This window comes from Mytilus californianus, unplaced genomic scaffold (genome assembly GCF_021869535.1).
Source record: "Mytilus californianus isolate M0D057914Y unplaced genomic scaffold, xbMytCali1.0.p SCAF_4, whole genome shotgun sequence".
NCBI lineage: Eukaryota > Metazoa > Mollusca > Bivalvia > Mytilida > Mytilidae > Mytilus > Mytilus californianus.
In genome coordinates this window covers 103,518,919-103,591,007 of record NW_026262690.1, presented here as the reverse complement: position 1 = coordinate 103,591,007, position 72,089 = coordinate 103,518,919, and the positions used below count along the sequence as shown (strand labels likewise).

Sequence of the window (72,089 nt, the reverse complement as noted above, 5' to 3'; positions counted from 1 at the left end):
TTTTCAGTCATATAAAAAAAAAAAAATTGAGAAACATGCTAATGTAAACATTACTCCGGTTGGGTTTTTTTTTTAGCTCACCTGGCCCAAAGGTCCAAGTGATCTTTTTTAACACTTGTCGTCTGTCATCGTCGTCGGCCCGGCGTCCGTTAACTTTAACAAAATTCTTCTCTTTTGAAACTACTTGGCAAAATTTAATCAAACTTGGCTAAAATCATCATTGGGGTATCTTGTTTCAGAAATGCGTCCGATGACCCTACCTTCCAACTTAGATGGCTGACATGGCTAAAAATAGAACATAGGGTTAAAATGCAAGTTTTGTGAAAACCGCTTTAGATAGAGAAAATCTGACAGGAGCATTTAGAATGTTGAGAACTACATACTGTCAGCGTCGAAACTGTCAGACGACTTCTTATAGGAGTTATTGCCCTTAAAGGACAAATTTTACCAACTTTTAGCTCACCTGGTCGAAAGGCCACGTGAGCTTTTCTCGTCACCTGGCTGCCGTCATCCGTCGTCCATCGTCGTCGTCGTCCGTTAACTTTACAAAATATTCTGCTCTGAAACTACTAAATTTAACCAAACTTGGCCACAATCATTATGGGGTATCTAGTTTAAAAATATGTCCGATGACCCCGTCTGTCAAACAACATGGCCGACATGGCTAAAAATAGAACATAGGGGTAAAATGCAAGTTTTGTCTACTATCTTGAAACCGCTAATAATAGAGAAACATCTAAAAGGGACAGAAATGTTCAGAACGTTGAGATCTACCTGATGTCCATTTAAGTTGACTCCTTATTGGAGTTATTACCCTTTTATGACATTTATCCCTGTGTTTTGCTTTTTCGCCTATTATTTTTTAAAACTGAAATAGATAGATAGAAACTTTATATAGCAAAGATTATCATTAAGACAAGATATACAGAAAAACCACATGGCAGAAATCTTAATTCGACTCGGTATTGGAGTTATTTTCCTTTAAAGATGTCTTTTACCGTTTTTTGGAGTTGTTGCGTATTATCTTGAAAAGTGTACGATATACGAGTGTAGATAGAAACTTTTTAAAGCAAAAATGATCGGTATGACAAGATCTTCAAATATGGCAACATGACTGAAATTGTCAGTTAACTCTTAATAGAGTTATTGCCCTTTCATGATGATTTTTACCAAAAAGTTACCATTGTTGAAGATGCAGGTGAGGGATACAGCCTCTTTAGAGCCTCTAGTTTTGTGTTATTGCCCATTATCTTGAAAAGTATAGAATAGATATATAGACACTTCAAATAGCAAAATCGATAAGCATGGCAAGATCTACAATTAGGTCAACATGATCGAAATCTTCCAATGACTCCTTATTAGAGTTATTGCCCTTTAATGATGATTTTTACCAATTTTTTTTTGCGTTTTTGCTTATTAACTTGAAAATTAAAAAGATAGATAAATACTTAAGAAATTATTAATTATTTGCAAGATAAGATCGACAATCAAGTAACATTTTTGTCGAAATCGTTACTAGACTCTTTATAGGAGTGATTGCCCTTCAATGATGATTTTTTACCCATTTTTGTTGTTTGTGGGAAAACTAAAGAAGATAGAGAGAAACTGTAACAGAAAAAATGATCAGCAATACAAGATTAACAAAACTAAAAGAATAGATTTCTGTCATGAATGCTAGTCTGTAGAAATAAGAAGATGTGGTATGAGTGCCAATGAGACAACTCTCCATCCAAGTCACAATGTGTAAAAAGTCATAGTACAGCCTTCAACACGGAGCCTTGGCTCACACCGAACAGCAAGCTCTAAAGGGCCACAGAATGACTAGTGTAAAACAATTCAAAACCAATGGTGTGATCTATATAAAAAACGAGAAACACTTATGAGCCACACCAACAAATAACAACCACTGAACAACAGGCTCCTGACTTAGGACAGGTACATACAAATGCAGCGGGTTTAAATGTTTTAATGGCTCCAACCTATGACACAATATAAATACAATATTAAATAAAATGATCCGCTAGGGCGCAGCTTGATACGACCGCAGAGGTCGAACCCTGAACAGTTGGGGCAAGTATGGACACAACATTCAAGCTTGATACAGCACTGAATTTGGATTGTAATTAAATATTTGACACAGCATAGGTTTCTGACACAGAATGAATGTGGTCTAAGAACTTAAAATTTTTTAATTTATCTATTCAAACCATATCATTATTATTTGCTTTTATATATAAATCAGAAATAACCAATTTAAAATGGAAAATTTTAAAGAATTAAAATGAAAACAAAATCCCCCCCCCCGAATTTTTTGAACCCCCTTATGATTCATCACCCCCAAACTCAATCTCAGCCTTCCCTTTGTGGTATGGTACCTTGCAGTACTGTTACTGTTTTTACATGTGATGGACTGTGAAACTAAGATCAGGAGTTTGGGAAATTTTGGTCAGGAGATTAGGACTCAGATCAGGAGGTTTTTAATCGACATAAATTATGTCGTAAATGTAACCGTGTGCTGTAGAAATTGTCTGTTAAAGTGTGTTTTCTTCAACTTTCCATCCGAATGTATTATGTTTATAGTACCCTTGTACTTATAAATTTTCTCTATCTTTAAACTTTCAACTTGTTCAATCTAACATTCTTCTTTTTTAGTATGTTCTTTAATAAATTTTTTAGGTCATATCTTTTTTACCATTATTCATTGCAATCAGAACAATTGCTTATCTATCTGCAAGTAGATATTTTTTTATATCTTTTAGCAAGTAGATTTTTAATGCATGATAAGTAACACATTCAAACTGTAAACAAATGGAAGTTTTTAACGACCTTGACTGGATATACATCCCTCGCACGGTCGGTTCAAACTGTAAACATGGGTCATAGTTATTATATAAATTTCAATTTAAGCCTTGAAAGGAAGTATAGAACCCTTAAATAATTTTCAAATTATTATTTTTTTTATTTGTCCTAAGACATTTAAAATCATTTAATTACCATCCTTTTATGATTACTTGTTCAATTTATATTTTATTTATATTTTTTTTTAAATTTACATTATTTAAAGGAAAGTAACTTAAAACAGGATAAATCAAGGGAAGTAACCCAACATTCATTTTAAATACACAAAGTTTTATTACACAACGGCAGTTAGCCTGAGGTAAAAATCGTTGATTACCAGTATGTTTGACACCCAAGGTGACAAGTGAAGCCATATAATTATGCATGTTAATTGATTTACAGGTAAAATATAATTTCAGGTAATGTCAGTTACACCAGATATGTTGGGCTGAAATTTTTCATTCATGAAATATTTCATACACGGGATTTTTTTGTCTTCAACGGGAGGTCGGGAGGAGACCCCTGAAAACGGAATTATTGTACTCCCGTCGGGAGGTTCACATGTACAATTTCAGAGAGATCCATACACTTGAACACAAGTTATTGTCTGGAAACTAGAAAAATGCTTGTTTTTTGGCCCCAAATTCCTAAACATTTAGGGCAATTACCCCCAAACTCAAACCCAGCTGTCCCTTTGTGATATGGAACCTTGCAGTACAATTTCATAAAGATCCATACACTTACACACAAGTTATTGTCCTGAAACTAGAAAAATGCTTGTTTTTTTGCCCCTTTATGGCCCCTAATTCCTCAAATTTCTAGGGAATTACCCCCAAAATTAATCCCAGCCTTCCCTTTGTGGTATGGTACCCTGCAGTACAATTTCAGAGAGATCCATACACTTGAACACAAGTTATTGTCTGGAAACTAGAAAAATGCTTATTTTTGGCCCCTTTTTGGCCCCTTATTCCTAAACGTTGTGGGCAATTACCCCCAAAATCAATTCCAGCTTTCCCTTTGTGATATAGAACCTTGTAGTACAATTTCATAAAGATCCATACACTTACACACAAATTATTGTCATGAAACTAGAAAAATGCTTGTTTTTTTGCCCCTTTTTGGTCCCTAATTCCTAAAATTTGGAGGTAATTACCCCCAAAATCAATCCCAGCATTCCCTTTGTGATATGGAACCTTGTGGTACAATGTCAGAGAGATCCATACACTTACACACAAGTTATTGTCATGAAACTAGAAAAATGCTTGTTTTTTGCCCCTTTATGGCCCCTAATTCCTAAAATTTGGAGGCAATTACCCCCTAAATCAATCCCAGCATTTGTGATATGGAACCTTGTGGTACAATGTCAGAGAGATCCATACACTAACACACAAGTTATGTCTGGAAGTTACAAAAATGCCTATTTTTGGCCCCTTTTTGGCCCCTAATTCCTTAACTGTTGGTACCATAACCCCCAAAATCAATCCCCACCTTCCTTTTGTGGTATTGAACCTTATGGTAAAATTTCATAGAGATCCATTCACTTAAACTAAAGTTAGAGTGCGAAAACCAATGTGTCTTCGGACGACGACGACGAGACGACGACGACGACGCCAACGTCATACCAATATACGACCACAAAATTTTTTTGTGGTCGTATAATAAAAAAGGGCAGATGTAAAACAATGTTAAAAAATAAAACTATAACCTTGGACAAAATGGCGTTAAATGAAATAACGTACAGAGGTAAATTTAATTATAATAACTTTGTTGTTAGGAGTACGGAAATATTTTTTACAAAATAGATAAATTTGTTGTTCATAGTAATAATAATAATAATAAATTCTTTGTTTAAAGAGGGTAACTCAATTAGAAGTAGTCTAATTTTCATTGAGGCCCTCAAACAAATAGTACGAGAACAGAAGTGAAAATTTATCGACATACTAAAAACTTATCAAAGGTAGTACATATTAAAAATAGTGAGACGAGATATAACATAAACTAAGTAAACTAATCCACAATATTAAAGATTGTCCATTGTAGAAGACGCCCATAAACCTGGGTGAGCGACACAGGCTCTTTAGAGCCTCTTGTTTGTCATGTGAAATAATCACTTATGAGTAATAGAATAACTATATTTGGTATGTGGGACCCTAAACAAAGTCTTTATGTCCGTCGGCAGAGAGGGTTCACCTGACCTCAACCTCATTTCATGGATTAGTGATCATGGTGAAGTTTTCGTGGTCAAGCCTGTATCTGCAATACTATAAGCAATCGGTTAACTATATTTGATGTGGAGAATGATTGTAAGGCGCACAAGTCCGACTGGCTGGTTTCATCTTACATTGACCTAATTTTCGTGGTTTATTGGACAATGATTAGCTTTTGTGGTTTGGTTTATTTCTCAGATATAAAAAGTAATAGGGCCACTATATTTGGTGCATGAAATGATTGTAAGGTGTACGCGTTTGTCTGGCAGGTTTCATATGACCATGGCCTCATTTTTATATTTCATTGGTCAATGTTAAGTTTTTGTGGTTTGTCAGTTTACATTAGTGATGTTAAGTGTATGTGATACTTGTAGTAAAATCTTCATAATACAGACTTTCAACATAAATGTAATCTTGATAAGTAAAGCAGGCGGGACATTTCTAGAGTTGCACTCTTTTTGTGTTTTTGGGTTGGTGTCTCATTGATGTGTTGGAGTAATAAAAATTACTTATAGCTGCATATTGTATCATTCATTCCTGATCATATTCATCCTGTAAACCGACTTAATTTTATTTCGATTCACCTTGTTATGTTTGAAAACAATAAACTTGGAAAACACAATATATATAATATGTATATATTTTGAATATTGCAAAATACTTCATAAAAAATCTTTCTAACTATATGGTTTCACTTAACTGCATATTTTAAAGATATACCAATAATTGCTTTTGGGTAAAAAATAGGACACACTAAAACATTATTTCTCCATTTTTTAAAATACTTTTACTTGTAAAGCTGATACCTCGTTTTATTGGAAGACAAATATATGTATAAGTTACACCCATGAGGGTGTTAGTCGGATTGGGTATATCTAATTAAAACCAGGGTATTATGATCGGCGTTTCGCATTATGGTTGATACAAAATTAGACATAACAAGAATTTAAGAGGGGGCCTTTCAGCTATTTGACAATTAAGATCATATCAAAGTGTGTAAGAGATTGTATTGGTGTAAAGAATTTAAACTTTTAATAAGTTAAAAATAACTCTTGAAATACAATAGTTAAAAGATACGAACTGCGCCAGTCTAGATTGTACAAAATAAGGAAGTAAAATCCGGTGCAGACATATTGGAAGTGTTACAGCTAAGTAATGGCTTCTGGAGGGGGGCAGATTCCAGTTTTCTGTAAACTTTGTGAGGAGGACACCAAAAGTAATTGGAAGTGCTTAAACTGTGACATGTTCATGTGTGACAAGTGTAAAGAGAAAATTCATGTGAAATTCAAATTTGCCAAGGATCATAAAGTTGTTTCTATACAGGAGGTTGGGCTTCATGCAGAAGAAATAGATTTTTCAAATTTAAGTTGCAAAACCCACACAAGACAATCATGTGTGATGTTTTGCAAATCGTGTGACTGTTTAGTATGTCCCCTATGCATCTCTGAAACCCATAATGGACATGGTTTGGTATCCATTAGAGAGGGATATGAAATCAGAATGGATAAATTGAAGAAAAGCCAAAAGAATATTGGCCATAATATAGATGAGCTGAAGAAAAGAAAAGCAGAAGTTGATGGTGTTGAAAACACTGAACATTCAAAATTAGAAAATACCATTACAGAAATGGAAGCACAGAAAACCGCACTTAAGAATGAAATTGATACACATATAGATAAGTTAAATTATGAAATAATGAAAAGATGGGAAGCGCTTCATCAGTCTACAAAAAAAGAAGGAAATGAAGTGACACGGCTCATTGGGAGTCTGGAATCCAGAAAGACAGAAGTTTATGAAGCCATCCAATCAAAGGATGCGGGAAAAGTCTTTGAGGATGAATTGGGGCTAGTTAAATCAATGAAAGCAACTCTTGCACCATCTCGCAGAAAGTTTGATTCTATTCCAACATTTCTTCCTGGACAGATATCTCCTTATAACATTGGTACATTAGCAAATGTTTTTACCAATAGTGACATCAAGATTCGTAAACAATTTGACACTAAATTATCTCATGTTTATTTTATGGCAGCGTGTTCTGAAGATACATTGTGGATTTCTGACTCTAATGTACTACATAAAGTTAAAATAGAAAGGAATACTATGAAGATAATTGATACAAAGGACATTAAAATCTATGATATGGCATGTACTCCATCTAAAGATCTCCTTATAGTGTCGAAAGGATCTGCACTTAAGGAAATCAGTGGTGAAACAGGTGAAGTGACCAATTCTAAGTATGAATTGAAAGATTTACTGCTGTCAGCTGTTCATGTAAGCTCAGATGGAAAAGTCACTGTTGGTGGTTTTCAAGGGAAATTATGCTACCCACCTGTGGGAAGACGTGCTGTGATCGTTATGGATAGAAATGGGAAGTATGAAACTACTTATGAATATGACAAACAAGGGAATCCTATATTTACAAACATTTGTAATATAACCAGAACAAAGAATGGTAACATCTGTATAGTAGACAGGTTATCTAAAGATGCCAGAGGCAGGGTGGTAATATTGAGTGAGGATGGTGATGTTCTGAATACCTTCAATGGCCATCCAGAAGTAAACTACTCTTTCCAACCAATGCATTCATTCACTGTCATATCTGAAAGTATTATAGTTTCAAATTTGAGTCATAGCATTTTATACTTTCTTAACAATTCTGGAAATTTTATTGGATTGTGTGACACAAATAAAACAGGAATATTACATCCATACTCTTTTTCTAGTACAAAAGCTGGATATATCTACATTGGATGTACAACACCAGAAGGCAGTAGTGATAACGCCAAAATATATGAAGTGAATATTTTGTGAGTTAGAAACATTTCAGTTAATTTGATGAAATATAGAGTCTTTTGATAGTAATATGTAATGCTTCTGTCTTGTAATATGCCAAAATTAACATTTTTGCAAAATAACAAGTTCACCAAAAATAGATCTAGTAAGCTCAATGCTTAAATGGTTCAACTTATTTGTTGATTACTTTTTCTTGAAGTCCTAGATAGAGAAGCTTTTGCCATAATTTGGCCACTATTATTTCTTTCCATTGTATTGTCCAGGATTGATCATGTTGATGTCAAATTTCTGAAATTACATTCCTAGTAATGTTATGATGTTGTAATTATTATGTTTATTTAGCTTGGCCTAATTTGTTTTGTGTGGCCTTATAGTTGTTTACAAAATAATGTTATAACTGTGCAGTTTAGAAATCACTGGAACATTCATAGATACTGATGGAATGATTTGAACTTTCTATTTGACTTGCATAATGATTCCCGAATGATCATAATCTACGATGTGTAATTTTAACTTTTATCGTATTCCAGAACTAGTAGAAGTTTCCGTTCTATAATTTTCTAGGAGTTTCCATTCTACAGTGTTCTAGAGGTTTCCGTAACAGCTATATATACCGAAACCGATATTAGACTTATCAGACATTAATATACTTGAATTCTTAGAAGTTCTCTGGAGTTGTGGGATTGACATTTTTATTTACGTTAACTACATCATACTAGATTGAAAACTTATTGGACATATTCGATAACAGTTAAGAGAAGAATTCCGGATAAAGAAAAGACAAAGGATCGGACTTAAATTTTTACAGTTGAGTTGACATTTCAATTTGTATAATATTTCTTGTAAACTTGTGTATAATAAATCTTGTTAAATTTTATTAGTGATTTGTGTCTCTTGTTGGCTACAATTTAAAGGTGATTTGTGGCCGTAATAGTAAATATTCAATTCAGTGTTAGTTGCTTAATGCCTGCTTAACATCCAGTGGGAAATATTTCCTGTGTAATCAAGTTGTTAAAACATGTATCCTGATCTGTGATAGACTTGATTTGAAGCAAAAGTATAAAGAATTCCAAAATAAAATATTAATTAATAGAATTAGGAAATGATGGAATAAGGAGATGTGGTAAGATTACTAATGAAACAATTACTGCTATCCATTAAAGACCAAAAGGACAAAGCACAGAGTATAGAAATTAGAAACAATACACACAAAATAACATACACTCCAAGATATATTGTCAAATTCGTTTTTCAAATAATTAAAATTTGCAATTTAAAGAAATTATAAACGTTTGCACGAGGTACACGAAAAATGTGAACGAAATAGTGTGGATTAATTAGGTAGGCGAGGCTAATAATTCTGTAATCTTTGGTTGCTTTCATATGGCATGGGTTGCATTCATACGGTACGGGTTGCATTCATACGGCATGGGTTGAAAGCATATGACAGTTCCAAATGATTCGTCTCTCAGCCAATAAAAGATCAGCATTTGTATGAATTGAACATCTACTGTAAATATGAACCTTTAATTGTTATTGAAAGTGCCTTATATGAATCTTTTATCAAAATTATCTTTGAAAATTATAAATCAAACTTTGTTCTTCTTTGCACAGATGTAATGTTGTGAAATCAAATTTGCATTGATGTGTGAGCTTTTATTCCAAGTTAAAGGTATCACTGTAAATTTAAGATGAAGAACAGCAATAATAGTACTGATGTCATGGATGAGTGTAGGGATTTTGTGTCATCAATAATACACAATATTCCTTCTTTTCCTTTGGTAATTTCATAATCAAAACCCCCATAAAAGGCCTCATACCTGGTTACAAGATTCGAGGTCAATTCATTTGATGTGCATAGCTATTTCCTTGAAGCTGCCATCAACAATACAAACAGATATGTAGATAAAATTTGTACCCATACTGATGTCAGAGTGATATGATGTTATTACACGGTAGAAGCTTGTGTCAGAGTTTCTCTTTTAACTGGTTGATGAGGTATTCCACATATTAAAAAGGAAATACAGCAATTTGTCATTTTAGAACATAAAGAATTCTGGATAATATTTTCGAAATCTTACACCATATCATTGTGATTGGTTAATAATGTCCTTAACAATGGAAATTCAACCAATGCCATGGCATTATTTTCATTTTTGGAAATGAACTATGAAATTACCAATAGTCCTCCTGTAGGTTCTGAAATGGGAAATTAGAAGTACTTTTGGTTTCCCCTCTAAATTAATTCTTTGCTGTCATTTATATTTGAATCTGTAATATAATTGCAGAAGTTTTTATGGTTACAGAATGAGAATGTAATAGGTTGGATATATTTTCAGGTCTGTAGAATGTTAGATTGACGGTATGGTAATGGCCAGGGTTATCATGGTTACAGGCAGTTGTAATGGTTAAACAATTAATTGCCATGATAAAAGGGGTCATATAAAATATCATATTTATGATGCAATTTTAATTAGCAACATTTACTTATGGCTAAATGAGACTACTGGTTGTCATGTTCTCAGGGGTCACAGGGTATAAGGCATTGTGAATTCTTTTAGTTTTTTTTTTGTTTTAGGAGGCCGGCATCTTTTTTTTTTTTGTTGATAAATTGCAAGTTTTTTTCTTGAATATAAGTAATTTGTTTTCAATAGGATTGTAAAAAAAAAATAGTTTGTTTCTAATGAGTATTAATATATTATAAAAATATCAATTTGGAACGAATATTTTTGTTAAAAAAAGAGCTTTTTGATTATTTTTATTAACAGCACAATATTTATTCCAAAAAATCCCAAGACCACGGTCTAACTAGTAACACAAAAGATGAATGATCTGTGCCTCATTGTGGTTCCAGGATGTGATTATGTTGTAATGTATATCAGATGATAGTCATAATAATCGATGATAACCAATGAATCAGATAGTGATACTTATCAATGAATTATATAGTCATGATAATCAATGAATCCGCTACTCATAATAATCTATGATAATCAATGAATCCGATAGTCATGATAATCGATGATATTCAATGAATCCGATAGTCATTTGATTGCTTATACCTGGGAGGCTTTAGTCTTATTATAGGTAAAAGTTTGCACTATTTGTGATCATATTAATCAACAGAAAATTAGCATTGCCTGTCATGCTTCCATAAAATAAAATTAATCAATCAAAACTTGAGCCACCATACTTTTCTTCAAACTAAATTTTGGACGCAAATTGATTTGCAATATAAGATAAGTCTCGACATAATACTGATTTCAGAATGACAATTTAACAGTTTTGTTATTCGCCATATCTTCCTTATTTACTTGGAAACAGTTTTAAGATGTCGTGTCATGTTCTGTATCCGTACTTCGGTACTGACATGATTTATAACAAACCTTACTAGAATTGTCCGTTAACAAATTTTGAAATTATAAAGAAACTAAGGTTTCAACTCCCACCGGCAAAGTTGACTATTTTTCTATCATATAGCTTTTCAATTGTTTCGGTTCTTATACATCATTGGATTTCAGATATTCGGCTTAGGGCGTTCCTGGTGAAGGTATTTCCAGAAGTGACGCATGCAATTTATAACGTATTGTTTTCATTTTTAAATCAATGGCATACTTCCTATTGAGGTCCGTTCGATTCATGATTAATGGACGTCTCAACAGTAATGCAAAGTGGCCGGTATCTTGAAAACAATATTGATTCAAAAGATGATACACTACATTTTTTATAAATACTAAGTTGTGTAAAATACATTTTTGTTGTCTATCCAAAACATGTACTTATTTTCTGAATCTTATATAAGAGTATATTTCCACTGATCACCAAGACTTTTGCTGGAAAGTTTAAACAATTAAGTCAGATTGTAAGAACATGCATTGTGATCATGACATTAGCTCATGGCCCTTATGACGACCTGCACCAAATGGTTAATATATAGTGTGCATTTCAGTTTGTTAGATAATGTTATGTTGCTGTAAAGATCTTTTCTTGCCTGAAGTGACCAGGCAGTGACCGTGAAATATATTCACTGGCTAAACTCCCTTGTCAATTTGAATTAGGAATTGGATGGCAGATCTTTATTTTTTCTGTATAATTATCCACAACGTTTATAGAACTGATAATTTAGAGCTTGTATAGACAGCTGTCTGCTGACTCTAGATATCTTTCGAATATTGTTGTGGTTGGGTTGATGTCTCATTGGCAAATACCCCACATCTCCTTATCGTCTTAACAGTTTTGTGTTTTCACTCTGAAATTTTCTATCCGTCTTATGCGTACTGTTGTTTGTCTATTCCCATTTTAGCCATGTTGTGGTCTGTCCTATGACTATTAATTGCCTTTTTGATATCTTCTTACTTTTTATAAACTCCCTCAGAAAAAAAATTACAGACATGGAGTTGTGATGAGATGATTGAAGCTGTCAATTTTCTCCTGGATAATATTTATGTACGTTTCGGCAATAAAGTTTACCGGCAGGTTGTAGGTATTCCTATGGGCGCCAATTGCGCCCCTTTAATAGCAGACTAGTTCTTGTACTGTTATGAATCACGGTTTATGACCAAACTTAGTAAAGACCCGTCTAAATCTTTCCTTTCTTGGGCGATGATGTTCCTTTGGCACCATCTTACGGTGTTTATGTATCACAACTCGTTCGCTTTCCCCATGTCTGTTGTGACGTTTTGGATTTCAATGAACATAATCTATGTATTACTGGTAAATTATTAAGTCAGGGATTTTGTTACCACAAATTACTTAAAACCTTTACTGAATTCTTCCAAAGATATAAAAATTGGGTTTGGAAGATTGGTTGTACCTGTAGAAAATTTATTTTTAACGGGATAGCACATCCTAATTTTTACGAAGATGTTGTTTACCGAGCCCGGAAATTTAGATATGATCCGAGTAAACTTATCGACCCTTTAAATAAACTTATTCTAAAAGGTTACCGATTCAACACTATAATTAGATCTTTGAATATTGTTTTTATTGGTATCAATATTGTTATCAATAAATTAAAATCAGACTAAATATTATTTGTATATACATATAGACATTCATGGCTGTACAATCTGTCTATACGTGTATCTTTTTGTATATGTGTTTTTCACTTACTGTTAATGACGACTTTACACTAAATCCATTGGCTGTTGGATGTGTACTGATTGATATTTTAATCTTAGATGCATGATTTTTTTATTAGTTGTTATTGGCTTTGAACTAGCTGTCAGTAACAGCGAGTACTCTCAGATCTGTACTTAGTGTCTATTTGTTGTGAAGATGTATAAGTACCCTGCCACGTCCCCTCTGTGTTTTTGTACGATTTATTTCTGCTTTGTATCGATCTGATGAGTTCAGCCCTTTTCAACTGATTTGTATAGTTTGTTCTTATGTCGTGCTGTTACACCACTGTCCCAGGTTAGGGGAAGGATAGCGCGCCTTCAAACTAGTTTAATCTCGCCAAATTCTGTATGTGCCTGTCCCAAGTCAGGAGCCTGTAATTCAGTGGTTGACGTTTGTTGCTGTATATCATATTTGTTTTTCGTTCATTATTTTGTACATAAATCAGGCCGTTAGTTTTCTCGTTTGAATTGTTTTACATTTGTCATTTCGGGGCCTTTTATAGCTGACTATGCGGTATGGGTTTTACTCTTTGTTGAAGATCGTACGTTGACCTATAGTTGTTAATTTCTGTGTCAGTTGGTCTCTTGTGGAGAGTTGTCTTTTTGGCAATCATATCACATCTTCTTATTAATATATTAGACAATTATAGACATGATGCAACAGAATAATTTGTTATGTGTGAACAAAATGAGATGTTGGGAATTTGTTTATTAGACAAGCTTACCAAAAGGCACAAACAAAATCAAAAGACATTTAGAGTTCAAATTATACATGTACAGATTAAGTTAACAAAGCTTTCCTTATTTAAAAAATAATGATACACGTAATATGCATGTATCTGCATTATAGAAAGTTCGATGACCCAGCCTGCCGACAAACATGGCCGACATGTCAAAAAATTAAACATAGGGGTAAAATGCAATTTTTGTCTTTTATCTTGAAAATAGCCAAAGACATAAACAATCCGACGGGACAAAAATGTTCAGAATGATGAGATCTGCCTAATGTCTATCAACTTTATAAATGTCAGATGACTTCTTATAGGAGTTATTACCCTTAAACGACGAATTTTACATTTTTTTTTTCATTTTAGAAAAAAATGATCAGCAAGACTACATATAAGTCAAATGATAGCAATTGTCAGTGGACACCTTATTGAAGTTATTGCCCTTTAATGGTGATTTTCCCATTTTTTGGCATTTTGGCCTATTTTCTTGAAAACAATAATGAATAGACGGAAACTTTAAAAAGCAAAAATAATCAGCAAGATAAGATCTACAAATGAGCCATCATGGCTGAAATCTTCAGTTGACTCGTTATTGGAATTATTGCCCTTTAATGATATTTTTGTATCATTTATTTGCATTTTTTTTAATATTTATCTAATTATGAAAGCGGTAACAGGCTTTGAGATTTCTGTATTCCAATAAAAAAATGTTCAGTCATGTCACGCAAGTAAACCATGACATATGTATGTTGTTTATTTACACACATTATAGGAAAACCCTTCGCAATGGGAAACCAGCAACTGTTAAGTTCGAAACTAATTTGTCAGGGTCATATATTCCTAAACAAACCGATAAGTAACTTCGTAAAGTGTTCTCGTGTTTAGTTTGTGTATGTATTACTAAGCAAAGCTTCATACATCATGAACACATTGTATTCAGCAACTGTACTTGTTCTACATGCACATTTGTGTTTTACTCTATCTGTAGAAGTAGTTAAATCAAATTGCAGGGACCCGGAAGCTGCTATCGTTTTCATTCCCGCAAAGGATATACATGGAGATAGATATATACCCTTAGGGAAGATCAAACAACAATATAAGATACATATAAGACTCTCTGTCATTTAAATAGTGGGCCACGGTACGACGGAATACGTCTCAGGCAAGGTATATTGTAATTAAATGATAAATCTTATAAACCATAAAGGAGAAACAAGAATAACAGAGTTAACTCCAATTTGTACGGATTAGATAATCGTTGTTGAACTACTAACTTACGAAATTGCTATTTAATGACAATTGACTCTCTCGTTAGGTAAATCTTGGTCTTCAGAAATCCTAAATCGTCCACCACGAACTCAATAAACTTAAATGTCTTATCAAAAAAGGATGTCGGATTGAAGCACACAAGAAATTTTCAAGACACACCAAAAAAAAAACATAATATATCGAAAGAACGACGTTAATCATTGGTGAATTGGTGTTTAGATAACTTCCAGAATATTTCCTGCATGTTCAGGACGAGAACAAATTAACAAATAAAGATAATAATACAATACGAAGGTCTTGTAAAAGGGGGTTGGCCGGGACGAAGGGCGGGAAATTGGGAATGCCACTGGTAAATGAAGGTATATTGGATAGGGACGGAAATAAAGCCTTGCACCAGGCTACATAGAGAACCCTGAAATAGTAACAGTGTTGCAAGGGTTCTTAACGTGCTGAGAGCGTGGCACTCTTTCTCTACACGAGGCATCGGATTTAACGTTCCCATCCTGATCAGAAGTTGATGCAAGTTTATACATTCCGCACAGCCAAACGGACGCCCAACTTTGGCAAACGGTTTACTGATGGTCGAAGAAGACCAAGGGATGACCATATTTCTATACCCCAGTCAATCCTTGGAGTTTCGTTTTTGATCATTTATCAAGTATAATATTAGAATGCAATTAACATTATTATGAAATTTCTCGATTAAATTTGCATAATCTAACGTAGTTTCATAAAAGGACTTAATTCATTCAAAATCTTAATTATATAATGTATGCCCCGCCTACGATAGTAGAAGCTCTTTTTTATGGTTTGTGCGGCCGTCTGTTATGGTAGTTTATCAGGAAGGTGTTGTCTGGTCATAAGGACTTGAAACATTATACACATGTTCATTCAAATTTCATGCAAACTACGATTTGACCCCAATTATACGGTTTACTGAACATAGGTCATAGGTCAAATTTATTTGTTCAGTGTATGTTCAATGGTGTTAATATGTCCTTTGATTGAGTTAAGCTATTTCAGTTGATATTTTATAGTGTGTCTTTCTATGTTGTGATGTTACACTATTGTTTCAGAAAAAGGGTGAAAGTTTGGTACCATTAAAACGTTTAAACCCGCTGCATTTGTTTGCACCTGTCCTAAGTCAGGAATCTGATGTTCAGTAGTTGTCGTTTGTTGATGTGGTTCATAAGTGTTTCTCGTTTCTCGTTTTTTATATTGATTAGACCGTTGGTTTTCCCGTTTGAATGGTTTTACACTAGTAATTTTTTGGGGCCCTTTATAGCTTACTGTTCGGTGTGAGCCAAGGCTCCGTGTTGAAGACCGTACTGTGACCTATAATGGTTTACTTTTATAAATTTTGACTTGGATGGAGAGTTGTCTCATTGGCACTCATACCACATCTTCTTATATCTATAGAAATGTGATAGTTGGAAACTAATATATTCCCAGGCAGGTTACAGCTTTAAGTTGGGGTAGTTTACCATGAAGTTTTAAGTTTTGGTAACATCAATTTAAAACGTAGAACACATGTAATTTTCTGTTAGGTAAACTTAAAAAAAATTATGACAATTTACTATTTTTACATGGGCATAAGATAGTGCGAATGGGACATGGTGTCCCCTGACAGATATTCTTTTTCTCCTATATATTTTATTCGTTTATCTTTTACTTAAAATGAGGGACGCCACTGATGAAACCAGAAGCTGCCAATACTTAATAAAATCAGATTAACATTATAGTTTTTGTAATCAAATGTCAAGTTTTCTGTGGGTTTTTTTCTCGTTTTTTTATAAAATGAAACTTTAGCATTTGCTTAATCTATTTAGAACGAAAGCAAGATAAACGACCAACTGTTTTTTTTTTACTTTACAAATGTAAATGACTTAGTATTTTGCAGCTGAGGAAATCATACGGCGAAGTGATTTGAAACTATGGGTTGCCATCTTTGATGAACAACCATTTCTTGGCGACATGCCAGTGGCATTTCTACTGGCATTTACACATTTAAAAACTCATGGATACAGAGGAAAGTCAACTTTCCTAGCTGGACATGGAGACGGAGGTTAGATTACATTCCTTAGTTTGACCGACTGCATTTTTCATATGAAATATATATATTAAAATAAATCAAATTGTAAGCAAGATGGGTAACACTCATATCCAAACACATAGTTGTTTACTTTTTACACATTGTGACTTGGATGGAGAGTTGTTTCATTGGCACTCATACCACATCTTCTCATTTATACATAGACAGAGCAGAGGAGAAGACAGATTTTCTTGGTATTTGGTCTCTCTATTTATATATATATATAACTCACATATGATAAAAATGAATTTACACAATAATACAAAAAAAAAGCAAATAAATTAGATAATCTTATAACAGACAAAAATACAAGTAAGGTAAAGTTTGTGTTACCAACACATCAAACTTGAAATAAAGGATACAACATACACAGTTAGGTCCGCCTCATATCTTGACTTACATTTAGAAATTGACAATGAGGGTCGGTTGAGAACAAAGCTATTAAATCAAGAGTTCCAAGTGGTGAAGTTAACATCATCCATTCGACAAAGGAGGGACGAAAGACAATTTAGACGCATATTGCCAAATTATAATTTTGAAGCCAAAGCAGAAAGTCTTGTAAAAGCCTCAGTGATAGACAATGAAGATTTAATGACCTACTTGTGGATTCATTTTTATTCGTGGGATACCAATTTTTATGAACTTCTATTTTTAGATTTAGCATTAAAATCAAAATAAATACCCTAGTATAAGACCGCATATTGACTTCTATAGATGTGGTATCTGGATTAACTGTATTGCTGGGTCGTTTTACTAAAATTCAATTACATTTTTTATATACATATTATCTATTTTCTCTTCCAATATCTTAAATTCCGTTTCTAAATACTTTTGAAATTTCATTGATCAACACTTATTCTGGAATTTTTCGCTGTTCTTCACGGCGTTAGCTTATATGAGTAAACTGTCTGACAGGCATTTTATCGTGTTTTATATATCCCTCGAGGAACATATGTTGACAAATTCGTCCTTATACTTACACACAGACTTTTTGACTATCTAGAACTGTTCTCGTAAAATACACTATTAAGAACCTGCAAAGTCCAGCTAATACCAGAGTGTCCACTAACAATTATTTATTTTGAAGGTCTAGTGGCTGCTCGTTTTGGCACTTTTTCAAGTCACCTTCTTGGCGGAGTTTTGTTGTATTCTTCATATCTGCCGAGTGGAAGTCTTCTTAAAAAATATCCTACACCTGTTTTGACCATTAGCGGAGATCTAGACGGATTAACGAGGGTTACAAAAATTGTTGACATATTCGAGTGAGTTTTCATAAACAATTATCCTTGATCATAAATTAAACGCGCTTCGTTAGTAATGTTGGCTTCATGAACTGAACAAGTCGAACAAGAGCACGATAGCACTAGATTTTATACCTAGATTGTAGAAACTGTTTTAAAATATGACTTTCTTGACGTCAAAATATCGTAATTGCAAAGAAAATTACAATGGCAATTCAATTTCTTTTTACATTTCTTTGTAATGAAGATGTTCGATGAATGGTCTATATGCCAAATCCCTTATTGACTGTAATAAGAGATCCATTTTATAAGTTGTTTCCCTTAGTAGGGACAAATATTTCTATTGACAACGGAGAGCTAGCGAAAATAGCAAATTTGTCTGTGCATAATGACTTTTCTTTAAGTTTTAAAATCTTTTAACTATATTTAATCAATCAATCAATCAATTACATTACTCTTTTGTTTCGCTAAAAACTTTTGATTTGATATCAATAGTTGTTTTTCATTAAAACTTGAATAAAGCGCATATATATAATACGTTCATGCTTTATAAAAATAAGGAGATATTGTATGATTGCCAATGAGACAAATATCCACCAGAGTTCAAATGACGTGGATTTTGGCAATAATAGGTAACCATATGACTTTCAACAGTGAGAAAAACCCTTACCGTATATATAAATAAGAAGATACGGTATGAGTGCCAATGAGACAACTATCCGTCCAAGCCACAATGTGTAATATTAAAAGCTATAAAGGGCCCCAAAAAGACTAGTGTAAAACAATTCAAACAGGAAAACCAACGGTCTAATCTATATAAAAAACGAGAAACGAGAAACAAGTATGAACCACACCAATAGTCACTTATAAAAGTCACCAACATGAAATACCTAGTCAGCATCCAACGTTGTCCAATATAGAACCAGCAAAGGTAAACAACGTGCCTCTTAATAAAAATTCTATGGAAAAGTTCAAAAAAAATTCAATACTTTGAAATGTAACTTTTTAGTTTATCGGTATTTCTTTAATAAAAAAAATGATACCACTATTAATTTCAAGGATTAGATCATCATTTCTAGTTGGTATATACAAAATAGAATTATGTATTTTATTCAAACTAATGAGAACAAAAATTCAGTTATAGACTGTAGAACTAATTTGATGTAATTGGCGCTAAAATGAATATACTGTCCCACACCATCAAACTCGTTGACGGTTGTCTTCGTTTTTATCTGAATTAATTGCCTAGATTGTTCGCTCTATTTCTACATAACTAATTTCCGGCAGTTTCTATCTACGACAGTTCGGACATCAAATCATCATATAACTACGGGTATTTTATTGTATTGAAAGTATTTTGAAATGATACATGTATCTGTTAACTTATTCCATAACGAGCAGAAGTAAATTAAACCAATTTACAAAATTTTAGAGAGTTACAGGCAGATATTGCACAAAACCCAACACAGAAGTACAAAACACCCGTAATTGTAATGGAAGGTGTAAACTACGGACAATTTGCTTTCGGCAAACTACCATGGTGGAACGCTGAACACGATTTAACACCAGAAGTGACACACTTAGATGCTTATCACACTATAGCTGATTACACAAGCGCATTCGTGGTATCTGCACGAAACGATACAAAGACTAACTTGACAGCGGCTCATGCTTTTCTGGAGCAGGGGTACTCAAATACTCAGATATTACTGCAAGTAAGTTAGGTGGATATACTACTATTCTATGGTAATATAATTTGATAAGCAAACAAATTAAAAAAAAATAACCGTCAATTTGACGCTTGTTTGATAATTCATTGACGGAAAATGTGTTTTTGATAATGGTTACTACTGTATTGTTGTTTGAAAATTATTTTGGCATGCATTATTGAAGTAATATCTATTTACCTGTCCTAGAACAAAAAAACACATTTTTTTTTTATTTTGTTACTCTATGAAATGACAGCCGTCTACCTTAGAGTATTAGAGGGCATGATTGCCGGTTTTTGATATTTCATTAAGTTACTCAAAGCACTCTTTTATACTGTATTATTTAGTATTCTCCAACTTCAACTTGTGTTTTTGTCTTCTGTAATACGGATAAATAAAATGCTATCTGGCCTGATTTGTATTGTACGTTTGATTTCATAAAATTAAATGTGAGATAATCGTCACACACATTTTGACCAGGTACATGCACACGAAGCGGGTTTCAACTTGCCTTTTTTGGCACCTAATCCTTCCCGCATTAATCTCGATCAGAAGGATCTTTGTACTTTATAGTTGAATTGAACGGATAAAAATTAGAAGATTAGTTACTAAAAAAGCTAGTTTTGCCCCAATCCACCATTTAGATGCTCGTGTCAAAGTTTGGAAATCTCGTCGGTTGTTTGTTCTTTTTAGTGTAGGTGGCGCTTTGTGCGATTTCGTACTATTTAACTGTTGAATATTAGTTTATTAGTGTGTGTAAGTTTTGTTTGAAGCTTCCTTCATCAAAGTACATCAGTGACTATAAGGTGACATTAATTTGATTAAAATAAGTATTAATAAAAATACCGAACTCCAAGCTAAATTAAAAAAAAGGTGAATAAAACCTGACAAAACAATATGCTTGACTATATCAGCCAACAGAACGAATGAGAAACAACATTCATATTCCAGACTTGTAACAGGCATTTTCCGAAGGAAATAGTGTATAAAACCTGGTTTTATAGCTGGCTTAACCTCCCGCTTGAATGACAGTAATTTGAAGTTCTGTAGCCTGGCATCCTAGACAAACCTCCTCTTCGCGCCAGTCTACTGTCGAGCAGTGAGCCAGGGTCCTAGTCTAATAGTTCCGTCATATTTACAAAATTTTACGAGGAACACAAACAAACATAATTGGTTTACGTGACAATAATTGTGTTGAAAGCCGTGATTGTTACATAAGATAAAAACTACCATGTACAGATAAAACAATTGAATGTTTATTCTCGTTTCAGCCTCTTTCTCAGGTGAAGGCTCTAGACCAGAACACAGAGTCAGTATCTCACTGGACAACTACTGCCCAACAGCTTATTGTTAATTTGCTCAATTCCACATCAGTTGAGGTATATATTTTTCTTATTTCGTATTGGCTCTCTACTTGAGAACCAACTGTCAGTACATACAGGTACAATAGCTTACAATTTTCATATTTCAGTAATGAAGTATATATTTCCATTTAGTTTAGATATAATATTTATTCAGGCAAGTCATCACATAACAATATAATATACTTGAAATAAATATCAAGAATTCAGAATAAAGCAAAGTTGCTTTTATAAATATGCCTCATAGTTCACAAATAATGCACTGATTGAGCAAAACATAAATACAAATATTGGCATGCTCTGTAATAAATATATGAATATGTACAAAAATAAGTTAAAATACTAGAAGGAAAAAGGAAGTTAAGACCATGCCTAATAAAAAAAAACTCCGGCGGACAATGAAAATGGATTACAGAAAAAATCAAAACAAAGAAACACAAAGGCTTATAAAAATCGGTGATGAACTCAAGTACCCTGGATATATTTGCAGTTAATGCTCCAATATTGGAATACATTGTGTTACTCGTAATATACATTTTGTACATATATTCATCATTAAATTAGATTCGATGATACGTCACGAAAAATAGAATTTATTTCCGTTACGGTTGCCCAAGTCGGAATGGCGATCTTAGAATTTTATTTAAGTGATCATTTCAATTTAATAATTACGAAGGCAGGCACAATATTTTGGATATCGCGTAAGAATTTTGTTCAAAAAACCATTATTATCTACGGTATACATAATGATTATTTTATATGACGTGTGAGAAAATATTTTGATATAGTAAAATAATATTTTATAACTTTTTATATTAAGTTTGTAAATCATGAAACTGATTCCGAAAATTCTGGAAATGAAAAACAACTAAATCCCTCAAGTCTGACAGACGATCTTCAGATTGTCAGCTCTACATCAATAATGTTTGATAAAAGACAGAAATATAGCTCAGTGTTTCCACAGAGTCCAGTGCAACTAAAAGCTACAATGACAAGTCAAGAACTAGTGAGAAAGATGATAGGAACAAACCAGTTTGGAGATCCTGCATCATGCCAAGATATTAATCAGGTTTATTTGTAGTTCTTCAATAAAATATTGAAACTGGAACGGCAATTCAGGGGACTAGGTTGCTCTATTGTGAACTTGCATGAAATGAATGTGTCTAAACAAATAAATTGAACATTCATCTACTTATTGGTTGTTGGTGTTTAACGCCACTTCCAGCACGCTTGACTATATCGTGGGGCCAATCTTTATTGGTGGAAGAAGCCTGAGAACTGACGACCTTAGACAGAAACTTACATTCCTAGTCAATTGAGAAAGATGTTGAGCAGGGTTCGAACTCTCAACCTTAGTGATCGCTGTATATGGACTACAATGTACTTAAACCAATCATCAAAGGAATAATCTAGGGGTCTGAATGTGTGTATTGGGGTCTTGATTTCTATATTCTTTAATTTTGAGTCATTTTTGTTCTATTATTTATTTTTTATTTGCCCATTCTTCTCTATTCTTTATATTTTAGCACCATTTAATTTTCTTTTCTTTATTTTTTTGGCCTACTTTTCTGTATTCTTTATTTTTAACCCATTTTCTGTAGTAATTGGCCCATTATTTTCTATTCAGTTAATCCCATCCATACCCGAATATATAAGTCAAAAAGTGTCAAAGCATTTAAAATAACTTTACATTTATAATATACACGCACTATGGTATGATCGTCATATATGTTCGCATATTATATTGAAAATGATCAAGCTGTTAGTAGTATAGTTTCCATTACATGTAGATAAATAACGAGATTTAAAAGAAGAATATTTACATTTTGCTTTCACCCCATATATAATTTACTGACCCCATATATGTCGTATTAGCCCACTAGCACACTATGTAACTAATAATGTTACCATGTTGTCAAAAATATACTATCGTTCCACTTAAAACATTCTGACAACAGTTTGCATATTCGACGGCAAATAATGCTTTACAATTTATTTTGTTTCAATTCATACCTTTTGTTTTATGTGTGTAGAACATAGACATTTAAGTATATAAAATGAATTCATCTGTTTTTGGTTAAATTTGAAGGATCATATGACTTAAACAATATTATTTAGACATGCACGTTGATTTTGTTTTATCTACTGAAAAATTCTTCGACCCTACACGTATCTCATAGCTTTGATACACTCAACTGGTGTATCCTGAAACATTTACGTTACCATTAAAACATGCTCTCGGCAACTGTAATATTTAGAAGTACACAAAAATTTATATGTATGAATATAATAGAAATGTGATGGAAAATTGAAAATAAAATCATTTAGGTTGTGCAAAATAGATTATCCACATTACCTTTCCGAGCTGCCCATACATGCAGAAGCCAGATCTAAAGTGTATTCTTTTATTTGAAAAAATGAAAGACATACGTTAGACCATTTATATATAACTCGGACATCAAAAAAATAACGAATCGCACCGATAATCCATTTTGAACCACTGGATATTTCAAAATTTCTTCCACTGTGAAAGAGTTTTTTAATTTAATTTATTTCAGGATGCATTTACGCTAGCATTTTCGAAATCATCGAAGACTGCACAGTCAAGGTATCAAGCAATGGGGCGACCAATCAAGTTTCTAGGTGACATAAACGTGTCGTCAAAAGACCAATGGAATCGAGCTTTCTTACATTTGACATATAACAGTACGGGACTTTTTGTGGGAGCAACTCGATTCCACACGACCGAAAACAACACCGACACCACTATATCTGGACAAGATGACTGTACTTTATTATCACCATACAGAGTAATGGAATGGATATATATTGATGCATTAAAGAATTCAAAGCCACAACTCAATAAAAGTTTTTGACAGGATAACTAATTGAGTGTTGTTATGGTTTGCATATTGCATCTAAATAAAGGAACTAAGCGATGAATTAATTAAACAATTTGGCATGGTGACCATTTTTAAATTTAACGTTACGCTTTTATATATCAGATCGTGGGTGTTAGGTGATGTACAATCTTTGAGACTGTTTTGCTGGAATAATTCAAGAGAAGTCCAAACTTCATACTAGTATATATTTGCTTTTTACATGTCAAAAAAAGAAAGGGTATTTATTGTGTTTCCATTCATGACATAAATTCACAATTCGCACAGGAAAAAATTCAAAATCAAAGGAACAACGCTTTTATTTCTGTTCATTATTTCATAGTCACAGTGTGGTCTTCGACATTGATAAAACAAGCTATCACCTCATTGCAAATTCAAGACAGACCCGAGCACCTGTATGAGCGGATTTTTTTCATACATGTAGAATACATGTTGCTACATCGAAAAACAAGTAGTTAGTATACAGGAATTTCTCATTGACATTGACTCATTTGAATTTGAACTTGGTTGAATTTTCCTTCCAGCAGGCTGTCAGCATTCCTATGGGAACCAACTGCACCTCTCCTGGTCGACCTTTTCTTATTTTCATATGAGTTGATGTCCTTCAGACACTTGTAAAAACAAGAAGATCAAAGAAACTAGATCATTTTATTTCATTTACAGGTATATTGACGATGTTCTTTCCATTATCAATCCAAACTTTTCTGATTGGGACCTATTAACATATCCTCCTGAACTATATAGCTAGAGATTAAGAAAAAACAGACACAGCTTCTTCCGCCTGATTTCTAGACAATTACCCCAAATTAGACAACAGCGGTCGTCTCAGTACCAGAATCTATGACAAACAAGACGATTTCAATTTTGAAATTATTTAAATTTTCCTTACCTTTGCAGCATTATACCAACTTCACCCGCGTATGGAGTATACATTTCTCAACTCATACGATATTCAAGAGCTTGCAACTGTTACTTAAACTTTGTGGAACGTCATCGGTGTCTGAGCAAAAACTTAATTAGTCAGGGTTTTGTCAAAGTTCTTTTTCTCAAAAAGGTTCATGAGAAAGTACCAAGATCTAATAGATTCATATTCAGTGTTTACTTCACAAATAATACAAGATAGTCTTCAGTTATAGATTCTAGGTGCCGATGTTGTTCATCGTTTTGTTTACTTAACAGTTTTCCCTTTATTTGTTTCCGTGCTATTACGTTTCTTTTGTTCGTATGGATTTTGACGTGACAGGGTAATTATGCATCTCACTATCGTGTATTTGACTTTGTGCGTTCCAGCTGCAGGTGGATCCTGAGGTGCGATTCGTAGGCAAGAGATTTTTACATTGTTGTTTTCATTATGTGTACCCTTGTATTTATATTTTTCTCAACTTGTACATTACCGGGAACGTGTATACAATATATGGTATGTAGTATCAACTACAAAAACTTTTGTTATCGGCGTCTTTGTCAATATACTTTCAACTACAAAAACTTTTTTGTTGACGTCATTGTCAAATTTACTTCTGGATCTCAATTATTATCACATTAACCTATTAATATAAAAGTAAGGAGATGTGGTATGATTACCAATGAGACAACTATGCACCTAAGTTCAAATGAACTGGATGTTAGCAATTATAGACGATCATTCTGCCTTGGAGTTAGGTATTTTTGTTGTACTATTTTACGCTATATGATAAAGAAGCATGCGCACTGATAATATATTTCACGACAAGAATATGCAATTGCGATCACACGTATTCTGGGACATATGATAGTCCCAGGTTTATTCTAGACTCAAATTCGTTGCTAGGTGAAATCTAATGTTAAACGACTTGCATCAATTGCTTTGATTCCCAATTCCTAATTCACAAAAACTCATTTAATCCTGAATATGAATTTTTTGTGCCGTGTAAATGGGGTATCATAATTTCAATAGATTTATTTTCTTAAAAAATGGAAACTGTTCACCTCATTAAGATTACAATTCATTGATTTACAAGGCTTATCTATATATCACTATTTAATCAGGGTAGAGGTAGTGTAGATAAATTCAATGTCCAATTTCCACGTGAAGTGTAACTTTGTATGATGCAATCTGAGACATACATTATTTATTTTGTAAAAATATTTCCTTGCTCTATTGGTACTGTACACGTATACCTAACAGGCCAGTTCAGTTCAGTTTCTTGTATATTCCTCCATTAATTGTGGAGCACTACCCATAGGGTATAATTGTAGCAACTATATACACCTTAGAACATAAGGAATCATTTAATTATGTACAGATGACTGAATTTAGGCAATAATAATTACTAAAAATTAATATTATAACTAATTCATAGGATTGTCATCATGAAATTTTAAATATAATATTCATAATGTGCTAAAGTGTAAGAATAAGTTAAGTAAGAACTGGATATATTTACAAATAAGAATTTAGAATTCAAGTGGTCTTAAATTAAACTTTCTTATAATTGTTAGTTAAAGGTGCTATACGTACATCAGAATTTATAATGAGAAGGTTATTTTATAGGACTTATGTAAAAGGGTTGGGGTTTAGAGCAATTCATCAAATATACATAAGTTTACCTTCACAGTTTAAAGTTACCTTATTTCGGATCTTATCATTATTCTTTAAAGGTAACTGGATATCTTAAAACTTTGCAAAATTTTTTATTTAATTTAGGTCCTAATACGTCATAAAATAGTAAGATGGAAAAGTTGGGAACTATTTTATTTAAAAAATTTTTATTTATACTGTACTTGTGTTCAAGTTTTTAATCCTTTTAACAACAAAATTATTTTCATTTACCTGTGTTTAAAGTTATTGCAAATGGATGGTATTTTTGTTCGAGCATATTGTTTTTCTTTAATTGTTTAACATTTCTTACCGATATAACATGTTACTTTTATTATTCTTCCCTTAGTTTATTTATTTTATATTTACATTGTGTCATAGGTCAAATTTATTTGTTCAGTGTATGTTCAATGGTGTTAATATGTCCTTTGATTGAGTTAAGCTATTTCAGTTGATATTTTATAGTGTGTCTTTCTATGTTGTGATGTTACACTATTGTTTCAGAAAAAGGGTGAAGGTTTGCTACCAATTAAACGTTTAAACCCGCTGCATTTGTTTGTACCTGTCCTAAGTCAGGAATCTGATGTTCAGTAGTTGTCGTTTGTTGATGTGGTTCATAAGTGTTTCTCGTTTCTCGTTATTTATATAGATTAGACCGTTGGTTTTCCCGTTTGAATGGTTTTACACTAGTAATTTTTTGGGGCCCTTTATAGCTTACTGTTCGGTGTGAGCCAAGGCTCCGTGTTGAAGACCGTACTGTGACCTATAATGGTTTACTTTTATAAATTTTGACTTGAATGGAGAGTTGTCTCATTGGCACTGATACCACATCTTCTTATATCTATGGTATATGTGTTTCTGAATGCAACTTATAAGAATGTTTCCTTTGTTGTTCTTGAGAGTAAGTATCACTTTCTTAAGACCTCTTATATACTGACAATAATAATACCATTCTCATCTCAAATCAATCAAAATATTCTGCAGGAAAAACTAAGTTTTGAAGAAAATCTTGGTTTCATATAGATGAATGTCATAAACAGAAAGTTTTTCTGGAAGAAATTTTGTTCTCTTGTTTGAATATATATATCCTCAAATATCCCATGTGTTAACCTAAAACATATCCTTGTGCACAACTTTATTTACTGGTTTGAACATGTTAATTAGGCGACAATATTGATTTTTATTATGTCATTTGTAAGATAAACAATCATTGTTTTTTTAAAGTTAAGGTTCAAAATATGATATTTCTATACACGTTTAGAACACCAGCCAACAATATATTGGGAATTTTAAAGTGATTAATTTATTTTTTATATAGTAGGTCCCTTTAGATATAAGTAAGTTAATTATTATTTATATATTTATAATGTTTTAGCGTGTGCACTATTTTAGTATCTATTGTATAATTATTCCAGCTCGTATTTTTGACAATTTGTATAAATGAAATAAAATTTAAATTGCCAGTTATTGTCGACCTGAAAAAACATCAAAAAAGGTCTAACCTCGGGCTTGGGGATCATAACCTGTTTTGTTCGAATGTCTCCTCATTTTGATTATCACTTTCCTTGAACTTTTTCTAGTACATTTTGTCTTCGTTAAATGAATAAACAACACCTATCTTGATTTCACAAAAAAAACAATATCATACACATATTGGCTGGTTATGATGATAATGGCAATAAAATTGAGAATGGAAATAGGGAATGTTTCAAAGAGACAACAACCCAACCAAAGAGCAGAAAACAGCCCAAGGCCAACAATGGGTCTTCAACACAGCAAGAAAATCATGACCTGGGACAGGCACAAAAATGCGGCGGGGTTAAACATGTTTTGCGAGATCTCAATTTGTTATCGCAGAGATACCAACTATTACTCGAGGCGAAGTAGTTTTATCGATTTAGTTATGTCATTTTCACTAGTGACTAAGTCGTTATAACGAGTAAGATAGGTGTGATAACAAGTTAGTTTACTCGTTATAACGAGTTAGCTAAGTCACGGGGTTTGGTTCTCGAACTTACCATATGACATGCATATCATCCTAGGATACCTCTTATACTGTAAATGAAAGCTGTCCTAAGATAGTCCTATTCAGGGTCGTCATAGGACTATCCTACATGATATATGTGTTCTATGTAAAACATTATTTCGTCCTCTACATTAAATTGGTATATACAATGATTAGTATAGTAACAATAATAGTTGTTTATATAGTGATATTAAAGATAATAAAATAGATACAAAGAAGATGAAAAAAATAAACAAAAATTATTTATCACAAATAATTATGTTGATTAAATTTATAAATCCTGGTTAAGGGTGTAATTTTAACATGTTTTATTCTACAACACGAAACATTCTCTGTCATCAAGCGCTAATTAAAAATTTTATAGTACCTTGTAAATTTCTTCGATTTCCTTCGATTGTTTTACCGCATGTTGTAACTTCTTAGGAAGAAAGATAAGAAGTTAGCAATATCCTTTAACTTTACGTTCCGCTATATAGTTGATGTTCTCTCGCTAAATAATACAAAATTTGGTGATTATGTTGAACGAATCTATCCCATCGAACTAGAGATAAAGGATACTACAGATACAGTTAAGTCTGCTTCATATCTTGACTTACATCTAGAAATTGACAATGAGGGTCGGTTAAAAACAAAACTTTACGACAAAAGAGATGATTTCAGCTTCCCAATTGTGAACTTTCCATTTCTATGTAGCAACATTCCAGCAGCGCCTGCATACGGAGTATATATCTCCCAATTGATACGATATTCCCGGGCTTGTATTTCTTATCATGATTTCCGTGATAGAGGATTGCTGCTCACAAGGAAGCTATTAAACCAAGAGTTCCAAATGGTGAAGTTGAAATCATCCCTTCGTAAATTTTACGGACGCCATCACGAGTTGGTTGACCGTTATGGAATAACCGTACCCAGATGATATCGGATATGTTCCTTATGTCGTAACTACAATACCCTTCCTTTTCACGAATGTGACCTACCGAATTAAACTATTTACAGGATTTGTAATAACATAAGCAACACGACGGGTGCCACATGTGGAGAAGGATCTGCTTACTCTTCTGGAGCACCTGAGATCACCCCCAGTTTTTGGTGGGGTTCGTGTTGCTTAGTCTTTAGTTTTCCATGTTGTGTCATCTGTACCATTATTTGTCTGGTTGTCTTTTTATTTTTTGCCATGGCGTTGTCAGTTTTTTTTTTTCGATCTATGAGTTTGACTGTCTCTCTGGTATCTTTCGTCCCTCTTTTGTAAATAATGCAGTAAAACGGAAGTGAGACTTACGAACATCAACTAAATGTATTGTTCTGCCGCCTTTTCTGCTGAAGTAAAGTGAGCAAAATATATTATTAATTCATGAGTTCATCTTTACTTACCATATGCTAAGAATATTTATTTATTTTCAGGATGGTTTTGGAAACGCGAAATATGATAAAAAAAATAATAAACAAACTTTAAATAAATTGATACAAGAGAGAAGAATTCATATTTTTTTATAACGCAAATTATTTAAGCAATTTTGATAAAGCAAATTAATAGAACAATTTTTAAATATGCAAATTGTAATCATGCTGTAGGAAAGATTGAACTGGAGAAAAATGAATTAATTGAGAGGGTCTTACTATAGGAATATAGTGTTGCTGAATGTGGTTCTTTAAGAAAAATGGACGCAGCTGGGAGATATAGAAGAGTCATTGTTTTTGGATTTGTTACGTACACAGTTTTCGTGATTTATCTTAATTTGCAAACAAAAGGTAAAAATTCTTTACTTTATTTTGACATGTTTGTTACTTTTATCCAGATGAAATATGAGCACTATTTACACTTTTTTGTAATAATGTAAACCATTGACTGTTGTAAAGAATCGAGAAAAACAGCCTGCTGTCTGGAAGATGCAAATATGGGCTAACTGATGTAATATAAATGTTATATTTGGGCCAATGACAAGTCGTCATTTGCACCAAATTTGTAAGTCTTCAGTTTGGGCTTATCCTTCCATGTTGATGTAAAACATATGTAGATAAAATATCTATATTTAATGAAATATTATTAATTGGTATGTAATTATTGTCATTCTATATATGTCATGTTCTTGTTTTGTAAACTCCTACCGTTCGCTGTGGCTGCTCCTGCTCACCATGGCAAGGTGGAAGTTGCATTTTGAGCGAGAAAGGTCTTGAAACACGCAAACTCCGAAACAGTGGTGACGTAGCAAGGAGGACGTTACCACTGTTTCGGAGTTTGGAAAACACAAAATTATATTTAAAAACAACATTTGGAATTGACAGCTGATTACGATATAACAAAAACGAAATCCAAGTTTTGTTCTCGAAGGTTGTTTCTTGTCCTGTATTCAAAGCGTATAGACCATAAAATTTTGATATTGTGATACTGCCTGACCTCAACTGCAAACTCACTTCCATAGTTTAGAGTTACACAATAGAAATTTTGGTGGGTTGTAAGTTGTATCTTGATAATAATAGAAATTATTTCTTGCTTTTTGGAAAAATATTCTAATTAAAATTCTACATATTTCATACCAAATATTGATATTGTTAATTTTTTTTCTGTTATTCAACTTAACAGGTAGAACAAAATTAATTAGCCCAAATGTAAACTTTTGATACCACGTTCATCCTAATGATTTAGCCCAAATGTCTTGCGCCCGGATTTGGCTATCTGAAAGGCTTTCTTACAAATTAAATTCTTTTCAAATCTTTAACAGTTGCAATTTGTGTGTCATTTTGGTATTTGTTTTTTTTTAATACATGCATTTCTGAGTGATATGGTATATCAAAATTCGTTGAAAGATGTCCATAGATTAGTGCGTACCATGCAGTTTCCTGTAATTTTCAAACCATTGAATGATGAATATATAGATCTTTGACGAATAAAAAATGCTGCTTCATTGATATATATATTGCGATTACTTGAAAGCACAGATTAATTCCTATTATTTACCATAAAATATGAAAGTTTATATTAACTTTGCATTTTCACTTCATCATTTCAGAAACAAATGTTGAATGGCTTCTGAAAAAAGATGGACCTAGTTTAAACCATCCACAACACGTTGAAACGCTGCACAAAGCAATTGTAAGTTCGAACAATTCATTTCTGTCTGGCAACTTTATGTATACTTTGCTAATTTCGAGCAGTAAACTCATAAGTTGTAAAATACGCTTTTTTCCATCTCTTAAATGTATCTGTTGTATCCTTAATTACAATATCGATGGAATAGATACTTCATCATAGTCACAAAACTTTGAACTATTCAGTGAAAGGACACCATCTATATAGTGGAATATAAAGTTGAAGGATAATGATAAAAGAGTGGCGAAGGATATCAAAGTGACATTCAAACTCAATAGTCGAAAATAAACTACAATTCTAAAAGAATGGCGAAGGATATCAAAGGGACATTCAAACTCATAAGTCGAAAATAAACTGACAACGCTTCTTTTCATTTTTCATAAGACGCTTCTGTATTAAGGATGTTCGCTACTTAAAATAACAAGCTTTTTAAAAGACTGTCATAAAAGAGGGACGAAAGATACCAGAGGGACAGTCAAACTCATAGATCGAAAACAAACTGACAACGCCATGGCCAAAAATAAAAAGACAAACAGACAAATAATAGTACAGATGACATAACATAGAAAACTAAAGACTAAGCAACACGAACCCCACCAAAAATTGATAGTATATAAATAAAGGAACTAAAAAAGCAGAAATAAATGAATGGTCCGTGTGCTTGTTTTCGAGATATAAGCCATTGAAAATTTGGCGGAAACTGATTCTCTCTAGATTTTTCATATAATTAACATTGGTACCTTTTTTCTTTCAAAAACTATGAAAGTATAGCAAGGATTATATAAGATTTTCAAAAATGGCTTTTTAAACAATATGTAATAAAATTATGAAAAGAAAAGTAAGGGTTAGCAGGCAAAATTTTTATTGGCACTACATGGATAAAACTAGAGGATTCCGAATAACTGACAAAAAAGTCAAAAACAAGAGAAGCGAACATCCTGAAGTCCGGCTCAAATGAATAAAGAATCAAGTCGACAAGACACTGTTGGTTCCTATGGAAATGCCGGTTGTTTGTTGAAAACACGTCTTCCAAACGTAACAAATATGCTGTCAATCATTTAATCTTGATAATGTTAGTTTCAGAGTATTTTTTGTAAGAATCAGGTTGGGTTTTTACAAAGTATGATTTGTTCCTCCCTAAAACAATGTATTTGTATACGTTGGTCTTTCTGTTTTATGAAACAAAGTAAGATCAGTTTTGTCAGTTTATCTTTAAGTTTAGAATGGGAAATACTTGTATAAAGGGTAGAAAGTCAAATGTTTATATACTATTGCAACTATTACAAGTGAATAAACTCATCATAGGTACCAGGATTGAAATTTTGTATTTGCGCCAGACGCGTGTTTCGTCTACAAAAGACAAATCAGTGACGCTCGAATAAAAAAAAAATAAAAAGGCCAAATAAAGTCCGAAGTTGAAGAGTATGAAGAGACTTGGATTGCATATACTATAACTATTCCCAGAAAGTTTCTTCACCGTAACTATACTAAAATGAAAAAGGAACGCAGGAAATTTCAGTAGGTATTAACTCACTATTTTCTAATTTAAATTTCCCGGGATTTTAAAAAGATCTCAGTCAATGAACAAGTGGCAAATACAAGCTGAAAATTAACAGTCACTTCAAAACGCTCGAGAGATTGTGACTTAATTAATGATCACTAGAATAAATCAAAGAAAGGAAACCACGACGAACATTGAAGAAAAACATGAGTAAATGTACCTATGATAAAAATGTCTTTAATGGTTATCTCTAAACGATGCTACAGTAAAGAAAAGAGAAAGGTAAGAATGGTTTGAGTAACACGTATAAAAGATTCGTATAGCACTCTTTGTGCTTTCGTAAACTATGATCTACGAGGACTAGCCATAGATCGGTAAAACTTAATTAAAATGATTAAAATGATTAAACCCCAGTCATAAATTCAGTAGCCAAGACTTCAATTTTGACCATGATTCCTCGTTTCCTTTCATGATTGTCTGTACAAGTCATTGATCGTTTCTTCTTCATTAAACAAAATTATAAAAAGTATATTATTTCGCCTCCCCCAATTTCCTAAAGCCAACTACTGGTTGTTTAAACAAAGCAAGTAGTCTTATTTAACGTAATCAATTATTTTATACTGGTTTATATTTTTATACTGAGATATTGAAATAATTAGGCCTCTAAAGCTAAATACTTTTTTTTAAATCAAGTACAAGATCAATGTACCAACACAGTGATCCTTATATGCTACTATAAGGTTTTCCAAACGAATCAGCTTGTTCACAAAAGATTGAAGTCCCAACCAAGAAAATACCGGAATGAAATCAGTTACTGTGGTAACTAGTTCTTCCTCATGCCAATAAAATCATCTGGTGATGATGGCAGTCAGATAGAGGGTGAGATTGAATTTACGATAATGTAAAATGTCCGTGGTCATTCGTGTCACAAATGAATGGTGAACCGATTAAAAAAATACGTCCCTGAAAGTAAAACTATCCATGAGATTACTTCAGCTTTAAGAGCCTTGCCCAGTAGCTTCCTTGTAGGCAGCTTTGCTGAAATGCTATAAAGCTTTTATCGGTTGAATTGACCAAAGGTTTTATTAGTTTATTTATTGTACTTAAAACTCCCAAAGATTGTTTGTGTGAAGTGAAATATATTTTTGTTAAGTTTAAATATTTTACAAATTTAACAATCTAAACATTTTCTTGACAGAGTTTTACAACCGTGACGAAGGAACATGAGAAATCTCAAGGAAACGGAGTAACAGAACGCTGTTCAAAAATGAACTATTCTTATGATCAGAAGATTCCTGATAGCATGTTTAGAAATAGTCTTCTACCATTAAAGAAGTACAATGTTACGTTTTGTAGAGTACCAAAAGGTGCATCAACATTTTGGACACGACTATTGGTGTGCTTAGAAAGAGATCTATGGAAACCACCTTTTGTGTTTAAACCAAATGATGGCAGTGTAAAATTAAAAGATGACTTTAATAAGATTTCTGTGCAAAAGGCATATGAAATAGTAAAGGATACAAAGAATCTTATGTTTAGTAGAAATCCATATTCAAGAGTACTTTCGTTCTACGTAGATAAACTATTTTCTCCTAATTCATTTTTTTTGGAATGCTCTTGGTGTTGGAATTACAAAACGAAGCAGAGGAATCGCAACATGTGGACATGACGTGACATTTAATGAGTTTGTTGATTATATCATTAATACTCCATCCAAAATGAGAGATTACCACATCATTCCAACCAATGACGTTTGCCGTCCGTGTAATATTAATAATCATTTTATTGGGAAAATGGAAAATTTTGAAAACGATGTTTCTAGAATACTTAAAGAAATTGGTGCGGAATCATATCCGTATTTTTCAGAGAATTTCAAGAAAGAATATACATCGGACGCAATCTATGATATTGTACAAGCTTATTTTTCATATCGAAGGAATACAGATAAATGTATAGACCGCCATACTGGAATAAAACGTGTTTGGCTGAAGTTACAAATAAGAGGAATAATTTCACAAGCAATCCCAGTACCTTTCACATCAAAAGAATCTCAGAGCCTCTCTCTTCCGAAATTACTCAATAGTATTATTATAGCACGTGATATATCTGAAAAAGAAGACATGAAAGCCCAAAAATCAATGTTTATTACACAGGCATACTCAATGATTCCTTTAGATACCATGATTAAGCTTCAATCAGTATACAAAGAGGATTTCCAAATATTCAACTATTGTCTCTTTCCTATTTGTTTGGACCAAGACGAAACAGTACAATAGATATATTTCGTTTAAAATGAGATACAAAAAGACTTAATCGATATTAATTCCGAAACGTAAAGTACAAACAGTCTTCTTCCATGGAGAGAATTTAAGGCGAAATGTCTGTAATCAACTACTCCACGGATTTAAAAAAAAATAGACATGAATAGGTTTTACAAATTTACACCAAAAAATAAAAAAAAAATAAAAAAAATGGGGATAACAGTTCTAGTTTTTGAGATACGAGCTGTTGAAATTAATATTTTGATAGTCCTTAACTACAAAGTATATATAGGGGAAATCATAAAAACCTCTAATTTTTAACTAGATACCAAAACGTCACAAAATTGAAAAGAAAAAAAATCTTGCCAAGTAATTTAATTTCACTTTCAGATATATTGAGGATGTCCTGTCACTTAATAACTCACATTTCAGTGAGTGGTTGCATCGGATATATCACATTGAACTTGAAAATAAGGATACTACCGCATCAAAAAGATCTGCTTTATTATCTTGATCTGTTTCTTGATATTGAAAATGATGGCTAACTTAAAAGAAAGATCTATGAAAAACGAGATGATTTCAGCTTTTCCATTGTTAACTTCCCATAACTTAGCAATAACATACTCTCTGACCCATCGTAAAGCGTTATCATATTTAAATTCATGAACAGGGGTGTTCTGAAGATACAAAAACTGTTCCAACAGAGTAATGAGGAAGAAAGACTGAAATCGATACTACATAAGTTTAACCTTCAGCATCACGAATTGGTTGACCAATACGACGTGTATGTGTCTCATCACTCAAGCGACATGTTTTTGCGTTCTTAAATCTATACAAGGGCGAAACCAGGATTTTTTTAAAACTGATGTAATTCAATAAAACTTAAGAAATACCTCCGAACGTAGCGAGGCGAAATTTTTTTTTTTATGCTATGAAATGAAATATTTTCCAATCAAAAGGGGATGTATGCCCTCTTCCCTTCCTGAATCCACCACTGTCTATATGTACTAGAATAGTCGTCTGATCTTTACATTTACCGATTGTGTCATATTCCCTCCTGATGAATATTACTCTGTGGATTCGCATGGCGGGTAAGGCATGCATAGCTCCGTTTAGAATTAATGTTTGTTTTAATTTTGATGTGCAGATTCATCGGTTAACTATTGTTGCCTCTATCTTTGAATGCATCTATTACAATAATAAACGGTCTAGAATATATGAATTATTGTTCCTAGACATGCACAAACATGATTAATGGTTTTAATTTCTTGATTGACAATATTTTGTTCGTTGTGGCATGACTATATTTTGTAAAATTAAACTTAAATGGGTTTTAATTTCGCAATTTTATTGCAGATCATATTTCTTTACTTTTCGAATCTTCTTGCATGTAAAACTTTAGAAAGGGAAATTTATAGAGAAATTAACACTTTAAGTAGATACTATGATGATGTACTTTCTGTTGATTATCCCGAGTTTATCAAATATGATAAATGTATTCATCCCAAAGAAAACTAATACAACTGTTGATAATAAAACTGAGAATGGAAATGGGGAATGTGTCAAAGAGACAACAAACCGACTGAAGAGCAGAAAACAGCCCAAGGCCACCAATGGGTCTTCAACACAGCGAGAAGATGTCCATTTTTAGACATATGGCAAATTGAAATAGATAGGGACGAAATCATCACAAATCTTTCTTTTTAAATGGCGATTTTCCTACTGTCGCGTCCTATAATGTGTACATTCTACAACTAATAAGGTTTGCTAAAATACATTCTAATAAAGCGGACTTTAGTGATAGTTACCTTGCATTAATCACTGAAATATCGCTTTACATGATTTCATTAACCACAGACTTTGGAATACTTTCAAAAATGTTTGCATTCGGAACCAGCATAGATCCTTTATATATAATGTTTTCTGAAAATTATAATATTAAACAGTATTACTCAACTTACCTGTTAAGGTAGTAGACCTAAAAATTGAAAAATTATGTATACAAACTCGTGAAAAATCTTAAATATTTCAGCAGCAAGGGGGCTACATGTGGATGTACTAACTAAAATTGTTCTTTCTTTCTATGGTCTGACGATTCTAAATACGTACTTGACTCTCACTAACACTGCCTATTTCAATTGAATTTCATGATGAGACTGCAGTCATCTTGATAGGAGGACTGTTTCTGTTTTTTTCCTTACTTCAGCGGCATTATTCAACCAATAATTTTATAAACTATAGCTTTTTGTAGTATCGAGCACTAGTTGGTCCTGCTAAAGTAATACAAACTTAATATTTTTGGAATAAGGATGAGGTAAGCTAGCGTCTAAAAGGGGATTTTCTTAAAACTTGAAATTATTATTCCTACCTTCATTTTATTAACAAGGGTATTTTTAAGGTGAAAATACCTTCAACTTTTCTGTAGAGGCGTATTTTAAACAGTTCAAAAGTTTTTCATTTTAACGATTACGTGTTTTTTTTTCCCTATAACTTCACTTTTTTTTTAATCTGAAAATTATAGTCATTTAGTCGGCTTATGCCGCTAACATTTTTGTATTCAAAACAGCGAGTGGTTATTTCGTATTTGTCATTTTCCCTCAGCCAAACGAGAGGCGAAATATACCAAAGGGACATTCAAACTCATAAGTCGAAAATAAACTGACAACGTCATGGCAAAAAATGAAAAAGACCAAAAGACAAACAACAGTACATAAACCGACGATAGGAAACTAAAGACTGAGCAATACGAACCCAAAGTTGACTTTAGATGGATTTGGCTATTATTTTAGGTACTTTTTGGTCATATAGCTCCTGAACTGTTCTGGTTCTTATACATCCTAGGCTTTCAAAAATTCATGCTGCAGGTAAATCCAGAAAAGCGATTCGGACACATGACATTTATAAAGTGTTGTTTTAATTTTTGCAGTAATAATGCATTATATAAAAAGTAAATTAACAAAAATACCGAACTCCAAAGAAAATTCAAAACGGAAAATTCCTTATCAAGTGGCAAAATCAAAAGCTCAAACACATCAAACGAATGGAAAACAACTGTCATATTCCTGACTTGGTACATGCATTTCCTTATGTAGAAAATGGTGGATTAAACCTGTTTTTAGAGCTAGCTAAACCTCTCACTTGTTTAACAGTCGCCTAAAATTCCATTATATTGACAACAATGTGTAAACAAAACAAACAGACATAATAGGTAAAAATGTCAAAAATAAGGGTACAGCAGTCAACATTGTGTTATAATCTTAATCACTATAAAAACAAACAAATATGTCAACAAAGAAAAACAAAATGGCATATAGACAAAGCACATAAGCAAAAATGAAAGACAAGAATACAAAAAATTACCATAGCACAATAACAGAATGACAGGATGTATAAGTACCGAGCCACGCTAAATGGATGTTACCAAAAAAAAACTAAAGAGTTAAGGTTAATAATTTACGAAGACGAATAAAAGAAAACTATAACACGAATAAAGGTTCAAATTTTACGATTCATTTAGTTCATTAATTTTATTTGCAAATAAAATTCCTGAACAAGATGGTGTTATATGGTTTTTATCATTCGAATATCTTTACATGAACAGTATATCAACTATCACAGTCTTCTCTTGGACGAATGTTATTTTAAACAATAAATATTTCTTTTGCTGTGTTCCTTTTTGCTTTAAACAAATTTTTAGGGAAAGATTCATAGTTGAATATTTGAAAATCCTCTTTGTACACTTTTTGTAGCTTCATCATTTTATCTAAAGGAACGCTTAAGTATGCCTCTTTAAAAAACGTTGCCTTTTGATCCTTCAACTCTTCATTTAAAGAGTCATCGCGTGCTTTCAAAATAGTATTCAGTAATTTTGAAAGTGTAATAGTCTGTGATTCTTTTGAAGAGAAAGGCATTTGCACTGATTTTGAAATGATTCCTCTTATTTGTAAAACCCGCCAAACACGTTTTAATCCAGTTTGACGGTCTATGCATTTATCTGAATCTTGTCGAAATGAAATATAGGCGTGTGCAATATCATAAATAGAGTCTGCTGTGTATTCTTTCCTAAAATTTTCCGAAAAGTATGGATATGATTCCGCACCTAATTCTTTTAGTATATTGGAAACATCATTTTCAAAATTTTCCATCTTGCCAATGATATCATAAGGAATAATACATGGCCGGCAAACATCATTGATTGGTATAGTATGGAAATCTCTTGCGGTGGATGGAGTGAAAATAATATAATCAACTAACTCGTTGAATGTGACATCATGACCACATGATGCGTTTCCTCGGCTTCGTTTGGTAATACGCACACCGAGACTATTCCAATAATATGGATTAGGAGAAAAGAGTTTATCTACATAGAACGAAAATATTCTTGAATACGGATTTCTACTGAACATAAAATTTTTAGTATCATTTACCCTTTTATATATCTTTCGAATAGGGAACCTATTAAAATTATCTCTTAATTTTACACTGCCATCATTAGGTTTGAACACATAAGGTGGTTTCCATAGATCTCTTTCTAAACACACCAATAGTCTTGTCCAAAACGTCGATGCACATTTTGTTACTCTACAGAATGTAACGTTGTACTTTTTAAGTGGAAGCAGACTATTTGTGAATATCCTATTTGGTATCTTCCCATCATATCTATATTTTATTTTTGAACACCGTTCTGTTACTCCTTTTAGACCAAATCTTCCTTTTTGTTTTGACATAGCTGTAATAGAAACGGGAGAAGATTATATTTTGCAATTTCAAACGAAACCAAATTAAAGAGTACATAAGGGGAAGACCATTTGATTTTCTAGGGGTGGGGCTGGACAAGAGGATTTTGATAATGAATAACTGGTCCTGGTACGAACTGAAAATTGATTGCACAGAAGTTTAGGAAAATTTCTACGTTTAATAAACATTAAGTCCGATAGTAATTGTAACGTTGATTCCTTTACAGCAGTGTACTATATCCTTTTGCAGTAAATTATTTAGTACTGTAAAAATTCAACGACAGCATTTCCGAAAGGTTTTTTTTTGTGGCAGAATCAAAATACAAGTCAGGAAAAGCTATACACTAGAACAATACATATATCGGAATTAGTACACATCGAAATGTACGCTTTTTCTAAAAAAAAAGTTCATTAGAAGATGCTAAGACCTAGTTGATATTCCGTATCAACTTCACAAATAATACATGATGGTCTTGAAGTATAGATTTTAGGTACTTCTACCATTTTCTGGCTACCATCAATAAACAGATTATTTTGCCACTTTTGGATGCGCATATAAATGTTTTATATTAAGAATATATTAAAAAATATTGTGCTATACATTCTATATACAGTAACAGTGAGGTTAAAAACATCCTGGACGGTGGTCTAAATCATCTCATGTAGGTGAGTCTTGAAACATTCAAGACTACCTACACTGGTACTGACGTTGTTTATCATCTTAATTACGTTTTATTAGGTCTTTCCACTTTTCCGTGGAAAGACCTATTGCTTTTGTTCTGATTATTATTATTATTATTTTTTTTTTCTTCCGCCTAATTTTTTTCTTGCGTAGTATTGTTGTTTCATAAGATGTCGTTTAGATATTTGGTATATGATATCGAAAAGTTTATACGCTTTTGAAACTGACAACCGCTTAACCGAATACTTTACGTTGTAAGAGTTATCTCCCCAAACACTGTTTTTCTTGTGGCCACTACTCCTTCGCAACCGTAAAAGATTACGACAAATTTATTTCACCAAATTGCTCGCTATATCTTCAGGATGTTGAGTTTGGTTTTCACCGAAGCGTTCCGGAGACTCCATATGAGAGTTATTTCCCCTTTTGCATTTGATATAAGTGATATGCATTTCTAACTGGTAAACCATAAGTGATAGAGACCTAGGGTCTTTTGATTTGAGGTCCTTGGTCCAAAAAAAAGAAAATTTGGTCAAGGTCAAAGGTCAAGGTCATATTCTAAATTTTGATTTTGGCTTGTTTTCATTTCTTTTCAAAAACAGTATAAGTTATCGACAACATATTATTACTAAATTGTAAGTTGCGACATGTCGTAACACATACATTTTGGTTTAAAGGGAGCGCTAACATTAAATTAGAGTTTTCTTCCCTCTTGTATTTAAAAATACTTGTATGGTGATATAACTCATTTACCATATATAACTAAGACCTAGGGTCTTTTGATTTGAGGTCTTTGGTTTATGACCTTGAAATTAAGCTCAAGGTCATAGGTAAATTTGACGTTCTAGATTTTGACCTTTGCTTTTACCTCATATGTATACATGATAAATCCATGGGACTTTTTGCATTAGGTTGCAAGCCATTTGTCCTTGAAAAATCCAACCGAAAGTGACCTTGTATAAACCGGAAGTAGCTATTTTTTCTACTTATTTAATATAAAAGTATATAGAACCATATATTTTTGGAATCAGTGTCAAGTAAACATTCAAATTATACCGGAAGTAACATTTTTCAAACCGGAAGTAACAAATTATCTCCCTTATTTAAAAAAAAATATATAGAAACCATATATTTTTGGAATCAGCGTACAATAAGCTATCATTTGACGCTGGAAATGACATTTTAAACCAAATTTTAATATTTTAATATCAAAATAGATCTTTATGGGTGGAAAGACCTTCAATTGTTCTCTGAACAATTGGTTTTTAATAGTTTTCTTTGATTTGTCTTTGTAAATTATTAACCTTTACTGTTAGTTCATTTTTGGTAATATCCTTTTGGCGTGGCTCGATACTTATACATCCCGCCATTGTGTTATTGTGCTATGTTTATTTTTTGTATTCTTGTCTTTTATTTTTGCTTATGTGCTTTGTCTATAAACCTTTTTGTTTTTCTTTGTTGACATATTTGTTAGTTTTCATAGTGATTAAGATTATAACACAATGTTGACTGCTGTGTCCCTATTTTTTACATTTTTTTCTTATTATGTCTGTTTGTTTTGTTCACACATTGTTGTCAATATAATGAGTTTTATGCTACTGTCATGCAAGTTAGAGGTTTAGCTAGCTATAAATCCAGGTTTAATCCACCATTTTCTACATACGGAAATGCATGTACCAAGTCAGGAATATGACAGTTGTTTTCCATTCGTTGATGTGTTCGAGCTTTTGATTTTGCCATTTGATAAGGGACTTTTCGTTTTGAATTTTCCATGGAGTTCGGTATATTTGTTATCTTACTTTTTACATAATTAGGAGCAATCTTAACTGTTTTGTGCTACACCAAGTTTTTATACGAAACGCAAAATGTGTTTAACTGAGATAGTAACGGGCGTGTAATGAATTGCAAATATACTTAGGAGATAACAGTATTGTATTTGTTAATTTGCAGGCATCAGTTGACGACTTGATGATCGGAAATTAAGTTTACTAACAACCCGTAAGCGGAATAGGTCGTGAAACTGATATTTGCGACCATCAAATGAACACTTGATACCTGAAAACCTTCAAATACAATACTGTAATCCCTATTCAAATGCAATTTAAAGATCTTACGGCTAAATCATACATTTTAAAATCTCATGACGTCACGTATGCGCGCACAATTACAGACAACAAGTCTCTCAATTGATGCAACGATAATTATGGCGTTTTCCGATCAAAATAAGCAATCTGCTTCATTAAAATGGTATACATACATAAAGAAATATGGTATTGTTTTTAATGAGTATTAATCATAACTTTGCTTTTGCCGGTGTTTAGGGATTGAAATGTGCATTATATCTTAACCGTGACATTTTTTCTTATTTATGTCATAAATTTGAGTAGGAAATTCCATACAAATTGATTCTTCAAGTAGAACAATTTTACAACTTTTATTTAATAAAGGATAGATGAGTGGGATGAACCTTCAATGTATCTTGACAAATAGACCTATGTGAAAGGAGATAAGTAGTCAATGAAACATATTTAATATGTAAATACTATAAAAATAAGGAGATGTGGTATGATTGCAAATGAGACAACTATCCACCAAAGTTCAAATGAAGAGGATGTAAGCAATTATAGGCAACCGTACGGCCTTCAACAATGAGAAAACTCCATACCGTATGGTCGGCTGTAAAAGGCCCCGACATGAAAAATATGAAACAATTCAATTGAGAAAACTAACGGCATAATTTATAACGAAGCAATTTACGAAAAACAAATATGACAGACATGAAACAACGACAACCACTGAACTACGGGCTCCTGACTTGGGACAGGCACATAACGAATGTGGCGGGGTTAAACATGCTTGTGAGCGCTCAACCCTCCCCTTAACCTGGGACAGTGGTGTAACAGTACAACATAAGAACAAACTATAAAAATCAGTTGAAAAAAAGGCTTAACTCATCAGATGGATACAAATAGAAATACATAACATAACACAGAGTGGACGTGGACGGGTATACATCCCAAAAACAAAACGACACTAAGTACAGATATGAGAGTACTCGCAGTTACTGACAGCTAGTTCAAAGCCAATAACAACTAATGAAAAAAATCATGTATCTAAGACTAAAATATCAATCAGTACACATCCAACATCCAATGGATTTAGTGTAAAGACGTCATTAACAGTCAGAGAAAAACATGACTTTGTGCAATGCCAAACTATAGGTATCGACAGATTGTAGTACCTCGAAAGTGTTATATTTGTAATATATAATATGTGTAATATTTAGTATGGTTTTAATTTACTGATAACTAAATCAATATTTATACCAATAAAAACAAATTCAAAGAATTAATTACAGTGTTGAATAGCTAACCTTTTAGAATAATTTTATTTAAAGGATTGATAAGTTTACCCGTATCGTATCTAAATTTCCGGGCTCAGTTTACAACATCACCGTAAAATTCCGTTTGAAATAAGTTTTCTGCAGGTACAGACAAAATCTTTGTATCTATGAAAGAATTTAGTAAAGGTTTTAAGTAATTTGTGGTAACGAAATCCCTGACTTAATAATTTACTGGTAATACATAGATTACGCTCATTAAAATCCAAAACGTCACTACAGACGTTTGTTTGACGATCTTTAAAACGTAAGTCGTTGCAAGATCTTTTTTTATTCGACTAAAGATGGATCTACAGAAAAGTGGTGATGTGATAATTTTACCTTTAACCGTATTTATCTATAATTAACTAAAAATGGTTGTAATAATATTCCATATACTAATTTCTCCAAAAATTTGATTGTCATAATATCCCATATACTCATTTCTTCCATAACTGATTGTATTAAAATTACAAATACTCTTTCTTCCAATACTGATTGTAATAATATTCCATATACTCATTTCTTCTAAATTGATAATAATAATATTCCATATACTCATTTCTCTCAAAACTGATTGTAATAATATTCCATATACTCATTTCTCTCAAAACTGATTGTAATAATATTTCATATACTTATTTCTTCCATAACTGATTGAACTAATATCCCATATACTCATTTCTGCCATAACTGATTGATTTAACACTATTTCTTTCAAATTTAATTGAATGCACGTGGAAACTGGATCCGTCTTCTTCATAATTACTAAAGTAATTATCCACCTAGAATCTATAGACATTGAAAATATTTTCTCTGTGTTGGAAGCCCGGATGTGACTTTAAAATAGACAACCGCAATAAAAGTTTCATTTCTTTGCTTTTGTCACGTAAGTGAAGGGATTTCATTAATCACTACTTTTCCATTACACAACATGTATAATATATGAATAGAATAGAGAATAGAAACGGGGAATGTGTCAAAGAGACAACAACCCGACCAAAGAGCAGAAAACAGACAAAGGCCACCAATGGGTTTTCAACGCAGCGAGAAAATCCCGCACTTTAGCTTGCCCATAGACAACAATGCAGTGTGTAAAGTTATTGTTAATCGTAGCTGCAATATTGTATTTAACTTCTATACTGTATCGGTGCTTTGCTTTTGAGCCAATTGGCATTTCATTTGCGCCAAAATAAAACTTTCATTTGCGCCACAAACCATATTTCATTTGCGCCAAAAACAAATTCACTTTCATTTGCACCACAAACCATATTTCATTTGCGCCAAAATAATTCATGCCATTTGCGCCAATAATACAGGTAAATAGTAGATCTATATTGAAAAGAGACTTTCAAATATAATATGGTCTCTTTTCATATTCCAAAATTAGTATGTAAAGCAACGTACACTATGACACAAGTTAATAAAAATGGTATCATGGCGAGACAAGAATAGAAAAATAAAAAAAAAACAATAAATGGGTTAGAGCGCGCAATTGTTTTGTTCATATAATCAGTGTGTTTCTGACTTTGTATACCATATCTACTTTCTTTAGACTGCCTCTGAGTTGTAAACAGTGCTGTTTTTGGTCCTGAAATTAAACAACAAGAACACAAATAGGTATCTAGAATACATGTAATTAGGAGGTATGCGGATTGAAATGGATGTTCATAAACATAATTCGATTGAGAACATAGAGTAAAAATAGAAAACTGGTAAATATAACAAACGCTTTATATGTTTCAAATATATCATGAGCACATATGTAAAACTTTTATATGTAAACACACCAACCATTATTAAAAGTATTTTTTCTTAAACGTGTTTTTTTTAATTATAAAATAATGTGTACATAAACCAGTAAAAATAATCTCAAAAGATCACTCATTTGTATTATCGCGTCAACCAAACATTTTTTTCTCTGGTTCGTGCGATTCAAAATGTTTATCATATGTAGACGACAATGATGATATGACTATTTTACTTCCGATTTTCCATCAAGGAGCATTTCTTGCATAAGTACTATTTACAACAGCTATACTAACTATTGCGCTAAGCTATGGCTTCTTTCGTGAACATACTATTAATTGACGGGTCGAAAGCATACTACCATCAACAATCGTACTGACCCGTTTTGTCGAAATGATTAATTTAAAATATATGCCAAAATAAGGGACTTTAGGTTGTTACGGACCCTTGTCACAAAAATGATATAATAAAAAGGAGCATTGGCTGTCAAATTCATTTTCAACAATTTGACTCAAATTATCATATTTGATTCATACCATGATAAAACATATATCCAAATTAAAAAAAATTCAAAAGATATAATAAAAATACATATATAATGTATCAGCATTGCTTGCATATTTTAGACTAGACGCCATCTAATTAACAGTCGAGATTACCTCAATATATACCAATGTCATATAACCTGATAAAAGCATAAATATAAATATATGTACGTGCAATTATATAGTGACGTTTTTTCTGGGTCTGTTTGATTTCTTGTCATAAATTAAATACAAGATGGTCTTGAGTTATAAATTCTAGGTGCTGAAATTATGTATCTTTTCATTTGACTTTTAGTTTCCTCGTTATTTGTCTTCTTGTTATAACTTTTTTTTTGGTCGTATGACTTTTGACGTTACTCGATATTTTTGCATCCTGCCATCGGGTTTTTGGCTTTTTAACTTTGGGCACTCCTGGTGCAGGTGAGTTTTGAGGTGCGATTCGGAAATAAAGGGTTTTTACAGTGTTGTTTCTTTTTTGTTAACCCTCGTATTTATATTAACTCATTTTTTACTTCATCGAGAAAGTGTACAGTAAGTACTATCAACGACAAAAAAGTTTTTGTTTAATATGGCAGTTGTTTTTCACTTGTTCCGTGGGATTGATAACGTTTGATTTTATCAGTTTTATGGACTTCTCCTTTTTGAATTTGCCTTGGAGTTCGGTATTATTGTTATCCTTTTTTAAAACCATATGTAAATCATCGTCTTACTTGTTTAAGAATGTTTTGTTGTTTTGTTTTTTTTTTTCTGGTGGTCCGAATCAGTCAACGAATTGGGGTTTTCAGACGCATCCCTTGTTTCACAAACTGAAACTGCTGCGCCCATGCACAACCCATCACCAGATAAGCGTCACATTGAAGGTCGCATGAATACGGATTCAAATGAGGTTGAATTATTGACTTGCAAGGTACAATACATCAGCGATGTCTTGAGCTTGTTTGGACAAAATTGAACCAAACTAATTGCTGATAGCAAAATATTATTTCAAAATTCGTCTTTCATAAATCTTTGAAACAAAATAACGATAGTAGGGTCCTTATATGAAAACTGTTATGTATATTCAAGTAAAGTGCTCAAAAATGGCTACAAAAAAGAGGACAAACATTTGATTTAAGTTTACGCGACTTATAATTTTATCGCAAAACCCCCCAAAATACGAGAAAGTGAATATTGAATATCTTCATGGTTAAAAATAAAAGATAAAAATAGGCAAAAGTTAAGTATTGTTATTTACCTTGAATCTGCATATTCAGATAAATAACGAGAACTGCATATGTTGCAAAACCACAAACCATGACTCTGCTGTATCCCCGTGCAGCACTCATCTAGCTAACCTGTATTTGTTAAAGAAAATTTGTAAATTAATTAACAGATTGCATCTATGTCATCCTCTCTCCCTTTCTGCGTGTGAAGACGTTTTCCATTCTTTATAAAATTCCAATCAACTGTCATGCACTTATTCTTGCAGTTTTCTTGTTATTTATTATTTATAGCTGCAAACGTTTTGTATTCGTTAATTTTTTTAAAGTTAAATAACTTTAAATTGTTCCTTTTTTTCCTTCACTGGATAATATCTTGTTAATATGCTCTTACAAAGTTGCAATGCAGGGAAAGGGATTGTTACAGTTTTGTTTTCAGCCTCTAGAACCCTAACTAACATATTCATATATTTTTTGGTTGCAATCGTTTTGTATTGGTTTAATTTTTTAAGTTATATTATGTTTGAATTGTTCTTTTTTTTTCCTTCGTCAGATAATATCTCTAAAAATGCCTTTACAAAGTTCCAATGCAGGGGAAGGTATTGTACAGTCGTGTAGTAAAGCCTCTAGAATCTTAACCTATTCATATTTAATTTTGTTGTATGTTTACATTTTCATCTTTAGGCCACACCAATTTGATTTGTAGTTCTTCGGACAAAAGCTCCAAAAAATATGGGGCGAGCGAGCGAAATTTTTTTTATTGTATTTTTTTCTGGAAAATGAGTTTTTATGAGGCGGGTGCTCTACAAGTGAAGCGAGCGGTATAATTTTTTTTTTAAATTGTGCGATTTAGAATTTATGTACATGTTAAAACTGGGTTACTTCATAGAAAAAGGAGAAGAAACATGCTCTAATGCATATAACTTGATGGATTGGCGCATGAACCATACCCAACTTTCTTGTCTCGCTGGGGTTTAGTTAATTTATAATTATTTTCGTCAAATAATCTTTGTCTGCGTGAATTTTCATTAAAATTCATACATGTGTATATATTAAGGAAGCATAGCAGATGCAGTTTAACAAGAGGAATTATGCACAGGCACTTGTCTCAGAAAAAAAATTTCCTATATACCTTAATATAACACGTTATTAAGGTATATAGGGGAAAAAAATTCTGAAACAAGTGCCTGTGGAATTATGTTAGGTAAATGACATATGTTGAATAAAATTTAAATATGTGTACATGTATGTACCAAAACAAATGCCCCTGCAAAATATTAAATATTTTTTGATATAGTTGTTTTCATTATATCTATATATGGTAATGATTGTTTATTGGCTGCTTGATGTCCACTTTGAACTATTTATCCATACAAAGAATCAACATAATGAGTGAGGTGAATATTTCAACATCATGAGTAAGATATTTATATTGCTATGCATGTAGATCTCAATGTATTAAAATATTCCCTTAAAATAATTGACACAACATTCACATGCATTATTCTGACAGCAAAATACTCTTTCCTTTTGCTCCTAAAAGCTGCAATGCATTTTAAACTCTTTAGCTTGACTAGAAGTGGTTGAACCAATTACACATCTCTAATTGTTATGAGCATGCCAATCACAATACCACCACTTTGGTCTCGAACGTTGGAACTCTTAAATTTTCCCTTACAAAAGATTTCTGCTTGTATGCCAATAGACTAACAAGGGGATATGGACTTTCATCAAAATAAGATAAATCTGTGATTTTTTTTAAAATTCAAGGGAATTTAATATTAATTTCATCCAAGATAGATAGGTCTATAAAACAACAAACATTGTAGATAAATTTGTACAAAACAGCAGCCGGTGTTTCAAAATTCCACATAGCAAATCTGAACAATATAAACCGTCATTCTTTGTAAAAACATTTTTTTTATTGGAATAGACTACCAAACAATCTCGTGTGTACCAATACAATTGAGAGCTTTAAAACTTCGGTTGCTCTCACATCGTTGGACTAATTTTCCAGCGCCTTTCTTCCGTTGGCGTTGCCATTGATGCCTATCCTGGCCCTGCAACGTACTTATTCAGATTCAGGTCTATGTCTGTTGAAACAATAATCCGGGATGACGATGGTTCTAACGAACATTGATGTGATCGTGGTCATCTAAAGACAGATTTTTAATATTTGTCTCCTAGAACAGGTCTTCATAGATAAAACGAGATGCATTTCGGATAACTGTGTGTTCAGTAACTACTTGTCCACGACAATGAGCTGACACAACTACATGTTGGCATCCCGATTTTTAACCTTTTATTTAAAATTCGATTTATCACACGTGCGTTTGAATCGAACTGAGCAATATATGCACAAGAAAAACGTCTATGTGAAAAAAAAATTTCAAGGAGAAACAAAATTTGGAGCGGCATGCGGCCCAAAAATTTGCGGAAGCGGTAATTTTTTTCATTTATTGAAAAGTCAATTTCTCCAAAACAGGAGCGGGAAAATCCAAAGAACTATTAATCAAATTGGTGTGGCCTTATCTGTGCTAACTTTTTTTTTGCCTTTCGATACTGTTGTATTCATTTTGCAGCAGATTGATATCCATTTTATACAACTAACGATCTTTAGATATATGTGACCCGCCATGACATTTCCAGGCTTATGAGTTAGAACGTCATTGTTAGAAAAACGCCGTTTAAACATGATAAATATCGAGGTTCAATTGAATAAGTATTTGTGAAGAAGAGATACACATTTTACCTTGGCTTCTTTTTTATTGGCACTGAACTATTCATCATATATAAGTTCTGAAGAAGTTTAACGTTATCGTTTGAAGTGAAAAATATTTGAATCTACATTTTAAATTGATACAAAAAAGTCAAAATTCTCTGCTCTATAGATTTTTATAAATGGAGTGTAAAATATACCCATAATAAATGCACCGTATAAAATGCATATATGAGAACAACTACTTATAAACTGTCACGCGTCGCATACTATGTATAGAGACATGCATCATAAGTCTAAGTAAAAAGACAAATTAAAAAAAAAGGAATTCTAAAAGCTTTCTTTGACAAATTTTATATTAACTTCATTTCAACAAGTTTAAATCATATTTTCTAAAATAGAGCTAAGTAGTAAATTTAATTCGTTTGAAATTTTTATTCAAATACGATGTTGGAGATTACTAAGCGCCAATAAAATACAATAATTTTGTATTTTATAAATTAGTGCCTTCGATAATAAAAGTCGTCATCGAATAGTCTCATCATCATGCCGGTATTCAAAAAGACTCGTTTCATTGTTATTACAACAAATAGGTCATAATAACATGACAGAGTTTTTTGTTTCAGTATGTTCTAGATAAATATACAAAAAGAAAATTTTAGACAAGCCACGTTGAAAGTTGCTAGTCACATATAGTTAACGGCGTCTTTTCTCACAATGACGTCTACCTCCATAAGCCTGGAAATGTCGTGGCGGGTCACACATTTCTTTCTATAACAAAAGGACATTTACAAAACATACTTTACTTCAATTTATCGTCCCACTTTTCCATATACCTTGTACAACTATTGATTGCCGAACGTTAACTAAAAAAATCTTCATTATTCACATAGAAATGCTAATTTATTCAGTATTTCTATGGGTGTATCAAATTGCTTTTTCAGTACGCTATGAAGGTCTTGAAGGTTCCCAGGTTTAATCCACTTATAAAACCTTTCGCAACAGAACATACGTTTGCAGGAATAATGATTTTCAATAGCAAAATTAAAAGACAACAAAGTAAAATAAATAGAGGATATCATATGGCTTTTCATTATCTTACCTCCTATACATTTCTAGGAATATCATTGGTTACTGAAAGCGACGGCGTGGAGACCGATTATATTTAATATTGGTCAGCGGGCGTGTTTTATTTTAATACACGGTTTCAAACTCCGAAACAGCGGTGGCGTTGATTTGCTAAAAGTTAAATCAACGTAGCGTAGCACAAACTCCGAAACAGTGGTGTCATAATGTAAATAAAGGGAAGTATGACGATTACGCTGTATGGAGTTTGAGCGTAGCAAGGAGGACGTTACCACTGTTTCGGAGTTTGACACCGTTTGTAACGGTGTTCAAACGGTGTTACGTCCAATTATGAAAACAACATGACGTTGAAGAAAAATCTGAAACGTTTCGCACAGAAAACAGATGAAGACATTGATGATAAAAGACTGAAAATAAATGTAGAAAGCACATTAAAAGCTAACACTTTGTTATTGTTGGCATTTTTTTTTTCTATATAGACCAATGAAAGTAGGTTCTTAATATTGAAGACTTGGTCACTTCAATAGGCCACTAGTCTAAATGACACATGTCAAGATAATCGGTAAGATAACGTCGTTACACAGAGTGTTAGTGACCTAATACGATATATACAGGGTCAGTAAATTTCATATGGGGTGAGAGCGAATCAGTAAGTTTCATATGGCTCTCACTCATATGAAATTTACTGACCCCATATATATCGTATTAGGTCGCTTAAACCCCATATGAAACTTTCTGACCACGTATATATCGTATTAGGTCACTAGTACACTGTGTAACTAATAATATCACACCCGTGTCAACACTAGACCTTAATATAATCCCAAGAGCTCTGCTCGAGAGATGATATTGGTTGAGTATTGATACGGAGCGTAATATTGAAAAAGCCATATCTTAAATACTGTATCATATATACCTCAAGTATATGTATTTCACGTGAAATGACGTCATCCAGATTAGGGGTTTGATAAAGCCTTTGCGCGATATCATCATGGATGGCTAATACAGAACGATTGTCAATGCTTGTATTAGTAAATCAGTTTACAGAGTGAACTTTAGACTCGCAGTGTCATAGTTATTATATAATCTACACGTATTTATCTTTATTGGCCCTTTATTTGAATTTGTTTGGGAAATTACAGAAATAAGAAAGTCACTACCATATCCGTTACAGTTTAAATACTTCGTCCTCAACATACATGAAATATTTGTTACTGGATGTTAAGCAACCAACAATCAATCATCAATGAATAATTTTAACTACTAAACTTCATTATTTCTGTATTAGAGAATTTATAAGAAGTAGTGGATTCGTAAACGTTAATCAACGAGCGACTTTAGTAATATTAACCCATTTCTAGTAAAACGACTGTCTGGTTTACGTTTTTAGTATAAATCAACGGAATTTCATAAAGATAATTTCATACTTTGCCTTTTTTATTCTATAATAGTTGGAAATGATTATATCCACACGGTTCTCATCTATATTCAGACATTCGACAAGTTAACATAAGTTTAATATAACTTAAATGGGTTGTTAGCTCCCCTTTTAACTCCAAATTACATAGTGGTTAATAAATATTTCATTTAATAATTAATCATTCCAAATTCTTTAAATTGAATAGATTTTGGTATTTATAATTTATTTAAAGAGACAAATATTAATATACAGAATTTATTTATCTTGTTTGGAAAAGTTTAAAAATTTTAATAACTAAAATTTAGAACCTTTTAAATCTATATATATATAGTATTTAGCACAATGTGTGCAAGACCTTCGTGGGTAGTCAAGGTCATTAAAAAACCCTCGTCGTTATTAAGTTGTCTGAACGCTGGCTACCCCTTCACCGTGCTAATCCAATTCTATAAGGTTAGCGCAACTACAACAAACCTATACCGTTTCATGTTTCTCCATTTCATGTTGATATCCAAAAAAGTATGTGCTAAAGGTTTTATTTGATATATACATTTTGTTTAAACTGTTCCCGTTTCATTAAGTTTATATCGTTTTAGCGTTATTACCTTTGGCATCCATCGTCAATCAGTCAATAAGCTAGTATTATCTGTGGTACGCATTCCCGAATCCCCAGCAGAATTGCTCCTGCTACAGATGTATAAAAATGTTGATTTTATACATTTCCAGTCAAGCTGTTCATAGCCGTGATCGTTTAGTCCTTGGCAACGACTTTCGTAAAGGGGATATAATAGTACGGAGGTCAAACCTTGTACCCGGAAAGAGATTTTTATATCGTAAATTTTTTCTCGACCAAAATATTGTTTTAATCTAAGAGGTATTAACATGTATTTCATGTTCATATAATAGCGATATTTTTGGTCTGTGTTTTTTTTTTCTGTCAAAGAAGTAGTTTTACGGTCGTGGCTTTTATATCGCACTTTATTCAAATTAGAGTCCGTTCAATGTTGACGTGATTTATATTTGGACCATTTATAATCAAACAAAGAAAAATTGATTGATAGCATGATAATATTATCAAACTTAAACCATAGGTAAGCATTTTCTATGATGAAAAAGAAAATTGAAAGTCCTTGTAAGTTCAAAGTGACAAGTGTAATGGGCATATGGATGTTTATTTTATCAAAGAATTGTACTGATATATACAATTCCTTGATTTTATAGTGGCTACAGCTATTGTGTAATAGCCACAATCGTATAAAGGTTCAGTTCATTATTACGATGTTAAAAATCGACCAATGTCCAAACCTGACATTCGGAATGAACTCTTTTTTATGATTGTAAAGAAAATGTTTTATTTATTTTTTCTCTTGTATCGGTGTCGTTTTATATATTGATATAGCTATATAATTATACTCCAGAACGTTCAAATGTCAAACATAATCTTTCTTTAAAATATAACATCCAAAAATAAAACAAATCAAAATAATTTGGAAAGAACATGAACAAAAACCAAAACATAAAATATATTTTCGAACCCTTCATATGAAACTCGTTTTTGAGAGGATAAAAGATCGTAAGTTAAAAGTTATAATATAAGTTATCTTAAGTTAACACAGTGGTCAGTGGATTCTTAAAAAATAATCTACAGATAGAATAATAGACTGACGTCAGAGAAATGGGTTAGGTTGATAGAATATGCTAAATCTTGTCTTATAGCGATTTCACTGACAGCAGTATATGTAAACTCAAAACAAACTCTAGCAATGTTATGAAGGAAAGGCTGAAATTATCACTTTGTACATTTTTGGTCGCCATCATTAATATTTCGGCTCAACAAATGGCCTTCTTCAATGTCAATGTTTCTTTCAATACTACATCTTGAGTTATTTGTGTGTTAAATGAGGTAGTAGGGAGTTCATGTTAATTTATATAAATGAAAACTGATGGACACAATCTACACACGGAAACTGCTGTTTCTTCCTGTTGATGCCATTTGTTTTAATTCCAATTTGTTCTTTTATCCAGAATCCGATCCTCTCTCGTTCGGCATCATTGCAGTGAGTTTTTTGTTTAATCACAAGAATTTTTATGCGGTTAACGTCGATGCGATTTTGGTCCGACTATCTGAAGTGTTTTAAAAAAAACCTTACACCCCCCCCCCCCCCCATTTTCCACAAAAAATGGATTGGATATTGGCATTGTCTTATATACGATCATTAATAAAATGTTATTGTATTTTTATAAGACATACTTTATAACATAATCTAGGACTAATAAATTTATCTATTAGTCCAAGCATACAGTAATGCATGTATATATTTCCTGTTTCAATTACCATGTATGAGGCTATGAATGGGTCACCATTTATTAGGATACAGGGGTTTACAGATAAGAGAATAAGGGACAAAAAAGTTAGATTAGAGGCGGGACCAAAAATATAGAACAGAATAAAGAGGTGATGAAATATAAAGAATAGAGTGATTGATTGTCGGTTGCCTAACGTCCAGTGGCAAATATTTCATGCATGTTTAGGACGAATATAATAGAGATCAATTGACAGAAGAATTAAGAATAGAGTGAAATGGTAAAAAAAATAAAAGATATAGAACTATAGAAACCATAATCTGACAACCACCATCATTACCACCCACACTCGAATATAAACATCTCTAAACAAATATTTAATTTTGGTTTCATGGTGCCCCTGGTGATGAACAGAAAAAAAGCAATATATATCTTCGTGCTAGAAAAAAATCTAAATCAATCTGGAATAATCATAAAATAGATAGTAAAATAGTACACACACTAATATGTTATATATAATAAAATATTAATATACTGTTAAATACTACATCGAAATTGACCTACTAAATAACAGGTACGTTAATTAATTATTCTAAAATTCCCAAGCATATATTAGGCTTAAGATATACATCGTTGAATGATTTTCTAAACATGTACAGTAATATGATATTTTTAACTCTCAACAGATAATTATCATTGATTTTACAAATGACAGAATAAAAATCAATAGTATCTCCGCATTTACAACCCATAATTAAAGCTGTGCACATTTTGTTATGCATATTCGCGTTAAATCTGTTTCGTGTCAGAAAATAGGATTTTGAGGATGTATATTCACATATAAGAGAGAAAAAATTCTTCTCGAAAAACCTTCTGTTAGTGACATTATTCTGTTAAGAATGTTCGCTACTCTGTTTCAAAATAACAAGCTTTTTAAAAGACTGTTATAAATTGATAGTATATAAATAAAGGAACTAAAAAAGCAGAAAAAAATGAAGGGTCCGTGTGCTTGTTTTCGAGATATAAGCCATTGAAAATTTGGCTGCAAATAATTCTCTCTAGACTTTTCATATATTTGACACTGACACCCTTTTTCTTTCAAACAATGTGAAAAAAATAACAAGGATTTTATAGGATTTTCAAATATTGCTTTTCAAACTATGTAATAAAATTATGAAAAGAAAAGAAGGAGTTAGCGGGGAAATTTCTTTCAATGGCACTACATTGATAAAACCAGAAGATACCGAATATCTGGCAAAAATTCAAAAACAAGAGGAGCGAACATTTTTAATATAAATTATATTGTCTGTGATATTTGTTACAGTTTGTGTATTGAATGTTGCTCACTATTACAGTTTTAACGCAAGTTATATTGTTTGGGAAATTATGAGAACCCGGGGTAAAAAAAAACTACCAACCAACGAAGAATTCGACAGAGGATATAATAGAAAATTAGTATGATATTTTAACCAAAAAAATCGGACGTTTCAGTTCCAAAAATAATACATCTTTTAGCAGGTCATTGAAAAAGAAAGATAGTTTGTCTAAAAATCATTAGAGAAACACACTTCACCACTGAATCTAGTGCAATACGTCAGTTCTCCACTCTCGACGGTAAAAGAGTAAATACCTGAAACCATCGACAAGCCTCGCATTTTAAATTTTGAAAAACTCACAACCTCAGTGTGGACAGGCTAGCAATACAGTTAGATGAACTACGTAAATCAATAGGCCACCGACGTCTCTAGAAGGAATTTGACGGTGAGGGTGATATAATTCCATGAATTTAACACCAAAAAAAAAGTCTTCGATGTGAATTTTAACCTTTTATGACTTCCCTTTCTTCTTGCTTAATGTTCACTCCCTTTTTGGGATGCTTTCAAATTTGATAGTTTTTAAGATAAAAAAAAACTGTCTATAGAATTCATATTTTTTTCCAAAATTCTTCTTTAATCTTTAATTATCAACAGAGATTCAATGAATCGAAGCTTGTGGTTTCAGTTACCACAATTACATAATTTATTATTTAATTTGATTCAAATACGGTTTCAGATCTGAAAAACGAAAAGCATTTTCAATCATTGCCCCTATCCCAATTTAAGAAAGTCGAGTTGCGAGTTACAAAAGTCGAGTTGCGAGTTACAAAAGTCTATTCGCGCGTTATAAAAGTTGAGTTACGAGTTACAAAAGTCAAGTTGCGGGTTAAGAAAGTCGAGCTGTGAGTCACAAAAGTCGAGTTGCGAGTTACAAAAGTCGAGTTGCGAGTAACAAAAGAGATGAATCTGCTGATTTTCTTTCGGAATAACGAAATAAGCAAATATCACGTCAAAGGATTACTTATTTATTTGTAATGTAGCAAAAGCGTTTGCAAAGATTTGAAAATAATGAAGTTCGAGAACACCTATTGAAGCGATCTGGCGATAAAGATCTTCGAGAAAGGATCAGCTTCAAATGAAGAATCATTGCACATGCATGTGTATAATAATGATGATATTTTACAGTCTGGAGCTGGCATGTCAGTTAACTGCTAGTAGTCTGTTGTTATTTATGTATTATTGTCATTTTGTTTATTTTCTTTGGTTACATCTTCTGACATCAGACTCGGACTTCTCTTGAACTGAATTTTAATGTGCGTATTGTTATGCGTTTACTTTTCTACATTGGCTAGAGGTATAGGGGGAGGGTTGAGATCTCATAAACATGTTTAACCCCGCCGCATTTTTGCGCTTGTCCCAAGTCAGGAGCCTCTAGCCTTTGTTAGTCTTGTATTATGTTTAATTTAGTTTCTTGTGTACAATTTGGAGTTTAGTATGGCGTTCATTATCACTGAACTAGTATATATATTTGTTTAGGGGCCAGCTGAAGGACGCCTCCGGGTGCGGGAATTTCTCGCTGCATTGAAGACCTGTTGGTGGCCTTCTGCTGTTGTCTGTTCTGTGGTCGGGTTGTTGTCTCTTTGACACATTCCCCATTTCCGTTCTCAATTTTATCTAAATTGTACCAGCCTTAAAAACTCACAGAACTTATTTTAGAATTAAATTTGAAAGCTTATTTGATTTCAGTTATGTCACAGTGATTTACTAAAGACTACAAAGGTGGGAACCAAAATGCCAACACAATTGATGCCATCAAATCAACATTTTGTGTACAAAGTCTTCTATTACCATCATTTCTGAAACTATAAAATCTTCGGTCTGCTAGTTACAGAAGAGAAAAAAACAATATCAAAATTCTTTCCGGAAAAATGAAGCCATGTTTTTTAGTAGATCACAAAAAATCAGAAATTTTTAGATAAAAAAACTTTCATACATTATTCATGCCAAGTTTGGTTAATATCAGCCTGGGAAATTTCAAAGGAATTTTGGAACAGGCATTTTCCAGGGAAAAAATCTAATTGAACCCCTTAAAAAAGTCAATTTTAAATAGTCCTGAACATGGTGTATCTGTTCATTAAACTTGATTCCAGGCCAATTTACAGTGTACTACATGATTGTTTTAAATGAACAAATGCACTATCTTAATTTGTCACAAGTCGCAGTCTTAGTTTGAGGGCGATACTTTACAGGGGGGTGGGGGGGGGGGAATAATGACGTTGCTAACGTAAAATGTTATTTTTCGCGATGTCAAACTGTAACATATTGAAAAAAGATGCATTTTAGCTCGACAAGTCATGGGCATCTCATTTTTTAAAAGACATTTGGCTTGATCATTTATAAAGATTATTTGTACCATGTTTTATGAACAAATCAAATTAACAAAATAAAGTTAAATCAGGTAAACGTACAGCAAACAATTTCATGTTTTTTTCTAAAATTATGAAAATTTAATGAAAATTTCTAAAGAACTATTACACCAATTTATAGCATACTTATATAAAGAAGATATTCAAAATAATTTAACAAAAATCCGCGCGTGTTTATCTTTTGAAACAAAAAAGATAGGTATGTCTATCCAAAGAATAGAAATTTCGAAGAAACCAAAAATTTGAGTAAATGTCTAAAATTTCAACCCCATTTATCCCTAAAAGTAGCCCATAAATATATATTTTTTATTACATAATTGAATTGACGAGGTGAAAAATAGCTTGTTTGCAAATCTTCTTAAAAAATCACCGTGGGATCAAAACCTTAACCCTCTTACTGCAGGAGGGACATATGTGTCTTCCCCTTGCTTACTGCAAATATGTCCTCTGTGTAAAAAAATAGCTTATTTTTTTCCCTTATTTAACATTTCTAAAAAATACCCCTTCCTTCATTTATTGTATACATTTCATATATTTGAATCATTGTATGTGGTTATTATTTTTGTTATTTTTTCTTCTTCATTAAAACGTCATCATTACGTCATATATTATTTGTCGTCATTTGACGTCGTAATTGAGTTGTGAAGACAAGATAGCGCTTCCTTTTAGAATGAGCCATTAAATGCTTCTTATTGATAAGATAACACAGAATCATACAGAAAAGTTCAACACAAACAAATAATCATTGAGCTGTACAACCAAATATATTTGCTAATTGGTTTTAATTTTGTATCCAACTATATATTTCAAACAAATGTCCTAAACTCTCTTAGATTGGTAGGGACTCGGACATATACTAAGTGTTGAACTTGGTGATTGCAGTGTTTTTCTTACTAGTTTTGCAAACAAATGAATTACACAACGAAAAAGTCTGCGTTGGTATATAAATGAATAAATAAGTCTACAATTACTGACGTGTAGTATTTAATTGGCATAAAAAGCATTCTGTAATCTGAATATTTTTTATGTTTTGTTTCAGCTATTGTTAGCTTTAGTTTATGTGCAAAAATGGATAGATACTATGCGGTTATTCAAAAACCGTTAGTCACAGAAAAACAGACAAAACAATGAGAAAAGCCCATACCGTATAGTCAGCTTAAAGAATGCCCCGACATGAAAAATGTGAAACAAATTCTAACATGAAAACTAACGTCATAATTTATAACAATACAATTAATGAAAAACAAATATGACAGACATGTACCAACGAAAACCACTGAATTACAGGCTCCTGACTTGGGACAGGCACAACAGTGTGTGCTTTCTTTATTTTTCCGGTCTATTTTGTTGGCCAGTGTTCCCCAATGTATCTCACATTTCTGATAAGTTTAATTCCATTTTGAAGATGTTAGCTTTGAAATATTTGCCGCTGAAAACTAATTTAATCTATTTGGTGTTATAGTTTATTTTATCCTGACAATATTCAACCTTTTTAGAACATTTCATTCTTATTATCTCTATAATTTTTTAACGTGTGGCATGTCATGACTCGATGATACACCACAATGGAACTATAACTATAAGCGTATCACATTTTTTACACTGCAAATCTTCCTTCACATTTATCCAATGAAATTTTGAATATCATGCCGCTAATAATGAGTTTTCTTCGAACTTAACGTGTTATATATATTAAGTGTAAAACGCAAAGTTGGGAAAAACTAACAAAATCGGGAGATGTAAAGACATTTTCTAAAGATATGTCAATATAACATTGATGTACAAATATAAATGAACACATATGGTGTTATTTTGGAATTAGTTTGCGTGCGTTATAAACTTTTTATAACTGAGTTTATTGCCTACTGTTACCGGATATTTTTCCCATATACTATATAAATTCGTAAGAGCCCTCTAATATTTATTCTGTAAATATATTTACAATGATAGTTACAAATAGTATAAATATACTATTAAACAGGTTGGGAACAACCCCTCAAATGAGGGATAACCCCTAAATGTAATGACTATCCCTTTTATGAGGGGTAGAATTCAAGTGATAAAAATATATTTTTACAAAAACCACTTCTAATTACAAAAGGGCACATGTTTATATTATTTTCAGAAACTTAACCAAGAGAACAATATGTCTATCCGGTATTATCTTGACAAAACATGTCCATGAATTTTGTAATATTCATGGACTTCAATCTTCTTTATTTTTGAAAATAAGAAGACCCCACTTTTAGAAAAGTTGTTCCAAATATAATGAATTTTCCGCCTTTTCAGTTAAAAAAGCTGAGTTATTATTTTTTCCTTTCTACAACAGCAAAATAACCCCTTGTCCGAGGGACAGTCCATCATTTAAGGTTCATCATAACAAATGGACAAAAATGGCTGTATTTACACCTCAAAAACTACTCTGTGTACAGACTAACCTGTGCAGTTTTGAAAGTTTTAAGGCTTGGCATCCACTAGATATATAAAAGTTAAATGCATTTTGTGTTTTGGAAAGATAACATCTTTTCTGGATTTTGATGGGCATTTTTATTCGTTCCTGCTGTTGGTGTAAAAATAAACAAAGACCAAAATTACATTGATACTGTCCACTCAGTTACACCCTTTAACTCACCTATTGTTGTGTAGATATCTATTGTCCAGGCCAATCAAGGACTATCAATACAATGCAATACAGTTGTTACCTGAGAGGGAGCATCTTAAAGATTTACCCAACTTAGTTTATTTTTACACCTTCTGCAGGAACAGAAAAAAATGCCCATCAAAATCCAAAAAGGATTTTATCTTTCTGAAACACAAAATAAATTTAACTTTTATATATCTAGTGGATGCCAGGCCTTAAAAGTTTTCAAACTACACAGGTTAGTCTGTACACAGAGTAGTTTTTGAGGTGTAAATACAGCCATTTTTGTCCATTTGTTATGATGAACCTTAAGGGATATCCCTCTTTTGGGGGGTTGTTCCCAACCTGATAAACAAAAGTATTCAAAGAATATTATTATCGAAAATATTTGAACCGAAACTTAAAACAAAGAAATAGAAAAGACAAACCTATAAATATATAGCCAATGGCGCAATCCATCCACACGTTCCAACGCCTGAATACAGGAATACAGGTATAAAAAGATATTACAGGTAGGAAGGGATTTTATTGCGGTAACTAGAAAGCATGCTGGTAAAAAGGTGTGCTTGATTTGAATTTGTCATTCGTCAAGCGTTTGTGTGATATGATAATGAAGATAACATATGAAATATGATATGAATACATGTATAACATAGAAAAACATGAATAAAAATAATAAACACAAGAAATATTTCATGCGGTGACACTACCGTCGGTACAACCATGTCTACAAAGATAATGGAAAAAGACGACTACAGTGTTTCACTCGGGGGAGGGGGGGGGGGGGAGGATATTTCAGAGGACAGACATTTTTTTCATATGAATTTTCACTCGTCAGTATTATTTATTAACGTTTTGATTTTCTTAACATATTTAAAGTTATTATTTGGAAGAAGATCACTTGTATATATGTATCTATCATTTTTTTCAGACAAACGCATCAAGTATTGACCTCTCGAGATAATGCTGACATAAAAAAGCTAAAAGTTGCCTTGAAAGGCTATAGAATTGTACAACTGACCTTTTTTTAAGTCATTTTACAGTTTATATACAGTTTTATATCCATGGTTTCACTCCTGACTATACATGCTATTTAAATTTTCTTAAAAAAGCACAAACAAAAAATTTTTCATTATTGCATCCAATAAACCAACATCACTATTACAATGCCGCAAACAAATTTGTTATTAGACGATAGGCAATAAACACATTATAGTGCATGCTTTAGAAAGAAAGTTTATATATATACATTCTTTAAATCCGACAATTTTTTCAGTTCAGATTTTAAAATCGATAGTGATTCTTTTTTCGTATGGATAAATCTATTGTTTTTGCTTTGTATATGAGTGATACCTAACATCCACGCATTCCAACATCTATCTAAATCCCGAATGCAAACAAATCTTATTCGGAAGATTCCATATACATAGTGTTTAATTGTTATTATATTACAATATAATGATAAAAAAGATACTAGCATTACTAGACTTGTAATAGCTTACACCAATCCTACATAATTTAGTGTTTCGGCGGTTTTTGTATCATATACTCAAGATAAATGTATTACATTTATGAATGGGTTTAAGCATTGTAAGCCCGCCATCATCAGGGATTCAACTATAATATCATTTCAATTTTGTCGACGTTAATAAATCGGCTATATTTTTATGCTTTTTATAAGCTATTATTGGTTTGACAGAAAATATTTCTTTGCAAACCTGATCATGTTTGATGCATAGTTTTAATTTGTGAATGCACGGATTGAATTTCATTGCCAATACTAATTCCTGACTTAGGACAGGTGCAAACAAATGCAGCGGGTTTGTTTCGTGTGCTTAAAAACAGCTAGATTATCTGTATCAACTCAGACGAAGGTTTTTCATTTATAATTCAGGACAGAATATATATTTTCTGCAATGACATAACGTAGATTTGGATTTGACCCGAACGTGACATAGGTAAAATCTCTTTGTAATTATTGTGTTGTAATCTGGATCATGAATGCACAGCTAATGTGTGCATTATCTATACCTCAGATATACTGCACTGTTCAAAAGTGCTCTTGTCTTTAGGGGAAGTTAAGATTGAAAAGTTAAACTTTTTTCTGTTACTTTGCACTTTGAATTTAGCTACATCTCTCCTCAGTTCATCTAACCCTTTCAGTATGATCTTTAAAAATACATCAAATGAAACTAAAACTTCAGATGTGGTTTATACGTCAATAAGACAGCAATCAAACGACAAAAACAACCTATTAGTAAGGACATCTCGAGGGCAACATATAGTTTTCAACAAAAGAAAGTTGTTTACACCATCTGTCAAGTTCTAAATCGTCACGAATTTACATAAAAATTGTGAATAGATTTAACAGAACGGATAAAAATTCTGCCATTGAATCGCAATTCTCCAAATAATGAAACAATTTAGGAAGAAGCTGGATATTAAAAAAGTTAATAATTTAAAAGTTACCAACCTTTTGCTACAGAAAAGCGTATTTCCCCTTTCTTTACCCTACAATTGAACTTTCCTAGGAGCCGTAGATTGCGGAATATCGTCCGCATATTTAGAAACAGTTATTCTTATTCGTCGTTCGGGTCAAGTAGGGTCACCCGAGCAGATTAAATGACATATGCCGATTTGCTTGTTCAATAACTACTAGTATAACGATTATGATAAAAGTGACAAATTTAAACACATCAAAATAATACATTTACCAAAATGATAAACGCAACTTGTATTCGATAGTCATAATTAAAACAATATGTGTAATGATTATAATTAAAAAGATAAATTGACATATTTATACTTTAATGTAATGGGATAAAGTAGAAAGTTTGAGAGAGATTACAATGCCAACACATGTATTTATGAACTGGAAATACACGCACACATTAAATCTAAGAAAGACAATATACATTTTACAGAATCAAAATAAAAAGAAGTCTTATTTTTCCTAAAACTAATGCTTCAAAAGAATAAAATGATATGAAAGAATACACCATCTTTAGAATTTAATATAATAATACAATTGTGAAATAAGCCAATGCTATAATTATATGTTTTGTTAAGCTCTCACAAAAGGATATATTTATTTTGACATTATCTGCAGCGACAAGAGGAAGAAAGTTTAAACAAATATATTATTCAATGTATTGTTCGTTCTGCAACCCAAATCTTACTTAAACTATTATATCAAAATGATATTAAATTTTAAGGATCCTTCCTGGTTACAAGATCAGTTGGCAATTGAACACATCAATCAATAAATGTAAATTTTAGTTGATATTTTATCTCTTTTAATGTTAAAGTACTGCAATGAATATGATCTGCTCTAAGTAATTAATTTATAAGGACTGATTGTAATATATTTTCCGTCTATTCGAAATAACCTAAAAAAAAATGTGGTACCTACTTTTAAATAACTCGCTACGCTGGTTATTCAGTGTGCACCACATTTTGATGTTATTTCTTCATAGACAGAAAAGATATTACAGTCATTCTTTTTATGGGTTGATTTAAAATACATATATAAGTAAGCAATGAATGTCGTTGTTAAATTTGATAGATGCTTTTTGTGCTTCTTTGTTAAATGTTTGTTTGTTTTGAGATCGTGACACAGTGATGACTGCTGTACCCATATTTTGACAATGTTACTTATTATGTCTGTTTTGTTCACGCATCGTTGTAAATATAATGGAATTTGATGCGACTGTCATACAAGTGAGAGGTTTAGCGCTATAAAACCAGGTTCAATCCACCATTTTCTACATTTGAAAATGCCTGTACCAATTACGGTATATGACAGTTGTTGTCCATTCGTTTGATGTGTTTTATCATTTGATTTTGCCATTTGATTAGGGACTTTCCGTTTTGAATTTTCCTCGGAGTTCAGTATTTTTGTGATTTAACTTTTTCCTTATAATTTAATTCTAAATTCCATTTTAAGGAGTAAATCATGTAAAAACGTTGATGACCTCACGGTCACATGACAAAATTATGTCTATGAGCTGATAGACAAAACATTTTCAGCCTATCAGAAGAAGCGTTACAAAATTTTGTCAAATCACAGAAAAATGTTTTTGTGTTGATATTCATTTAATATTTGCCACTGAAAATCTAGCAAAAAACAATAAATCGATGGTTAAAAGAAAACAAAGAAAAACTGAATTTTAGATGTAGGTACATGTTTAGATCAACCATTGTGATTACTTTCCTATCAGCACAGAAATTGGGACTACCATATTTGGGCATTTTTTTTTTTGTTCAACTGAAACGAGTTGGTTTCATTCAAAACGTCATATCAAATGAAACCAAAGCGTGCTGTACGTTGTAAATGACAACTGCATATACTTTTTAGAAGTTCTAACATAAATTTTTTTTGATAAAACGTACTGAATTAGAATACTGTCACAAATAGAAACTGAGTGTATTTTGTGACTGGGTAATGTGTTGGCCTGGAACCACACACACAATAAACAGTACGACAAGTCTGCAAGGACTCTGACTCTGGGGCTAACTCTTGCAACAAAAGACGACTCTGGTTAGCGCGATGTATAATTTAATAAGTTCAGCATGGAATACAATTGTACAGACTCTGAGTTGGAACTGCTCAGTGTAATACTAAATCCAATCTGCCACATCAAAATAATAACACAGTTTATAAAACAAACCAAAAATTACTAGAATAGACTTGACAAATATTTCTCTAAATGAGTGAGAAAATTCAATTGAGGGATTACAGAAAAATTAGCACATAGATAATAATTAACAATAGAACATACAGACTTATTCATGATCATGAAATTAAAGACATTAAAGATTTACGAATAATAGATCAATTGAAGTAAAATGTCGCTAATTGAAAATCAAATTAAAACACGAAATTAGATTATCTTAATCTTCTAAACTTGACTTAAACCTTTCACAATAAAATTAACAAAATCCCATAGTGAAATATTGCAAATATAACAAAAACAGTGATTTTACAAAATCTTTTACAAAATGTCCGAAAAGTCTCATAATCAATTTTTGTCACTTTTTCACTGCGACAATACGAAGCCTTCAAACCCGAGCTGGTCACCCGTCGAGTCAATTTTTTCAACTAAGAAGTTGAAAGTTCTTTCTTAACTTCTGGTCAACCTATGCTGAATCTAAATTATGTGATGAGACTTTTTATGAACTGGCAACTTAATACGCTGTAATACGCAAATGTCACGCCACTTCGATCTGTCAAAATTTCTGACGGTGCGGTTGCGATAGAAATTTACGAGTTAACGTGAGGGTACCCACATTGCACCTTGACAATTTGACAATAGTCCATGTTTTCTATTCTTTGTTCATAAATGGATGCCTGTAACATATTTTAATTGCTCATTTGTAAAAGTAGACTTTTTGAAGACGTCGCATGGCCACGTCTCCGTAGATTTTACCCAAGTTTTTCTGGTGGATACTTCGTCTGTTGATATTTGCTGTGAACGTTTTGTGTATGCTTAAATATATTCAACTATGTTAAAAGACGTGCATAATGTCAAATCATAAAAATACAAATTGTTTAGTCTCTAGGAAAACTTGTAAGACTCCGGTTGCTATTTTTGCTAAATAGATGCAATTTGGGTACTCGGTGCAATTTGGGTATCGTGACGGTACGTCCCTTTGTTGACATATCAAACAAATTAGAACAATATTATCATTTTAGTACCATATGCTGTTATTTACAAGTGTACATAATAGAATAATAAATAACCTTTTTACTAAATACAATTGTTTATATTTCTATACTACAGATATATGTAAAACATTTCAACAGGTAAATATATTTTATCATTTTCAAAATAATGTTCCTGGACTGATGATCACTGATAGAATGGGTTCCAGCTATATGAAATATGTAATGTGAACTTTTATTTAGACAGGAGAACCAGTCTACTGAACTGAAATAGGGCTTTGCAGTTACTCTGGATCATAAGATATTATTCCATGAGTTCCTTTAATATTTTGGTATATATGTTTACTGCGGTAATCAAAAATTTTCTCGTTTCTCGTTTCTTATATAGATTAGACCGTTGGTTTTCCCGTTTGAATGGTTTTACACTAATTTTTGGGGTCCTTTATAGCTTGCTGTTCGGTGTGAGCCAAGGCTCCGTGTTGAAGACCGTACTTTGACCTATAATGGTTTACTTTTATAAATTTTGACTTGGATGGAGAGTTGTCTCATTGGCACTCATAACACATCTTCTTATATCAACTAACACATAAATAAGTTTTTACTGCATAAAGGCCAAGGGCAAGCCAAAATATGCATAAATACTGGATATAGACAGGGGTAAAATGTCAAATCTAAAGGTGAATTCCCTTGCAATATGTTTTATATATTTAAAAGAAATAATAATCAAAGCTATCTCAATGTAAATAATTCATAATTTAAAATAAAAGGAACTTTGTTTGCTTTTGTGTGTATGTTTATTAATTAAACTAAATAACTATAAATATTGTCTCATTCTTATACAGGTTCTACTAAATGGACCCAAATTGTTAAAAAAAGAAGCATAAACTAATGGATTATAATTTAAATGGTAAACCATGAACATGTGAATAAATTATATTGAGAAAGATTTGTTCTCATAACTTTTTCTTCTAATTTAAAAAAAAATAACTAGGCTCAGTTTTTTAGTGATAAGTCAATCATTTTTTTTTTTTTTTTGGAAAATTCAATAAGAGTGATTAGAATGTAAGTCTGATACAGATTGCTTTAAGTTCAAAGGAGAACAAGACTTTAATGTTTCCATTGTACATGTAATATTTGTTTTAACTTTCAACTCTTACAGGAGTCCTTCATCATCCATACTTTTTATTATTTTTTTGAAATTATTGCATTTTGGCAAAGTATTGAATGAAGGCAACAGTTGTATACCGATGTTCAAAAGTCATAAATCGATTGAGAGAAAACAAATCCGGGTTACAAACTAAAACCGAGGGAAACACATCAACTATAAGAGGAAAACAAAGGAACACTAAAGTGCAACAAAAACAACTTTCATAGAAACGAAGTATTTGATAACAACTGCCATATTCCTGACTTGGTACAGGATATTTAAAGAAAAAATGGTGGGTTGAACCTGGTTTTATGGCTAGCCAAACCTCCCGCTTTTATGACAATGTTAAAAAATTAGCTAAAATGACAATACTACGTGACAGAAATACAGCACAAACACACGCAAGAAAACTGATCACAGAGAAACGCACAAACAAGTAATATAATAGTCGACACAACATGCAAACCGCAGAACAACAACAAACATCTTCCATCAACGACAGACACCACAGGACACTGAAAACAGTGACGCACTTACGTAACGAACATGCAATCTCGAACATTATACAATTATTTTTACAAGACCAGTCCAAACAATTTTCATGACAATGATGGTTTTGAAAGGCAATTTTATAATAATTTGGACTACAAACGATAGGACATAACACATTATCTAACCGAAACCATAACAGAAACATCAAAAATAAATACATGAATGTTGAATATACAAAATACCGAGACACGTCGTATAGCAATGCAAATTCACATTCGGTATAACAGTCATATTCGGGAATAGGTCACGTTCGGTACTTAGAAGACAGACGACATAGATATTAAACCACAATCTAAGACGTGGTTAAAATGTCATTAGTTAATTTAGACACAGACACGTCGTATAGATCAACCAATTCGTGTTTCCCTTTTTATATGGGCCCAGATCTACCTTAACCACTATTTGATTAACAGCAGGCCGAAATCCGAATTTTAAAAATATACTCATTTTCATTTTGTTGTGACAAGATACATAATTTTTAAGTTACCGCTTTCGTTAATATACATGAATCAATGTTTTCTGATAGATTTGTAACAGTGGTTTGATTCCGCCAGTGTACTTTATCCGGAGGAAGAAAATCCCCAGTGATTTGTATCCACCAACAATAATTCACTAGGTTTTTCTATCCGGGTCCAGGTGTAAAACATCCACCAGTCATTATAAGGTTCTAAACAGGGTTTTTGAAGGGGAAATATATATAAAATGTGGCTTAATAGTTTTTAATGTATTTGATACTTGCATAGCTGATTTATATAAAAAGTGGAGAGTTTTCATCCAAGGAATGTAAACACTAGTGTTTTTGAACCAGGAATGATTACACTAGTGATTTTGTACCGGGATGATTGCACTAGTTATTTTATACCGGGATTAATTACACTAGTGCTTTAGATCCATACATTGATGAAGTGATTAGCTACTCATTTTGAACACACGATAACACAATAATGCATATTAACGAATAAGATTTAAATAATTTTTCTATGCAAATCTATAAAATCATATGCTTTTAAACTGTCACTAATTGTAATATTTATATTTATTGGATTGCCGAAGTTTTTCTGTGTATTTGCTCTTCGTTCGACTTGGATATAAAATCATATCTTCTTTGTCAATATCAAAGGATGCTTCTATAATTGAAACTTTATGTAAGAACAAATCTGCTCTTAAAATTTGGTTCATATCAAGTTCAATGTCCTGATCATTGATAAAGTATTTTGAGTTATAAAAAATATCCTCCTCGTCATCATCAATATTATTTGCTAGATTGACTCAGATTAATTAAACTGGTTCCTTGAAAATTATTTTAATTCTAACCCATTTATTTATGTAAACAATAAACCGGTCTAATATAAACAAAACAACAATATCAAGATCGACGCTTTCACACTATTTACATCCAATATTCTCTAGTGAAAAACAGTTACCCGGAATAAATACACGGCGCAATGAAAGTACGCTTACAGAAGTACTATGGACCAGGAATGCATTTTATGTACTTTTTATATTTTATAAAATTGAGAATGGAAATGGGGAATGCGTCGAAGAGACAATAGTCCGACCAAAGAGCAAAAAAACAGCCCAAGGCCACCAATGAGTCTTCAACACAGGGAGAAAATCCCGCACCCGGAGACGGGCTTCAGCTTGCCCCTTAACAATAATGTATACTAGTTCAGCGAAAATGTTTAAACTGTTTTGGTTTAAGCGCTTCCAATTCAGCATATAACTTGGTATCGGTTTACACTAAATTTTCTTTGACATTTGTAGATCGTTTTCAAACGGGTTATTTTCGGATTTTCGGTTTCAGAGTTTTTGATTTTGTTTTTACAAGAATAAAAAGCAATATTCCAGCTATGTTTTGTAACGTTCTGCTTGGTTATTAAAAAAAGTAAATCTATTATACAAAAAAAATGAATCTTTCTAAACAGCAGATTGGTTGATTGATTTTTTTTTTTTTTTTTAACGCCACATTTAGCAATTTTGGCTATTTCGGGGCGGTCAGTTTTTATTGGTGGAGGAAATCGGATTGCTTGAAGAGAACCATCGATCCACATAGCAGATATGTTGTGGCTGAAAAAAATTATTCATATATATAGTTTTGATTCTTTTAAGGCCAGGGTGTGTAGCTTAATTTTGAATAGTTTATGATCTGGCTAAGGGGGGAAATAAATAATTAAGATTAGTTCACTTTTGATCTTATTTTAATTTTTGCTACTTGTTCCTTTGACTGAGTGAGACTGATCATTTGTAAACTTGTCTAACTTTTATGGCCCTGGTCTTTATCAAGTATCCGAGTTCAATATTTCGTCATCTTAAATCATATATTAAAACAAGAATTTTGTTTGATATAGATCAAACCTTTTCATGAAATTAATTGTATGCCTATGCAAAAAAAAAATCTTAAGTTTAGCGTCATTATGACGTGAACGTCAAATTACAGTTATAGGGACATGGCATTGGACATCTTAGATCGTTTTTTCTACCTGCAGATCTAACAAAAATATATATTATCATTTTAGAGGAAATTAAATGTATTTTCCATTCATATAAGTTAAAAGGTGTTAAAAAATTTGGGTCAAGTAGAAGTTCGTTCAATGAACAGCCACTGAATTATTCTATGTGTCATTTTGTGCATCGGGACATTTTATTGGACGATGTTTTGAAAGTAAGACCGCAGTTATATACTGAAGACAGGACATGTATAAATTTTCTGGTATTATTAAAAGATACTTGCAGCTGTTATATCTTTTATAGAGAAGGCAGAAAAGTATTATAGGAGCTGAGCAGCTGAATTGGACATTTTTTCTGACAATCTTTTTTCAC

General features: G+C 32.3%; 3 protein-coding genes and 1 pseudogene across 5 annotated transcripts; 3 read left to right on the top strand and 1 right to left on the bottom strand.

Annotated features, from left to right (window-relative positions):
• The first annotated feature begins 6,127 nt into the window (after nucleotides 1-6,127).
• On the top strand, nucleotides 6,128-8,715 carry LOC127738937 (uncharacterized). Its single transcript, XM_052250436.1, has one exon. The coding sequence runs from the start codon at nucleotides 6,201-6,203 to the stop codon at nucleotides 7,854-7,856; it is 1,656 nt and encodes a 551-aa protein (XP_052106396.1). The 5' UTR covers nucleotides 6,128-6,200; the 3' UTR covers nucleotides 7,857-8,715.
• Nucleotides 8,716-16,929: 8,214 nt separating this feature from the next.
• LOC127737170 (uncharacterized) lies at nucleotides 16,930-23,462 on the top strand. Its single transcript, XM_052247700.1, has 5 exons — nucleotides 16,930-17,020; nucleotides 18,135-18,309; nucleotides 19,721-20,003; nucleotides 21,269-21,376; nucleotides 23,448-23,462. The coding sequence occupies exons 1-5, from the start codon at nucleotides 16,930-16,932 to the stop codon at nucleotides 23,460-23,462; spliced, it is 672 nt and encodes a 223-aa protein (XP_052103660.1).
• Nucleotides 23,463-28,064: 4,602 nt separating this feature from the next.
• Nucleotides 28,065-37,030, top strand: LOC127737169 (carbohydrate sulfotransferase 9-like; annotated as a pseudogene).
• A 2,179-nt stretch (nucleotides 37,031-39,209) lies between these two features.
• Nucleotides 39,210-64,480, bottom strand: LOC127738941 (carbohydrate sulfotransferase 8-like). Of its 3 annotated transcripts, none has more exons than XM_052250444.1 (4): nucleotides 64,379-64,480; nucleotides 48,032-48,131; nucleotides 46,041-46,094; nucleotides 39,210-40,438 (listed from the first exon to the last, which is right to left on the bottom strand). In XM_052250444.1, the coding sequence occupies exons 2-4, from the start codon at nucleotides 48,120-48,122 to the stop codon at nucleotides 39,351-39,353; spliced, it is 1,233 nt and encodes a 410-aa protein (XP_052106404.1). In that variant the 5' UTR covers nucleotides 48,123-48,131; nucleotides 64,379-64,480; the 3' UTR covers nucleotides 39,210-39,350. The 3 variants fall into 3 exon arrangements, with proteins under 3 accessions (XP_052106404.1, XP_052106403.1, XP_052106402.1); XM_052250443.1 differs by lacking the exon at nucleotides 64,379-64,480 and adding an exon at nucleotides 62,334-62,456; XM_052250442.1 differs by lacking the exon at nucleotides 64,379-64,480 and adding an exon at nucleotides 56,071-56,160.
• Between the last annotated feature and the right edge of the window lie 7,609 nt (nucleotides 64,481-72,089).

Coding starts and splice junctions, on each gene's coding strand:
- LOC127738937 (XM_052250436.1), top strand. CDS start 6,201: ATGGCTTCTGGAGGGGGGCAGATTCCAGTTTTCTGTAAACTTTGTGAG.
- LOC127737170 (XM_052247700.1), top strand. CDS start 16,930: ATGCCAGTGGCATTTCTACTGGCATTTACACATTTAAAAACTCATGGA. Junction 17,021..18,134: donor AGCTGGACATGGAGACGGAG/GTTAGATTACAT, acceptor TTTATTTTGAAG/GTCTAGTGGCTGCTCGTTTT. Junction 18,310..19,720: donor AAAATTGTTGACATATTCGA/GTGAGTTTTCAT, acceptor ACAAAATTTTAG/AGAGTTACAGGCAGATATTG.
- LOC127738941 (XM_052250444.1), bottom strand. CDS start 48,122: ATGAGTGCTGCACGGGGATACAGCAGAGTCATGGTTTGTGGTTTTGCA. Junction 46,095..48,031: donor TCTGAATATGCAGATTCAAG/GTAAATAACAAT, acceptor GTTTAATTTCAG/GACCAAAAACAGCACTGTTT. Junction 40,439..46,040: donor GTCTAAAGAAAGTAGATATG/GTATACAAAGTC, acceptor TTTCTATTACAG/CTATGTCAAAACAAAAAGGA.